The 72,089-nt window shown below is 40.8% G+C and overlaps 2 protein-coding genes across 7 annotated transcripts; one reads left to right on the plus strand and one right to left on the minus strand.

The window, feature by feature from the left end:
• The first annotated feature begins 2,739 nt into the window (after nucleotides 1–2,739).
• LOC110699667 (citrate synthase, glyoxysomal-like) lies at nucleotides 2,740–11,301 on the plus strand. The gene is made up of 13 exons (XM_021877185.1): nucleotides 2,740–3,265; nucleotides 4,333–4,513; nucleotides 5,132–5,217; nucleotides 5,397–5,501; nucleotides 6,587–6,649; nucleotides 7,156–7,265; nucleotides 7,411–7,530; nucleotides 7,615–7,690; nucleotides 7,857–7,930; nucleotides 8,033–8,153; nucleotides 8,461–8,558; nucleotides 8,648–8,771; nucleotides 10,822–11,301. The coding sequence occupies exons 1-13, from the start codon at nucleotides 2,990–2,992 to the stop codon at nucleotides 10,951–10,953; spliced, it is 1,566 nt and encodes a 521-aa protein (XP_021732877.1). The 5' UTR covers nucleotides 2,740–2,989; the 3' UTR covers nucleotides 10,954–11,301.
• A 2,290-nt stretch (nucleotides 11,302–13,591) lies between these two features.
• LOC110699668 lies at nucleotides 13,592–23,956 on the minus strand. Of its 6 annotated transcripts, none has more exons than XM_021877188.1 (9): nucleotides 23,771–23,956; nucleotides 19,339–20,643; nucleotides 15,724–15,939; nucleotides 15,497–15,634; nucleotides 15,241–15,319; nucleotides 15,057–15,128; nucleotides 14,891–14,966; nucleotides 14,147–14,209; nucleotides 13,592–14,075 (listed from the first exon to the last, which is right to left on the minus strand). In XM_021877188.1, exons 3-9 carry the CDS (start codon nucleotides 15,925–15,927, stop codon nucleotides 14,006–14,008), a joined length of 702 nt encoding a protein of 233 aa, XP_021732880.1. In that variant the 5' UTR covers nucleotides 15,928–15,939; nucleotides 19,339–20,643; nucleotides 23,771–23,956; the 3' UTR covers nucleotides 13,592–14,005. The 6 variants fall into 6 exon arrangements, with proteins under 6 accessions (XP_021732880.1, XP_021732881.1, XP_021732879.1 ...); XM_021877189.1 differs by having other exon boundaries at nucleotides 15,724–15,942; XM_021877187.1 differs by lacking the exon at nucleotides 19,339–20,643 and having other exon boundaries at nucleotides 15,724–15,942.
• Nucleotides 23,957–72,089: the final 48,133 nt, after the last annotated feature.

Genomic DNA, 72,089 nt, shown 5'->3' on the forward strand with positions numbered 1-72,089 from the left:
CCTGTGCAATCTGATTTAAGTCAATCCCATCACCCCCTACATGATTCATGTCATTAACATCACCTCGTACATGATTTAAGTCTATACCATCACCCCCTACATGTTTTTAGTCTATACCATCACCCCCTACTTGATCAGAAACATCACTGTCTCCTGAACTATCATCATCTGAACAAGAACTACCAATTTGCTCTACATCTCGATCCATGGCCGTTCCCTGAACATCAACATTTCCTGGACAATTTAACTATACAATTAATTAACTAACAATATAATATTAATCATCACAACATATAGCAAGTCTCATACTGTGTTCTAAAGAACAACAATTTAACTTTCACATACACCTTGTATGCACATCTTAACAATCATAAACACAATATCAGAACAATACAATTCAGTTGACAAATGGTATTAATATCAAATACCAACTAATAAGTTATTGGTATATAATGCTACACATTTTAATCAATTAATCAGTAGTTAATGAAGTATAGAACAACCTCCATAATTATAAAGGTGCGGCAGATGCTCTATACTTCATTAACTACATAATTTCTAATTCCATCCTAATATATAACTACCATTAATTCCACAATACAAATTAACACCAATTAATGCTATTCATTACAACATTTGTTATTCAACAACAATACTAATTAATGCTTGTAATTAGTCAAATAATTCCACTACTTATATCAACAATTTCGAGCTAATAATTGGTATTCAACAACAATACTCAATAATGCTTATGCTTCCACAAGTAATTCCATTACTTAATAAGAATAATTCAACCAAAAATTAGAAAGGTGGAATCAAATAAAAAATAAAGTGCACTAACCTCTTCAATCCGACCAGGGGCGGAGCTAGGGGCTGGGTGGAGGCCCACCCCCCCCCCCCCCCCCCTCCCGTGGCCCAACTGGTGATATATGTATTATGTAGTCTACTCTCAGGAGTTACTAAGAAATAGCAATTATTTATCTTAAATTCTATGATGCCAATGATAGCTCAGTTGGTAATATGAGCTTTGTACGATGAGAGGGGTCTCAAGTTCGACTCCCACTATAAGCGTATTTTTTTCACCCATCATTTTTTGAGTTTTTTAATTTTTTGGGTTAACTTTATCGAGTCTGGCCCCCTTAAATTTTTATTTCTAGCTTCACCCTTGAATCCGACTACGACCTTCACCGCTCCAACCATCAACACAAAGCATCTTCGTTCAATTGCAGCTACCACAGAACTATTTCACCAATTTCCCCTACCAAATCTGAGATAATTAATTCTAAAGACAAAAATCCAATTTTGGTTCTTAAATTTAAAAGGACAAAACTCATAACAATGACTTATAAGGAATTCAATGGGAAACCAAATTATTATGCTGATTTTTATTGTTTGCAAAAAATTATAAAATTTGAGTATAAAAAATTTTGTGAAGTGGGGAGAAGATTGAGAGAATTCCCGCTATCAATGAATTTTTGGCGGAAGAAACAATAAATTTTGGGACAAAGAATGACACTAAGGACCCACATTATTGTTATTCTTTTTCTTTTTTTCTTTAAAGATTCTCTTTTTTTTTATAAGCCAAGTCTTAGTTGACTGCTGACACGGGTGGGACCCACTATTTCCTAGAGGCCATTAAGACCAAAGTTCCTACAGCCTGAGAATTTCTCTTTGGCTATTTGGTAAGAGTGGCTTCATTTAGTAGTTTGGCCTTCAAACTAGCAGTTTGAAATCGTTGAGTTGAGCAACATTTTGAGAGGTTGGCTGATTTGGATTTAAATTGACCTTTTTTGCCCACCTTTGCAAAGAAAGTTGCTCTGTGCTCCGGCCAAAAAAATAAAGTTTTAGGCGTTTAACTTACATCTTTCCATTGATTTTGGTCACAATAGAACTTGTGAGAGCTACCTAATGTATAAACATGAATTTCAAATTATTTCTACCTTAAATCTATCCTCTTCTCATTCAATGGAGTGCATCACACGTGCACAAAGATGGAGGGAATATAAAAGTTAGACACTAGAAACTTGACTTTTTGGTCGGAATCCGTCATTAAGGTGTCATTTTTAAAACAAAATTTAATTCAAGGTATTGGTTAACAAATTAAAAGTACGATAATAATTTACAAATTGATTGAAAAATAAAGTATTTTTTGACAATTTAAATGTCAATTATATGAAGAAAAAAAAATGAATAATCATGGAAAAAAAAAAAAAAACGCCCGTGAGTCAATTAGATGTGCCAAACCAAAAAAAAATGTATCAGAATGGTGGGCTTTTGTAAAGATGTCCACGACAAATATGTAAATTCACCATAGTTAAGCTCTGTTCTTTTGAATAAAAATAATTTTTATAGTGTTCGAATTCATGAACAATGATAATTAAACTAGAAGTCTTACCATCTTAGCCAAATATTTAGTTATTTCACATATTTAACTCAAATTAACATGTGAACTAAACATGACCTAACTTAATAATAGGACGGATGTCGGAGGGTGTAGTGTTTAAACTTCTCCTAAAAAAAAAAACTTACTCGATTTCAAAATAATTACCTTAATTAAACTAGACATATACATCAATACATAAATTTTGACTAATTCTTCGTAATTATTTGAAAAATCATACATTAAAAAGATACAAGTAACCACATGACTTCATTTGTTTTTGTTTTTTTTTTTTTTTTTTTGTAAGTTATTGTATTAGTTGAAAGAGGATTATATAAATAGTGCGAAAAGTTAAACATGAGAAATTTTTTTAAAACGGATAGAGTATGGTTAAAATTTAGTGAGAGTGTCAGACCAAAAACTCTAATTAGACCGCTCCAAAACTAAATGAAGTCTTATTAAAAGCCCATTCTAACCTTTGTTTTTTTCGAAAAACGTAATCCAACCATTTTTAGACGTACAAGAAAGAGAACAACAATCAAACAAAGACTTTGCAATAAAAGAAGACAATCTTTAATCAAATCGATTAAATTTGAATTATAATTCTGAATGATCTCACCTACAAAAATGGAGACTACAGATTTTTCCAGGAAAGCTCAAGGCAGATTAGCTGTTCTTGCAACTCACCTTTCAACAGCATCATCAGCTGATCCACCGCTTAATTTCTCAAATGTTCTTGATTTATCTTGTGTTTCTTCTCAATCTATTGTTGCCCCACCTCCTAATTTGAAGGGATCTATCACAATTGTTGATGATAGAACTGGGAAAAAGTACCAAATTCCTGTTTCTGAGGATGGCACTGTCAAAGCTACTGACTTGAAGAAGGTAATCTATGATGGTTTTTTTTTTGGTTTCATTTTATCATTGATTTATTTATTTTTGTTATTAATATTGCTTGAATTTTGTTGGGATTTCGATATATTTGATGTGGGTTTGTTAATTTCTGTGATTTTTTGGTTTGTGTTTATTGATTTGTGATTTTCCCGGAAAAATGATGCATGTTTGGTTATTATGATTTGGTTTGTTAATTTGTGGGGGAATTTTAGATGATTTTTACATTTGGAAGTGGGAAATTAAAATTTGATGGACATTGTTTTGGGGTTTTTTTTTTTTTTTTTTTTTTTTTTTTTTTTTTTTCATTTGGAGGTCTTATTGATTCTTTTCAAAGCTCATTTGGTCTTAACTTGGTTTTGAAGGGATTGCATTGAATTATTGATGCCGAGGAAGGAAGTATAGAAATTTGTTAAGAATTATTTGGATGGAAAATTGAAGTGATTTTTATGTTAAATTGATGAGAGAAGAATAGAGATTTGATAACAATTATGTGAGGGAATTTCTGATTTATCTTCATGTTAAATTGATGAAAGGGAATGTTGTAGAAGTGTAATTTTGTTAAGAAATTGCCATCGTAGCGAGTGAAGTGAATTGGTAAACAAGAATTTATTTTGTAAAACACAATGGTGGGATTTTCGAATAGAGATTCACCATTTGATGTAAAGATGGGAGGGAGCGATTCATCTGTAAAAAGTAGAGATGCTTTAGGGAAGAAAAGAAAAAGGAAGTGTGAGGGTGTTAAGCTATTCGTATTAGGATTAGAGTCATTCTATACAAAATAATGAATGATACCAATAGCCTCCATGTTTTATAATTTGTGTGTGGTTTTGTGTTTTTTTTGTTAAGAGAAGACAGTTACCCTAAAAAGTGTGCTTCAAGCTTATGTGGAAATACTTTCCTGTTTTCTTGAAATATTGTATTGTGTAGCTCTGAACTGACATCAGTTAAGTTAATGTATCTTGTTCTTCTTTGCACTTTTAATAAATGTGGGAGTTTTTCTTGTTATATTACTCTTTACATGCTCACTTAAGTATGAGATTCTTTCTCGTGTGTGACAGATTACAACTGGAAAGAATGACAAGGGACTCAAACTATACGATCCTGGTTATCTTAATACTGCTCCTGTTCGATCATCAATTTGCTATATTGATGGGGATGAAGGGATCCTTAGGTATAGAGGCTACCCTATTGAGGAGCTGGCTGAGGGTAGTTCATTTCTAGAAGTAGCATACCTTCTGAGTAAGTAATCATGAGGCTTTTGTGTATGTGTGTGTGATGCTGATATGATGCTTGAGCAATTGAGGGATGTAATGGATTCAACTTGATTTTTAATGTTATTTCAATGTTGCAGATAGCTGATAGGGATAGATTCAACGTACATCCCTCAATTGCTCAAGCATCCATTAATGTTATTTCTACTGAACCATAACAATAAAAGAATAATGACAATCCAATATGGAATTTCCATTGTGGATATAGATATTGTGAGATATTATTATGTTTAAATTGAAGTTGTGGCCATGATGAGTAAGTTGCTATTGATACATAAAACACTTTCTCAAGTATTACCTGGGGCAAGTGCTTGTTTATTAAAAGAAAAGAATTTTAGAAAGAATATGTATAAACCATCATATTCTAGTTCTCATTAAGACAATGTTCTTATTTTGTTTGATGCTTGTATATGTGCTACCAGTTAACTGGCGAAAACTGAATATATTATCATTTAGTTATGGACGTGCTGGAGTGATTATAGATTAAAATGGCCACCTGACTTTGATGTGCTTCATTTTTGTCTAGAATGCTTTCTGTTTTACCTGCTAAGTTGTTCTTTAAATATAATTGCGTTTCACACTGCAGTGTATGGAAATCTACCCTCTAAAAGTCAGTTGTCAGAATGGGAATTTGCTGTGTCCCAGCATTCAGCTGTTCCTCAGGGCGCATTGGTGTGTCTTTGAACTTCTTGGACTACAAAATAATAGTTTTCCTTAATTCCTTGCACCCTGTCCTTTTAATTAAAGCCTGTTGAAATTGTTTCTAAACCAAGTTCCAACTAACATGGATAATGTTATGAGTTAATGCAAGATATGGATTTATATTCTGAAAATTTTCAATCATTTTGTAGGATATCATACAGGGAATGCCTCATGATGCACACCCAATGGGTGTTCTTGTTAGTGCAATGAGTACTCTTTCTGTCTTTCACCCTGACGCTAATCCTGCTTTGAGAGTAAGTATATATTTTTAAAGTTTACTCTTTTATCGTATGTTCTATCCTGTATAATGTATGGGAGAAAAGCAGCATACCTCTATCATCCTAGCAATGTAATGCTCCTTGCTGTTCAAACCTATTTCTGTGATTTTGTTTATTTTATATTTGGCACGTCATTATGTTCAGTAACGATATTTCCTTACTGTTGTGTGTTGCCTTGTTGAAAGAAATGTATCGCATGTAATCACATTTTCCAGTTGCCACGAATCTAGGAATATAGGGACACTTAACGCATTACAATAAGAGGCATTGATTTTAATTTTTTTTTTTTTTTTGGGGGGGTTGGGGGTGGTCGGGGGTTGGTGGAAATCTGATAAAAGTTTAAAAGAGATGATGGGAGGAGTTGGTATTAATGTTGTAATTTCTAACATCACTCCATCATGTTTATGAACTACTTATGTGGTTTATGCTGCTATGAGTGCTATCTTTGTAGAGAAGGAATAATTCTCTTTGAAATCTATCGCTGTTACCTACTGGTTACACTGTTAAAACTGGTTATGCGCTGGCCATTTGCCTATTCTCCAACAATGTGTGAATGTGTGATGAGTTCTGTAGTCTGTCTAGTTCCCATGTGATGTTGTTTGAGCAGTGCTGGTTTGTCTGGTCTTTTCTTTTTTTAGAAAATTCCTCTTTCAAAATCTATCCCTACCAGCTATCTGCACCATTGAAACAATATATGCTTGAGCAATTGAGGGATGTAATGGATTCAACTTTTGGCCATGCTCCTGTGAGATATAAAACTGAACGGACCCACTTTTATCATTAAAGCAGTTTAGTGATAATGCTTGATTTTCCTGGTTGATTCTGCTGCCTTTCAACCTATAAATCTTTTATAAACAATTTATCATGGGGGGTCTAACTTTCTATAGTGATGAGAAGTACAACTATTTTGGTGAAAGTTCTCCTTCGTGAATTTATCTACATCACACTTTCATCTTAAGATATGATATCAGGAGTATGGTTATTCATATGCTATGAATTTGTCTTTTAGTGGCCTCAAAGTACTTGTCAGCTCTTCATGATCTATTCTGTTTTTTTTGCAGGGTCAGGATCTTTACAAGTCAAAGCAAGTGAGAGATAAACAGATAGTCAGAATACTTGGGAAGGTCAGTATCACAATTTCTGCACTTAATAGTCTTATCCAAAAGATTTAAGAATTCTAAAACAAGGTGGTCTAGCAATGAAGCATTTATTGAACAATGCATTATGTTTTTGTTTACTTGCTCCATTATAGAATGTGTTTACAAAATCATCCTTACTAACATCATCTTCTTTAGCTTTCACCACAGTCATGTTCAATTGTTCAAAGCCATATATACATGATTATATATAATTTAATATCTTAGGAAAAGGGTAATGCTAAAAGTGGGACTATTATCATCCTTCAACCCATGTCCTCTTGTTATTGGTTTGGGGACAACGTATGTGGTGAATTAATGTAATTGTTTAGGAAATAGGGTAGTAATATGTAACAGAAACTTCATTTTATCTTTTCTTGTTGGAAAATCGCTTTTCTTTAAAATTGGCTGTCACAATTTCCATTGAAACTGAAACATTAAAATCTTCTAGTTTGATGTCTCATCCCTTAAGATTTATTTTAATATTTTTACAGGCTCCAACGATTGCAGCTGCAGCTTATTTGAGATTGGCTGGACGGCCTCCAGTTCTTCCTTCCAACAACCTTTCATATTCAGAGAACTTCCTTTACATGCTTGATTCTTTGTATGTTCTGTTTACAAACTTCTTAGATCACCAAGGGTTAATTATTTGTGTTTTCTGTGCTACCTGTTCATGTGTGGTCTTTTATTGATTCAATAGTGATGTGAATGTTACTTTTAAATATTGATGTTTCCTTTACTGCATGCAGAGGTGATAGGGCTTACAAACCAAATCCTCGTTTAGCCCGAGTTCTAGATGTTCTTTTCATACTACATGCTGAGCATGAAATGAATTGCTCTACCGCTGCTGCCCGACATTTAGCATCAAGGTATATGATATATTAGGGAAACAAGTAGTTCAGATGGTTTTGTTATAATACATTTCAAGTATTGATCTGGTATTGTACATGCAGTGGTGTTGATGTGTACACAGCTCTTGCTGGTGCTGTTGGGGCACTCTATGGTCCTCTTCATGGGGGTGCAAATGAGGTAATATGCATTTAAGATTTCTCTCTTAATTCTGGTAGGTCTATAATGTAAAAGTTAAGTAGATTGTGGCATGGAACTTTGTCCATGCATCTCTCTGGTGACTGAATTCATCATAAGTGTTCTATTAAGGTGTTTTATGAGTTCACCTTTTCTTTTTGGAACTTAGGCTGTGCTCAAAATGCTGAATGAAATTGGAAGTGTTGAAAACATACCAGACTTTATCGAGGGAGTCAAAAATAGGTAATTTGCTCTGTATTTGTCATATCATTATGTATGGGTATTGCTTACAAAGTAACAAACAAAAGTTGGACTAATAAAACTGTCATTTTTGCATCTTTGAAGGAAACGGAAAATGTCCGGATTTGGGCATCGTGTGTATAAAAATTATGATCCCAGAGCAAAGGTTATTAGGACGTTGGCAGAGGAAGTATTCTCCATAGTTGGAAGAGATCCCCTCATTGAGGTACTTTGTTCTAACTTGTTATTTCATCCACTTCCTCCTTTATCTAGCCCCATTCTAGACATGAATAATAATGACTTGTATGTTAGCAAATTATCCAGGGTTTAAAAGATTACATTAGAGATGTATATGAAGAAAAATTCACTTCCAACATCAAATACAGTAATTTCTGCCAGAAAAAAAAACGAAAATGAATTGCTGTCATCTTTCTTTACCTTTGGTTGATGAACCATGAGATTTGGTAGAAATTTAAAGAATAAGTTTTGAAAAGATCATAGCTGCTCAATTTGAAATTATGAATATTTTGCAGGTGGCTGTTGCTTTGGAGAAAGCTGCCCTATCAGATGAGTTTTTCATAAAGAGGAAGTTGTACCCAAATGTTGATTTTTACTCTGGGTTAATCTACAGGTGATTTTCTGTGCAGAGTTAGTTTCATGTATGTAATTATAATCTTATTACATTGTAAGTTGATTTATTTTAATTTTTTTCCCAACCAGGGCAATGGGCTTCCCAACCGAGTTTTTCCCTGTTTTGTTTGCAATCCCTCGAATGGCTGGGTATTTGGCCCACTGGAGGGAGTCACTTGATGATCCTGATACAAAGATAATGCGACCCCAACAGGTTCGATTTTGAAACACTTAAGCGTTCATGCATGTTTAAATTTGTGAGATCTTTGATGGTCAAAGGGCTTGCAATTGAAGGCTCACGAAAGATTTACAGTAATTATTTTATAATTTCAATTATATCTCTATTTAATGCATTATCATATTCATTCTGGCTAAATAACTACTGCCCCTTGTGTTTTTACATCTATATGATTAACTTTTAATCAACGATCACAACATAAGATTTTATGCAATTTTAATTGCTCCATAACTAATTTTGTTCCAAAAATGTTACCCACTTACCCATATGATTAACAACTGCTCCATCTCTGCTGTCCAATGTCCCACCACCTGTCTCCACCATCCTACTTTAACCCACTAAATTGGGCTGATGCCACTGCCTTGAACCACAAATCCACCACTGCCAGAACCATGTTGTCCCCACCAACCTCAGCCCCACTACTACTGATACCTCAATATCCCTCTACTACCACATCCACGTTCACCAACCACTAATAAGCCACAACATACAACAACCACCAACCCACTAATAATAATCACCACAAACCCTTAAACCCACTACATCCACATTGGCATATTGAGAGATAAAGCTTCAAGTAAGAGAAAGAAGATTGAATGTAGGAGACCAAGAGTACATACAGACAATGTAATCAAGAAAGCTAATTTAGATTGAGTGGAGAGAGAAGAAGATCTATTGAGAAAGAGGAGGTCGAGAGAGAGAGAGAGAGAGAGAGAAGAATTGTCTGATTTCTAGCACTTGGTGGTGCCTGATTTTCCACTGCTGTTGATGGTAGTTACTGATGGTGGGCCCCTGCTAGGGTGTTTGAGATGGGGTTTTGAAGAAGGTGAAAGTTGGGGTCGGCAAATGCTTGTGGATGGAGAGGATGACATTGGTAGTGGAAGTAGCCAAAAGATGCTGCAAATGGCGGAGTCAATTTGAGGAAGATGATGATAGTGGTGGGCTGGAGAGGAGCAAAGGGGCTCAAGGGTATTATTAAATTCTGATAATGAATATTTGGAGGGGTTGAGAAATAATTGATTGTGTTAAAATTTTTAGTGAGGATGAGGTTGTAACCTTGCCTATTTTGAATGCTAATAATAGCTACTGTCTAAGGTTAAATAATAGTGCTGCAACTATTTCATAATCGCCAAAATTGAAAAGTGAATTAATATTAAAAAAAAATTAAAATAAAAAATAATGATATCCCTTAAGGTCTCTAGAGTGATCATTGTTCTGAGTTAGTTATCCTCATAACTTCCTAGACTAAGCTGCAATTATTGGTGAGACACAGTAATTGATGTTTGGTTAGAGATCATAATGTACACTGTATCTGGTACAGTTGCAGTGGCCCATGTTTTTGTTCCATTTATTGTAACTTTGCAATTTGAAATTACATCTTATAGCATTTTCTCTGATTGATATGATCATATCATAGCTACTAGTGAAATCTCGTAATGTTGTAGGCCTGTAGGGCGTAGCTGTAGAGTGATCAACTTTAGCTTACCTAGGCTCTGTGTTCTATTAATTTCAAAAAGTTTATCGTCCCAAACCCCTCTCATAGTTAAAAATTTCTGTGACTACTATAATTTCCTTATAAAATGAGCAGTTTCCTTTCCATTATCACTCCACCAATCTATTAAATGGAGCTATATTTGGTTACATTCATACTTATGTGACAATATTTGAAACACCAATGTAGTATATGTGAAAAATAATTTCCTAGGGGAGTAAAAAAAAAAAAAAGGTATGATGTGAATGTGGATTTACAAAAATAATAATATTAGATTAGACTGACATTTTTGTAAAACATTCTTAATGCATGAGGTGTTGTGAAATCCCAGAAGCATTCCCAATTCAAAAACTTCCCGTCTTTTACCTATCCAATCCAATAGAACAGAAGTTCTAAAAAACTAATTGTTTTCCTTTTCTCCTCTTCTCATGAATTTTGTATATGTATTTGAAGTTTAAACACATTAGGCTTTGTGGTTGTTTTGTTTGTCTCAAATTTGTCCAGAAAATTTATTCAAACTGCTTTAATTTTCAGGTATACACTGGAGTATGGTTAAGACATTACTTGCCCTTGAAAGATCGTATGGATTCATCTGGGGCAGACAAGCTTAGTCAGGTCTCGGTTTCAAATGCAACAAGGCGGAGACTGTCAGGATCTGGACCTTGAAGAAAAAACATTCCACTCTGATAGGAAATAAATGGAGAAAACAGTTTCTATCTTGTTTTTATATAATAAGGTTATGGGGACAGCAAGACTCGACATTTAGGAAATAAGCTTTAATCAAATCACCACCACCCCTCCCCTCCCCCGGCAGGGAACTGTAACTAAGGTTTTTTTTTTTTTTTGGGTAATGTTACAAAATAAATTGTTGCAGGGGTTAAGTTATTTTACTTTTATTATTTTGCTTTTTTTTAAAAAAAAAAAAAAAATTGTGTAAGATTGATTTGGAATTTTGGAGTGTGTTTTTAATTTGTCCAGTAAGTAACAAATATGGATCCTTTTTTCGCTACCATATATCAGTTGGCAGTCTTAGAATCCCAATTATGCTCTTACGAATGCAGACATTTCATTCAGAGGATTGAATTCGAACTCGCTAGAACTTAATGTTGGAGTAGCTTTGAAGAGCAAATACAAAAATCATCAGCCAAAAAAATAAGTGATTGAATACCTCAGTTCTTTACTGACCTTATTAATCATGTACTACCAAAAGCATTCTGAGACATTCATGCTGAAGAGATTATATTATCATGAACATAATGGCTACAAATATTCATCTGTGCACCGTCTAGAGTGAAAAACTTGATCACTATTTCAGCACTCACATTTGTTAACAACCTCATATCATGCTCCTTGAACTTATGAATCATATAAACAATTATAACAGAGAAAAGGCGTTGGTATAAATGTGTAAACTTTTAATGCTCAAATACACATTTTAACAACTTATGAGAACAAATTTTTGCTTAGTCTCTCTTTAGTTATTCAAATCATGCATTTTTTTATTTTTTATTTTTTATTTTTTTTTTGAGTAAAACTGTGGACAGGTGGGTAGCGATGATCTTGCACTTTAAAAAACAACCTGAGATATCGCCTAAGTCAATAGCTAGTTATACTAATAATCCCAACTATTTGGGATGTACTTGAGTCCCAAGTTATGCATATTTGTCCGCTTGGTTTTTGTAGAACTCAAACTCTTCTCAAATTCTCACAACTCCTAGTAAATATTGGACATTTTAAATAAGAGATGTATAGGGATTGGACAATTTGTAGATACACAAATTTTACTAAAACTGAGTTTTTCGTCAAGTAAAAATATCTAAAATTTATGGGCATTGACACATACCATAACTAGTCTCTGAAAGTAGTAATCGGCAATAAGGCCTGGTGATATTATACAGTAAAACAGATTCAGTTTCCTAGCCCAATGAGTGATGAAACTATATAACGTCGGATTTAAACCAGGCACTGAAAATGCACCTCCAAAACGAATAACGTTAGATGTGTTCATGAATTATGTGCAAGGCAAAGTAACAAACGCGTACAAAGTATAAACGACACATAATACCTCCACAAATGAGCAATAATCGTAGGAAAATTTGTTAGAAAAAACCTTTTAAAGCAACATTTTTGTTCAGAAAAACCTTTTAAAAATTTCTTGGCAAAATAAAAACTGATTGTAAAAATTTTTGTTGAAGACAACCAAAGGCTACTTTCCGACGTTGACTCTCACATGCATATGTTATTTTTTTTTTCCTATTCCCACCCCATTTTTACTAATTACCCTCTAACTCACTTAATTAAATAATAATTAAATAAATTTATAATTAAAAAAACCACAACCACCACCACCACTAGACAGCCCCCTCCTCCCCCTCCCCATCCCACCCTCCACCCAGATCTCTCCACCCCCGGCGAGCTATGTCCACTTGGAGTCTGTGATATTGAATATGATTAAAATCTATATTATAGAACAAAATTCTAGAAAATTGAACCAAAATTCTCAAGTTGGGTACTATTTCTTGCCAAAAATCCCAAATTTCCAAACATGAAACAATAAAGCTTAATTCGATCGAGGGTCGCAGTGAAAGTCTTGGCAGCACTCACAGCGAAAAGCGAGAGGGGGTTCAAGCGACTGGGCAGTTGTGGGTTCAAATTCTCTCTCCTCTTTCTTGGCCGCCATTGAAAAACAAACTCAATAGGTTACAATGGCTTGATTTTGATTTTATTTCAATTTTGGGTGGTGTTGAAATTTAGGGAGAAAGAAGAGGGGTGAGAGTGAAGATAAGGTACGGAGTGAGCGATGTAAAGTGGGTCGGACAGCGATAGAGGGTAGCTCGCCAGCGGTGGGGAGTTATGGGCGGCAGGTGGGATGGGGGAGGGGGAGGGGGAGGGAGGGGTAACTGGTGGTAGTTTTTAAATTTATGAATTAATTAAGTTGTTAAATAATAATAATACAAAAATAAATAAATAAATAAATAAATAAAGGAATTTAGAGGGAAATAATAAGAAAAGCGGGTAGGATTTAGTTAAAATGACCATGTGCATGTCACATAGGGAGTCAATGCCAGATATAATATAGTCAACATCGGAAAATAGCCTTTGCTTCTCTTCAACAACAAAATTTTGCAATCAGGTTTTATTTTGCTAAGAAATTTTTAAAAGGTTTTTTTGAACAAAAAAAAGTTACTTTAAAAGGTTTTTTCTAACAAATTTTCCATAAATGTAACAATTGTTCCAAAACTTGCAGAGGGATCACACAAAACCCCTTGACAATTCTGCAGATGATATATAAGAATACACACCATTAACTCTCGCTAGTTTAAAATAAGTATATAAATTCAAAAGTGTGGAGATCTTGTGATCCACAAATAAAACACCACAAATTCAATGAACAAGATATGGAAAATAATCCTAAAAATTGATCAGCCAGAAGTAGCTCAAGGCTTCAGGTTATGCTGGATTGATTATTCCATCACTAAGGGTAAATGGTCCAGATTAAAAATGTTGTACATAATACAGAACTGCACAGCGCAGATTACTACTATGTGCCTATGCGGATATACAGAAAAAGAGACAAGTCCTGCTCAGATTTGGCAGTGCCGGAAGTAGAATAAGATCACCTCAGTCAAAGTTGTTTGAACGTTAACGTTCTTGGTACATGCTTGGCAGAGGCGGGAAGGCATCGCTTGTACGTTCATCACTTCCCCAATTAATCAGCTTACTTAGTCCCTTTTGAATATGAATTTGAAGTAGAGCCCATCCCTCGAGCAATTTGAGGCCTCGAGATACTAAAATCACAAGAACACAAGATCAAATTATGTACTTGGAAGGGTAACGAACATTGGTGGAGTCAACATACCTGTTACTTCTTGGTTGCTGTACAGCTCCTTTTCGTATAGCTGCCCGGTTCTTCATCTCTGCACTGTTAGAGAAGCCACAGAAGACAGCAAAATGTCAAACCATAGGGGTTTTTGAGAAATGCCAAGTTAATAATTCCTGAAGCTTTTTGAAGTAGAGCATGCCAATTACCAATGAGGGTACAGGGTAAGCAGATTTGACATGAGGATACTGAAACAATGTAGCCATTTCTAAACAACTTGATAAACTAAACTTGTCCAAACCGCAAATAAACATATTGTCTAAAAGTTTGGTAAATAATGTAGGATTTAGATAGCTCTGCTCACATTCAGGTTAGAAATGATCACACAGATGCTAAATTTCTTCATAAGCTGTATAGTACTGAATTCAATAAATATATATTTTTTTTTTTTAAAAAGAGAGAGAAAAACAAAAAAATTCCATCCTGTTGAGATAGAGTTTGGGGAGGTGCACATGTATGTAGCTTTTCCCCAACTAGTCAGATACTACAAAATTGATACTGTACTATTTTGGAGAGACCCACCGCCCAAGGAATATTTTATAACAGAAGGCAAGTGTAGTTTTTAGAAAGTTGACAAACAGCTCTATATACTTCGTAGAAAGGACAACAGAAAGTGCATCATCATCACCAAAAATAATTGGCAAAACGTGATTTTTTTTTTTTTTTTTTTTTTCTTTTGAAGTATTGTAAGAGAGAAATGCATTCAATTTTTTAGATAAATACCTGTTAAAGTGTTCAGCTTTTGCCTTCTTCAAAATGCTGCTCTTTGCATTGGAATAGGCGCTTGATTCTCCAAATGCTACATGTAAGCATCATATCATATGGTAAGAGAATAGACAAGAGTAGACTATAAGAGTCGCATGATCATTTTGAGCCCCACAAAAGATACCTCCACAAAAAGTCCGTCTCTTAGACGAGGGGGGAACCTTTGCACAAAACTGGATTTGACGACTTTGCTTTCCTACAGTAAAAAATAAAATTAAATAAATAAATTCAGAAAACCCCTTTGAGCTAACACCTCCATATAGAATAAATAAGCAAAATGAATAGCTTGAGTATTAGAGGAGACTTACGGGCACTTTCATTCTTTAATCTTTGTGCTAGTCGCTCTACTGTTACATTTACAGCCTCGTTTACTTCCTTCAATTTCGCCTGCAAGGAAAAGCCTTGATTAAAACTGAACAATAAACAAGTAGCATTCAAGCATTTAGATTGATTACACAAGACCACACATAAAGCCTTTTCCAAAAGGGGTAAACCAAACGTAGTAGCAAGTAATAGAAAATAAAGCGTCCGCATGATAAAGCACACCAGATGATTGTCTAATACCTGATACAGTTGTCTCCAATTAAATGTCACATTATACTTTTTCATCCTCGCCTCTACAACTTTAACACTCTCAGCAAAAAATTTTGCCTCATAAAATTTCTTCCAAAGTTTATCAGTAATTGGACTAAGATCCCTCTCCTACAATAAGTTCAAAACAATATAAGACTTCAGATAAAATAGAGTAAAGATATGTAATGCACAAAGGTCAAAGAGATGGTTCAACTTACAACTGTAGCATTTTCAATATGCATCAACTGCTCCACTGTACAATGGGGCAAGATGCGCTCTAGAAGATGTGAATCTAATGGAGCAACATTACCAATGTATCTAATGTTATCTATTGCTGTCTGAACACATAAATCAACCAGAGATGGAACTTCCCCATTCCCAATTCTTTGTTTATCAGAAAAGTGTATATACCCCGATCTCATGTCTTCAAAGTCCTGCTGTACCCAAATAATTAGAAAACAAACAGTTAGAAAATCCTGATCAGAATCTCATACACTGAAACATTTAATCTTTTTCACCCTACCTTGGTACCTCTAAAACCCAAGAATATTAATGTTCCAGAGCCTTTACTCCATTAATAACACTAGCACAGCAGAAGCATGAGGTAAAAGAATCATCCTTTCGATGAAGTTAGATGGTGATAGAGAGCAAGTATCCCACAAGTGGGAACATAGATGGTCTACTAACGTAAATGTTAGTGACATAGGGAGGGGGAGGGGAATATACAGTAATAGGAAGAAAAGCCAGAACTGAGGAAGCATACCCAGCATTAAGCACAAGACACAATCCAGAAGTCAAAGTTTTAATTCAAATTCTAAGCCAGAATTTTGAGGATTGAGACAAATACTTGTATATACATCAACCACTAATCTGTTCTGCTTCATCATCTTTTCTTCCACTGGGGAATAAGTCAGTAGCAGAACGGAAGATCAGTAGCCAATATTCATTTTGAGCTTTTATTGCATACCACAAAAAATTTATCTTGACCCCATCCCACCATATTTCATCCTAAAATTTAACAGTTGTCTGATGGCTTTTCATCATAAAAAAAAAAGGCGGTTTATAGGGATCACATTTCTCTAGGTAAACTTAGAGGACCATAAATTTATAAAAAAGAAGCTTCCGAATCGAGAAGAATGAAGAAAAAAGAGGACTGAAGGCAAAAAAAGTTTGGAAGAAAAGAGTAGATCGAAGAGAGTGAGAGAACAGACGTGAAACTTATTTACCAATGACGACCACCGATCTGATGCCAGAAACCACCAGTTAGTCTCACAGACATAATACCAACCACCACCAAAATCTGTCAATTTACTTCCCAATCGCGAACTAGGGTATCTAATAATTAGGGCCTTTCATTTTGGGGTAATATCATTAACATTCATGTAATAAATAAAGGGCTTTTGCTTGAATCTGTCAATTAAAGACTGAGTAAGAATTAAATTGAAGAAACTTTGGTACTCCTTAGTTCACAATAATCTTCCTAATCTCCATGTAATCTTTTTTAGGATGTCCATATCCTCTTACTCAAAATGGAAGTTTTCTACACACAAACCATGTGTTGTAAAACCTTCCTAAGACAATTAAATTAATATGGAGGAGTGGAAACATCCTTAAAAGTACGATCATTTCTTTCTAGCAAAAAACACCATTTCTTCCTAGCTAAGCACACCACAAGATCATCAATTTATTATCACTGCATTTCACCAAAGCAATACTGAATCCTCAAAGACCACTTCTAAGTGTACCCAATATCAGTGTATAAGTTTTGTTTAGACTAAAGCAAAAGAACAAGAATGAAATTCCATTAACATAGAGATCAAATACAACATTGTGTTGTAATGAAGCCTGGGGTACATGCTCTAGCAAAAGGGCAAGACAAGCGATTGCTTTACAAAATTGCAACTTCACAGCACATCACACTAAGATTATGAAATTACATGGGCAACCATCAATCACACATGAGCTTTCTACAAGACTATTTATGAATTGAGAGGAGTAGAACCATAATTTCCAATGGTATATAGCCAACTTTTAAAAAAGGTATTATATGTTATACCTCATTTTTTTTAGAACCCCTCATTATAGGTGTAAGAAAATGCAAGAGCTAGTGCAAATTACAAAAAGGTTAAAGGTGTAAGACAAAGTAAGAATGAGAGTGCAAAAAGGATGGTTAGGTTTAAGAAAGAGTGGTAAATATAGTGTACAAAGGTGTAATATTGCAAAGAAAGGTAAGTTGGTAAAGATAATGAGTAGGAAAAATAAAAAATAAAAAGGCTATAAAGCGAATAGAACAAATAAATTAAAAACAAAATAATTATGACTACATTTAGGCTATGTTTAGTTCACCTTTTTTTTTTTTTACGTGATTAAAACTTATTTTTCCTAATAAATATATATATATATACTCCCTCTGTTACTGAAAGTTCAACTCACTTTGCATTTGCACGGTCTCCAATGAACATCTTTGACCATTAATAACTTCGGCTATGTATAAGTAATTTTTTTTAAAAGTTGATATTTAAAAAATTTACGAGTTGGGGAATCTAATAAGACCAAACTTGTTAATTTATTTTGATTTTATAAATCATAAAATGTGGTCAAAGTTATTTTATTTGACCACATGAATAGTAAATAAGTCGAACTTCAGGAACAGAGATGTGTGTGTGTGTATATATATATATCAAATGAAGTCTTGTTAGATTTGCATTAATGTGCATTTTCCAAATATATAATTTTCATAATTTATTTTTAATAAAGAATTTAATACTACGTATTTAACATTACAAAAAAAATAACACATAAACAATAAAGTATGATCTGAAATAAGTAATGAACAAAACATAATGTTAGTTAGCTAATTATGAGATCCAATTGCGTATTTATATAAACGAATTACTATAATATTTAAACTCTAATTGTTTTTTTAACCTAGTTAACATTTTTTCATCAAAGATAATTAGGTTTTTTACAAAACTTATTCACAAATACACAATCATATATGTAGTATAAAGATTACATTGTATTGAAGTTCTAGAATAATTTAAAAACCAACTATAATAATAAGTAAATTTTAAAAAGCTGAACACGAGCAAATTAAATAATATGATGGAATCAAAAACAAAATATCCTTTCACAATAAATTAATTACAAGCTTTAATATGGATAAATTGACACCATGAGTCCCAACTATGACCGGTTTTCTTTAAAATGTCCCAACTATTGATTAACTCGAAGCGATTCTAACTTTTGAGAGGTCTTTCTCAAAATAGTCCTTAACATATTATTAACCGGTTAATAGCGTCACGTGTCTTGTTTTCGTTAAGCGTAATTAGAAAAATCAATCCTCCACCACTCTAAACACCCACCCCTCTTATTACACCATCTTCGTGTTACTTTACACGTGACAATTTCTACTTGTTTACCCGATCATTGTAAGTTAGGGATTGTTCTAATAAGAACACCCCTAAAGTTGGGAATGTCATGAATTGATCAATAGTTGGGACCGTTTAAAGAAGAATGTCTATATTTGGGATTAGTAATGTCAATTTTTCCTTAATTATTCATCAAGAGAACAACACTTGTTAATGAAACAACATATAACTTACATGGATTAAAAATACGATCCATAATTAGAAAGTAATACTACTAAAACATTTTAAAAGCATAGCATTTAACGTAACAACAATAATAACAATAACAATAACAATAATAATAAAGTATAATAATTCATTTGCAACTATTATAGCTTTGGAACCTAAAATTATAAATCAACAAACATGAAACTAAATTAAATATGATATAGTAAAACAAAATAAAGGTTGAATGACCAAAACCTCTTAATTCTTCTTTGTGAGATAGGATTGTAGCATATCTCACTTAACCTTCATTGATTCCAACTTTACTCATCTTCAAATTAAACATTTTTTCCATCCAATTGGATTTGCTTTTCCCCTCTTTCATAGGTTCATCCCATAACCTCTCACATCAATATTGTTTTAAGAATCTCACCCAAATTTATAGCAATTTGTACTAGTGTTGATGATAACCCTCTATTGCCTCTTTGTTTCGAAGCCTTAGCTTTCTTCAAACCACTAGAAGAAGGTATACCACCAAAGTCATGAGTACCAATGGTTACTACGTTCACATCATCTTCATCCTCTTACCTTTTTTGCCGCAACAACCACTTTGAAACAACCACTTTGAACCAATCCCAAAGTTCCTTTTCAATAGAAAAATGCACCGAGATTTCCCAAACATTTTTGTGTACAATATTTTGTTTTACGGGCAACCAAAAAAATGATATGCAAAGTCCAAATTGTCACTTCACTATTCTACCCGCTCGAATGCATCCACATTCTCTTCATGGTAACAAACCCATTTGATAGTGTGCTTTTTAAAGAGGCAAAGGCTCTACTCCCCATGATGCATGATGCTTTTTCCAATGATGGTAATTCAAGAGGTGCCACTTTGATACCTGAGGTGCATGGGAGGAGTGTAAGACTCATAGGAGATAAACACTTTGTTTGTAGCTAGGTATAAGAGCTTTACCCTCTCTCTTTAATTAGCTCTACTTGGATGATGCACATTTTGTTGTTAATATGGTGGTGGTGGTGGTGGTGTGGGCTTGTAGGGATAGCTGATGAGACAATATCAACTCCATTGCTAAAGTTAGGAACGTCTCATCTTCATCAAGTAACAATTGACACGCTACTTTGTGAGGAAAAATCGTGATCTTGGAAATTTGGTGGAGGTATTTGTCGTGAAGTGATTTGTTGTGGAAGAATTTGTCGAAAATTATATAAATTCCCTCTCATCATTCAAAGAAACCTATTTTTCATGTATGAGAGGTGAAAGAATCAAAATATGTGAAAGCTATGTACCAACTGTGCCACCACATGTTTTAAAGCATCCCGAACAGACCTTGAAACAAATAAAGCTCGAACTCACTTGTGCCCCCCTTGACCTTGGTTGTCAAGCCGCATCGATGCGAATACTGCTTGTCGCGAAAAGGCAAGAGTGCTCATCAAGCTTGGCGCTAGACTGTGTTGCTCCTCGTCTCATTTCTTGGCTTGCGCCCTTGTTGCCAATAGACAAAAGCACACCACACGAATCGTGTAATGGGCTATGATAGCTATAACCTTGATCATTTCCAAAAGGAGATAGTAAAGATCCATTTGAAAGATAAAATAATGAAAATAGAAACAAAATTAATGTCGGCCAATCTATAAAAGTGGACAACATTTTTGGAAGTTGGCAAAGCTCATTCAAAGAGCGCCTTTATGCGCTTTACTTTAATCTCTATAAATCCATAGCGTGCATTTATGCGCATAACACATCCCAACCTCCAACTTTAAATTTATCAAGCTTAGCACACTATAACAAGTTTTAGAGCGTAGCATTCCTAAGCTACACCCAAAGACTTGTTTTAGTAGGCATTGATTAATTACAAATAAATTAATCTATCGGTTTTCAAACTACAAGACATTTAATACCAACTCATGGTATAAATGATCTAATGAGAAGACTTGATATAATGGGTGGAGTACCATGAAATGAATTTGTACCACAATGTTACAATTCAGCAAATCATAGAACTCCTCCATGAATGGATCCACTACATGAAGCAATTCTTTGGTTCCATATTAATAACAGACGGGAAGAGGGGATAATTTGGAAGAAAAAAGAAAGGAAAGAAAAATTTCTTAATATTCCAAATACAATTAGGTCACCAATATCATACAGGTTCTTTCCCATTTCCTTAATCATATTGGGTCCACCAATATAATACGAGTATTTTTCTTACCCTATATTCAAATAAAATTGCCCCCACATACTCATTTAGATAAAATAGTTAAAACTACCACTTTTATGTACTTTTCTCATCAAAACCCCATCTCTCCTTAATCTATACACCTAGATAAAATTGGTTAAGGCTAATTGAGACAAAGAAAGTAGTTCACAATGCCCTCATCCTTAGACATATCTCATTAGAAATGTAATACATCAAAGTGTGATTGGGCAATACATGCAATTTGTTGAGACTTACTTTTAGGGACATATAAATACTTTGATAAATCTTGGACCCTTAAGAATCCAATTCTATTCAAGGTGAAAGGTTGAGAAATGGAGTAACATTGCTCATTACAAAGAGATTAAGAAGTACTTCAACCTTAGCACTAGGAATTGTAAAGGAGACTTGACTTCCTGTACAAAATGGCTTTTATCCCTCACTCACTTTATACTTTAATGAGTTTGAGCAATATTAAATTATTAATACTCTATCCATTAAGACAATGCTCAAGCTGATTTTCCACTCTACTTATCATGAGTTTCTTGAACTCTTTTAGAGAAAATTTACATACTTTTTAGGATATCATTCATGAGTAACACTCTTGCATATAATCTTTTCCGAAGATTTAACCTTAAGTTTCAGTCTGAAAACATGAAAAGAATTGGTTGGAAAAGCACGTTATAACTTTAGTCGGCATGGATGTAGGCCACCAAATACAAAAGGGAGAAAAAAAGCATAAAGTTTTTAAATAAAATTACAAATGTAAAAAGGATTACTTTAGTCTGTAGGGGAGTAAGCTATTAAAAACAAAATGGAGAACAAAATCATAATTTTTAAATAAAATAAGAATATAAAAGGATAAAAGGTGAAACATATCACACATTCCCATTTGAAAACTGAAGAGGCTGAACACCAGAGATTTAAAAGAGAGAGAGAGAGAGAGAGAGAGAGAGAGAGAGAGGAAAATCTCGAAGAAAAACAGTTAAACAGAGTTCGAAACTTTACTGTCCCACATCAACTTACATGGATATGGATATACCATCAATAGCTAGGTTAAAGGCAGCCTGGATTCTTTATAGAGGCTAGAAATTAGTCAATCATTAAGCTCACTACAAGATTTAGACATATAAACGCATGAATATGGATATGCCATAAAAAGCTAGGTTCTTTGTGAGCTAGCATATGATTCAATGCTGAAGTTTTAGTTTTGGTTTTGGAATTGAGGTTTTCAAGTGAACAAGGATATTAAACTAATTCAACCTGAGAAATGTAAAATAAGATGAGAAGCAAGATGGTGAGAAATGCATGAACAGCAAGACATGACTCAAACAACAAAATTAAGTTCTCTAAGGAGGGAAAAAAAAAAAGTTATCTAACAAAACCAAGTTCCCTAATTCCCTAATGAATTAAATTAAATGAGTTATCCTAATGACTACGAAATATGAAAATGATCAGAACTTGTGTTTTTAAATACTAATTGAATCAACATTGCTCTGCTAATTGGTTACTAACACAAACATTATAATTAGACTAAATGGGAAAAAACCATGAGTTGACTAGAGATTAGAAGCATAGAAATATCCATATAATGCAGTACCCAACGCCTGAATCTATGTGTCAGCTGTTCAGATAAGATGGACAACTGGGGCAATGTTGATTAAGTGCCATCTGAAACTAAAATATCTATAATTCCAAAAAAAAAAAAAAAAATACACATGGGGAATGCTTCTAATGGAAGCTGAATGAACCGATTCATGAAACGAAGATGTAATATGGGAGGAAGACAGGATTCCCTTGTACAATTAAGAAAAAAAATGTAAACAAGGCTTTCCAAGTAAAAGATTCGAAATTTCTTCTCAAAATTACAACCATGTAAATATAAATCATGAAGCTCTTTTCCCATTAAGAAAAAAACGTGTAGGCATCAAGTCATCTTCTTTCGACAGTTCAAGTACAAAATTACAGATGCACCATCCTTCAATTGCATCCTAAAGTACCCAAGTTAAATGGAATTTTGCCGAAAATGCCTCTGAACCAAATTGTGTTGATGTCTTAAACAAAGTTAACAACATCAACCTTAAATTAGGCTCATAAATGCTCTAGGCCTCTAGCATCTACTAAGGTCCAGGCATAGAGTAAAGTGGCTTGTGATTACAAAAACCAGGGAAACACAAAGATGCAAATTTGATTGAATTATCAAATTAGCACCACATCATTTATTTTCGATAAAAGAATATCAACGTAAATTGGGAAAAATTGTAGAAAAAAAAAAGTTGATCGCCATAAACTTTTAAAACTTCAGTAATTATAACCAATTGTTCAATTATCAACCTTAACAATTGTTCAATTATCAACCTTAGAAGAGCCATAAGTTGATTATAGTGACAATCAGAAAAACGTTAAACCCTAGATTGGTGAGATTGATATTCGATGATCAATTAAAAAACGAAAAAAAAAAAAAAAAAACACTGTACCCGAGATGCTGCTTCAATGGAGGAGAGAAATCCCAGAAGCCCGTTGAATGGAGGATTCAGAGCACGCGCTGGAGGGTTTACCGGACGCGCTTCGATGGAGGAGAGAGGGAGCAACGTAAAAGAGAAAACAACTTCAAAAGAGAAAAAAAAAATAGAGAAAATGTAGGAAGATGATTAATGACACGTATACAACAAGGCGACAACCAGTTATGTCAACCGTCAGATTTATAAAGCCCTACTTTTATCGATGGCCTTTATGCTTACGCATGTTTGCATAATATTTAAAAATTACATTTTAATAATCTCAACTATTGTCGATTTATTTCTAATAATCTCAATTAAGGTTTTTTTTTAATAATCCTAACTATGCCCTAACATTGCCTTCAATAGTCCCAACTGGTCAACACCAAGTCAACGACTTGTTGTAATAGGAAACCAATACACGTGTCAGCACGTGATTGGTTTATAATTATAAAATAAATAAAATAAATAAAAACCCTAACAGCCACCACCCCCTCCCCTCTCACCGTCGTAAAACACCACGACAAACCCTATCTTGTTGGAAAATGGTCGGCCGTCTCCCCTATCCCCCAAAAACAACCGGTCGGCCACTCCCAACCCCAAAAACCACTCTAGCTAGTCCACTCCAACCCCCAAACCACCCATTCTCCCTATAAAAAAACCTCCCCACTGTCGAAACGACCCTCCTCCCTTCCCCAACCCACGACTTTGGCCTCCTGGGCGGTTTCGAGGGTGTGGGAGGGCTGGAAGAGCGGCGCTGAGGTGGATCGAATGTGTGTGTTTGGGGGTTGGGCCGGCCGGCCGGCCATTTTCGGGGGGTTAGGGAGGTGGTCGGTCAGTTTTCACAGTGGGGATTGGCTGGATTTTCATGGTGGGGGTTGGCTGGGATTTCATGGTCGAGGTGGCTGGGAGTGTTTTCTGTTTTTTTTTATTTTATTTTTTTAATATTAGGTCAATCATGTGCTGACATGTAGTATTTAAAAAACAAAAAATAAATTTACCATTTCAGCAGGTAAACTATTTTTGGGACTATTGGAGGCAAAGTTAGGGGATAGTTATGATTATTAAAAAGTAAACCTTAGTTGGGATTATTAGAAGTAAATCGACAATAGTTGGGATTATTAAAGTGTATTTTTCCTAATATTTTATTTTATAAACTAGTATTTTAGTCCGTGCGATGCACAGGTTAAACTTGTTGGTTAAATATTTTTTTAATATTTTGATTAAAAAAAAAATTATCGTGTATTTGGATTGTTTTACGTTTAATTTGAATCAACTTATGTGTAAAACTAGTATTGTGCCCCGCGCGATGCACAGGTTGTTCAATGAATTTTAAGATAATTTATTTTATACAGAAGTTCTTAACTGTAATGTGCGACACTTTATAAAAAGTTAACGAATTTGTAAGCTTATAAATAGTGCAAGTCAAACTATTGAGATTATTACGAAACAGGAGTAAAATTTATTTTATACATAAATTAAAAATCATACAAAGTATTAAATTAAATTAAAATAGATCGTAATTAATAGTACCATTGCAACGTAGGTAGATTCCCCCAACTCACAAATTATACCCAAATTTGGTTTAAAAAAATCAACATTCAAATTATAAACCATCTTCGCATAAAACCTCTTTTTCTCTCAAATCTCTCATAGCCAAGCACTCCAATAAATTTATAGATTATTTAGCCACCAACATAAAGATGAAATATTAAGAGCATTATATTTGGACATTATACCTTAATTAACATCTTAAACATGAAATCTTTTTTAAGGCAAATGGCCAAATGTTATAGTTTGGCTATTTTATCACAGGAATATTCTTCAGTTTAGTAGTTATCATGAGCCTACATCTCTTGAGCATCATCACTTTATACATAAATATTTTTTTTATTGCTCTAATGTTTGGTGACATCAAAAATAATAAATAATGTCTTCAATGCCTTCAATTAGTTTCGAAATTGGGTAACTTCTACATATACTTACGCACCATAGACCCGTTTCATATCAACTCATAATTAATTTCCCTTTGGTCTAATTAAGGAAAGAGCCTAATCAAACTTTTGTTTTTGCTTCATTTTTATATTTCGTACGACTTTATATATTAGTTTTCTCGTATGAACAGAATTCTTATATATTACTTGGATTAAAATAAATATAATTATGTAAGATAGTGTAGCCATAAAAAATTTTTGTGTATAAAAAAATGGTATTTGTTTAAAACAATTCGAGTACACGAAGTTATATAGCAATTTAAATTTTATTGAAAATAAAACTCACTTTTTTATCGTACAAAATCTATCTAAAATCTATTTAACTTTTTATCGTAATAAAAAAATCCAATTTTTTATTCTATAAATACATTCAAATGAATCCTATGTGTCATACTATTCTCTTATATGTTGCTTACGTGGTGCGACACTTGGCGAAAAGTTGAAACGCCAAATGTCGTTGTCTCGTGACCTGGCTAAAAGTTTAGTTTTATATATTAGTTACTAGTATTGTGCCCAGGATGCGCAGATGGTTGATATTATATTACTTATATTTATATAGTAGTGTACTTTTTGTAGTTTTATTTAATTTGTATATGGATATCTATGTTATTATTGACTTGAAATTACTTTTATTAAACTTAATTATCTTCGCTGAACTAAAAGTATTTTTACCTAACTAAAATTATTTTTAATGATTAAAACTTAATTTTAGTGATTCTCTCTTTATGTAAAATAAATTAAATGTCAACGCATTTTGTATGCGGCCTGCCACACCATGTGGCCGGACAAAATAACCCATATAAAACTGACCAAGTAACCCTTGTAATACTAATTGAGTGACTCTTAACAATGACTTAGTAACCCTTATCTATAACACTGATTGAGCTAAGTAACGCTTATAACACTAACCAAGTAACCCCTATAGCACTATCGAAATAACCTTTATAATAGTTGGCGACACGATGTTACCAGCTACATGTAAAAAGTTTGTGATTAAATACATGATAAATAGATCTTATTTTTAAAGAACTTTTTAAGCCGAATTTGATGATGGAAATAGAACTGAGTAATATGATATTTATTAAAAGTTATGATTGATTTTGTATATATGAAATATTAGAAATAAATCGATAATAAAACTCTGTACAATAAATCTTTTGTGCCCGGGCGATGCCCAAATGGTTGATAAAATTTTGAGATAACATTTTTACTTAAATCATTGAATGTTAGATACAGTCAAATAATTCGTTTTGCTAATGTGGAATATTTATACATACAATATCATATAGAGTTTACTTTTTGTAGTTTTGTTTGTAAATACACATCTATGTTATTATTGACTTGAAATTGTTTTTATTGTACTTAAATTATCTTCACTGTACTGAAAGTATTTTTACCAAACTAAAATTGCTTTTACTGATTAAAACTTATTTTTACTAATTCTCCAATAATTTTTTTAAATAAATTAAATAACACTGCATTTTATATGCGGCTAGCCACATCATTTGGCCAGATAAAGTAACCCCTATAAAACTGACCGAGTAAACTCTGTAATACTAATTGAGTAACCTCTAACACTGACTAAGTAACCTTTATTTATAACACTGATTGAGTAACCACTATAACACTGACCAAGTAACCCCTATAGCACTAACGAAGTCACTCTTGTAATACTTGGTGACCCGGTTTGGCCAGCTACGTATAAAAGTTTGTGATTAAATATATTATAAATGGACCTTTTTTAAAGAACTTTTGAAAACAAATTTGATGATGGAAATAGAATTGAGTCATAAGATATTTATTGAAAGTTATGATTAATTTTGTATTTATCAAATATTAGAATTCTATCGATAATAAAACTCTATACAACTATTTTATCTTATAAAATTTATCCAAAAATCGCTTACTTAGCATCATATGTGTCACAATAATACCTATTTATCTCTTACGTGGTGCGACACTTGGCGAAAAACTGGAATGCCAAGTGTCGTTGTCTTGTGGCCTGACTGCGAGACCGACTTTATTTATTAGTGATATGATATTAGATTTTACCGGTCTTAAAAAAAAATTAATTTTACCCGTGCGATGCACAGCTTGTTTGAATTTTTTAAAATATTTTTTTTATTTATGTGCTAAAATTTGTTATATATTTAGACAAATTTCGTAACATCAAAAGATAATATTTTATATTTAATTAATTTATAAAAAATCTCTTTCGCTAATTTTGCTTACGTGGTAGTATTGAAAATAAAAAAAAATAAAAAAATCGCGCTATGGTAGTTAGCACCGGTTAACCGGTGCCAATGATTTTGCACCGGTTAACCGGTGCTAAATGCTTTAGTTGGCACCGGTTTTGAACCGGTGCCAAATTTTCATGGATTTGGCATCCCTCAAATACCCAACGGTTCAAAACCGGTGCCAAAGGTAGGGTTTGAACCGGTGCCTTTTTATCTTTTTCGTCTAGTGCATTTGAATTTTTTAATTCTAAAAGAAATTAATAATCTCTTATTTAATTGGCTACAACTAAAATTTATAATCCTACATGGTGCGCTAAGAAAATTAAATCCTACATGGCTCTCTAAAAACTCGGGAAAAAAGTCCCCTTTATATATATATAGTTTTATGCTCGGCCGATGCCTAGATGGTTGATAAAATTTTAAGATAACATTTTTACTTGAATGTTAAATACAGTCAAATAATTCGTTCTGATAATGTAGGATATTTAGACATACAATATCATATGGAGTGCACTTTGTGTTATGGGAGAGCATGGGACGTGTTTAGGGTAAAATTACCCATGACAAATGGACCAATCCGGACCTGCCACATGTCCACCATGTGGGCCAATCAGCGTCCGCCACTTGTCACCCTGAGAGGTCCAACATGGACTAATCAGGCCACGCCATGTGGCCCATAATTTGCCAACCTGGATAGCGGCCGCCAAAGGCACGAATCCCGAGGCAAGCCCAATCAGTCCTAGGTTTTCCCAGAAAACCTAATATTAGGCACGTATTTCGAGGCTATATAAACAGGTCATTAGCCTCCATTAAACAATAGAATCATCTCACCTAGAGACGAATAAACACACGTGCATACTAATTGCTAGACCAGACTTAGCATTAATTGCACGCCTTGATCACTTCTCCCTCCCGAGGAACCAGATCACCCTTTTACTTTCCGCACCATTTACTCCTCATACACGTTCTAACTTGATCGTCGGAGGCGGAGCTATCACCACCCGGAGTCTCCGTTGTTTTGCAGGTACAGGCGCACAGATCCAGTCCCGGAATTGTAACTCTCCCGCAGGACATCAAAAAACCTCGAAACATTTTGGCGCCGTCTGTGGGGAGAGTACTTTCGAGATGGAATCACAATCTGTACCGATTCTAAGTGACAAGCGTCCCATGGACAACCCCCTGGTTCAGGCGGACCAGGACACTGACAATGAAATTGAAGTCGAGACTCATACGGCCTCTGACGGGACCTAAGAGCTCGACGCACCCGTCCCTCCGAAAGGAAGGAACGAGAGGACTACCTGGCTAGATCTAGTAAACCAGCCGGCCAACCGCTTGATCATCAACAAGCGGCCGAGGGATCTGCTCCCATCACTAGAAACGAACTCATGACCTTCATGAATAGTTTCAAGGGGGAGATCTAGGATCTTATCAACAAAAGGACGATTGTTCCACCAAAGGAACAGTCGGCCAGAAGACCCTCCCAATCTGGGAGGAAGAAGCTTGTAAAGAATCGGGAGGCGACTCCTTACCCTAAGTCTAGGGCGAGGGAGGAACCAGTGATCGACCTAAGTGATTAGGGGATTTTGCTCCCACCAATCGGAATGCGCCACGTGGACCAATCAAGTCCTGCCAAGTGTCCCCCAGTTGGAACAGTCAGGGCTTGCCACGTGGCACGCGCTTATTCGGCCACCTTGGACCTGTTATGTCAAGACATGTGGCATACTCCATGCCTAATGGAGAAACCGGCCACCCAGGCCCAACTTCCGAGGGAAGCCCAATCGGTCCTAGGTTTACCTAAACCTAGGATGGGCACGTTTTCCAAGGTTATAAATACCTCCCTTAATCCTCATTAAGGGGGAGAACAGAAACATTACGGAAAAAACACATTGATTACAACAGTAATAACCGGCTGATCTCGCTAACAAAGCAGATTACCTACATTAAACACTCTCACCTAGAGAGACCAAATCACTTTAATTTCCGCATTAATTACTCCTTAATCAGGTACTAACTTGACCGTTGGAGGCGGAGCTCCCAGGAGTCTCCGTTATTTTGCAGGTACAGGCGTCCGGTTCCAGTCTCGGAATTGTAACTCTCCCGCAGGACATCAGAAAACCCCGAAACATTTGGCGCCGTCTGTGGGGAGAGTATTTCTGAGATGGCATCCAAGTCTGTACCGACTCCTGAAGAGAGGCGTCCCCTAGACGACCCTCAAGTTCAGTCGGACCATGATACCGAAAGTGAATTTGAAGTTGAAGCTCATACAGCTTCAGACGGGACCCTAAGGGCCCGACGTACCCGTCATACCGACAGGAGGGAACGGGAGCATCTTCAAACAGGAAGCGAGCCAGCAGGCGCACCGCCTGTTCGGCAACAGCCGACTGATGGGTCTGCTCCCATCACAAGGAACGAACTCATGACCTTCATGAGGGACTTCAAGGGAGAGATTCAAGAGTTGATCAACAAGAAGCCGCCTGCTCCAGTCAAGGAGCAGTCGGCCAAGAAACCCTCCACTTCACTGAAGAGGAAGCCAGTTCAAGGGCGAGAGGCGACTCCTCATCCTAAATCTAGGAAGCGGGAGCCACCTGCCCTTGATTTCACAAAATTCCGTTATCCTACAGGAAATAGGAAACCTGTTCGTCATATTCAGGCGGACGGGTCGAAGCAAACATTCACAGATGATCGGCTACTGCTAGAGCAGAAGAAGAGTGACCGATTGTCAGAGTCGGCCTCTACTTCAAACTTTCAAGACAGTTTGCGAAATGCCTCGATGAGGCATACTCAGTCGTACCATGAGAGTCAGTCAGGCGGCACCTCCCGTCAGTCCGGCTTTCATAGTGACCAGGCGGTACCAAACTTACCATTTGTGCCGCAACAACAGTATTTTTTGCAGCCACCTCCGTTTGGTGGACCTGCAGCAAAAAACGTCCAACCTATGGACTGGCAGCTACGGTTGCTTAGACTTGGTGAACAGCCGTCGGCCTTCTCCAAGGAAATTACTGAAGCCGCTCAGCCGGCCAAAGTGAAAAATGTACTAGTAGGCGCCTATGACGACACTACTAACCCAGAAGACCATCTGATGGCATTCACCAACCTGATGTACCTTCAAGGGTTGGATGATCCCACTTGGTGCAAGTGTTTCCCAGCGAATCTCAAAGGAATCGCACAGCAATGGTTCGGCAACCTGCCGACTGGTTGTGTAAATAGCTTCAGGACGCTTGCTTACTTATTTGCCTCCAACTTCGCCATGAACATCCCTGCGAAGAAAACGACCCTTGATTTGGGAACAATTCAGCAGGGCGAGAAGGAGGGGCTTCGTTCTTACATCAGGCGGTTTAACCTGATGAGAATACAGATTCAAGGGTTACCGGATGAGGTAGCTTATACTGACTTTTTCAGAGGTCTCAAAGACGGGTCTACCTTCAAATTTGATTTGGTTCGAAAAAGGGTGACGACTCTTCAAGAGGCCTTGATTGAAGCAGAAGCCTATATACAGGCGACTGATCTTTGTACGATAAAACAGTCGGACGGGAAAAGGTTCGACAAAAGAGAAGGACGACAGAAACAGTCGTCAAACAAAGATGAGAAAAGAAAAGAGGTCTGGGCGGCTGATTCCTCTAAACAGCCGGCCCAGAAAAAGAAAAAAGAATTCAAACCATACTCCCCAAAGTATGCGTTTAACAAGGATAACCAGTTTATCCTAAAAGAAATCAAGGGACGGATCTCAATTGAGAAGCCGGTCCCCATGAAGGGTTCTGCAAACAACCGGAACCAAGATAAATTCTGTGCTTATCATGATGATGTTGGTCATCACACCAATGACTGCATCAGTCTCATGCGGTACCTAGACCGCCTGGCTGAGCAAGGTGATCTTGACACTTATGTCAAGAAATCTACGGGGAACACTTCCTCAAAAAAGCAGTCGGCTAAAAAGAATCAGCAGGCCGACAGCTCTGATACAGATGATGCAGTCGTCTACACCATTGCAGGCGGCTTCTCAGGAGGCGGCCCCACTATTAGGGGCAACAAAGACAATATCAGGCGGTTAGATGTAAATTCCGTTCACCAAGAACGACCGTCCAAATATTCATTTCCTGAGATTGTCATCACTGAAGAAGATCTAGGAGGGGTAAGGGGGCCGCATGACGACCCTCTCGTTATTGAATGTAAAGTGGCCAACTAGAGAGTTGGCCGAATCCTCATAGATACCGGAAGCTCCTCAGATCTCATCAGTAGCAAATGTCTGTCGAAACTAAAATATCAGACTGATTGCATACATCCGGCCTCCCACCCTTTAGTAGGGTTTGGAGGAGGAGTCGTCCACCCACTGGGACGAGTAGATTTACCCATCCGCCTGGGCGAAAAAGGGGAAGGACGACACATGGTAGTCCGGTTCCTGGTAGTAGAGGAACTCTCGGCCTACAACATGATTCTGGGTCGACCTACCCTGAATAATTCCAAGGCTGTTATAATCCAATCTCTTATGTTGCTCAAGTTTGAGAGGGATAATGGAACAGTCGGCTCCCTAAGGGGATATCAGAGGATGGCCCGAGAGTGTTATCTCTCGGATGTCAAGCCCATTGTTATGGCTACTGGGTCAAGCGGTGAAAAAGCAGACCTGGACAAGGAGAGTGCGCCTGTTCAAGAAGCAGGCGGCAAAAAGAGAAAGGCATCCCAGACAGGGGCCGCAAGAAAAGAAAGAAAATAGCAATCATTGGCAGAGGAGCGGCCGGATGAGTTCCGCCCTCAGCCGGCTGGTGAGCATGCGGACCTGATCTTAGGCGACTCACGTCCTGACCGAACAGTCAAAGTTGGGACGACTGCTCTGAGAAACCTTGGTGACAACTTTCACAAACTATTGAAAGAATACAAGGACATCTTTGCATTCGAAGTCCATGAAATGCCAGGCATTAGTCCTGATCTGGCGGTACATAAACTGGCCGTGGATCCGAAAAAGAAGCCGGTACGGCAAAAGAAGCGGAACCATGGCGAAGAAAGAAGTCAGGCGGCAGCCGCCGAAGTTAAAAAATTACTTGATGCAGGGTTCATTCGGCAATGTTACTTCCCAGACTGGGTTGCAAATGTGGTGCTTGTTAAAAAGCCGAATGGCACCTGGCGAATGTGTGTAGACTACACAGACTTAAACAAGGCGTGCCCCAAAGACAGTTACCCTCTGCCTAAAATTGATAACCTGGTCGACTCAACAGCCGGCCATGCCTTGATGAGTTTCAAGGACGCCTATTCTGGTTTCCATCAAATTCCTTTATGGAAGAAAGATCAGGAGAAGACGACCTTCGTCACTGATCAGGGGTTATACTGTTACACGGTCATGCCGTTTGGTCTTAAGAATGCCCCGGCTACCTTCCAACGAATGATACACTGTGTTCTTTGATCAGATTGGGAGAAACGTCGAGGCATACATTGATGATATGATTGTCAAGACTAAACTTCAGAAAGATCATCTGTCGGACCTCCGAGAAACTTTTGGAGTTGAGTCTGGGAAATTTCTCGGATTCCAAGAAATGTGTATTTGGAGTTGAGGCGGCACCATGTCATGCTCAATCCCAAGAAATGTGTATTTGGAGTTGAGTCTGGGAAATTTCTCGGATTCCTTATCAATCAGAGAGGAATAGAGGCGAACCCTGAGAAGGTGCAGGCGGCCATTGACATGCAGTCGCCTCGTACCATCCGAGAGGTTCAGAAGTTAACAGGTTGTCTGGCGGCCTTGGGAAGATTTCTAAGCCGATCAGGCGACAAATGCCTATACTTTTTCCAGGCAATTAAGAAAAAGGCAAGGTTTGAATGGGGGCCGGATGCTGAGGCCGCCTTCCAGAAATTAAAAGTTCACTTGCATTCCTTGCCGAGGCTGGTCAGCCCTTTGCCCAAAGAGGTACTCTACATGTACCTGGCCGTCTCTGATCATGCGTTAAGCGCTGTTCTCCTTGCTGAAAGAGACGGCTGTCAGCTCCCGGTCTACTTTGTCAGTCACGTACTGAAAAATGTCGAGTTGAGGTATCCCCTAGTGGAGAAATTTGGTCTTGCACTCTTCATGGCTGTTAAAAAATTGAAGCCCTACTTTTTGGCACATGCAGTCGTCGTGTATATAGACCAACCTATCAAGCGGCCACTTACCATCATGGAGTCGTCAGGCCGAATGATCAAATGGGCCATAGAAATACAGAGCCTCGAAGTTACATTCGAGCCTAAAAAAGCAGTAAAGGGGCAAGCCTTTGCTGATTTTATTGTAGAGATGACTCGTCCTCCTGACTCTCAAGTTCCAGACCAAGTATGGAAGGTATATGTGGACGGAAGCTCTACTTCAAATGGTTGTGGAGCAGGCGTTATATGTCAGTCGCCAGAGGGCGACAGGTACGAGTATGCTCTACGCTTTAGTTTTCAGGCTTCAAACAATGAGGCAGAATATGAAGCTTTACTAGCCGGGATCCGCATGTGCAAGGCGGCAGGGGCAAGAAAAATAGACGCCTGTTCCGATTCACAATTGATAGTGAGTCAGTACAATGGCGAATACGAAGCAACCCATCCGGCCATGATCAAGTATTTACAGGCGGTCCGACAAGCAGTCGGCTCCCTTGAGGATTTCCATCTGATCCAAGTGCCGAGATCAGAAAACAACCAGGCGGATGCACTGTCAAAATTAGCATCATCCGCCTCCTCTGATACTCCTCGAACTGTTTTTTGGGAAGTAATGGAGAAGAGAAGCATCGAGGAAAACCCTATTGGAATCCTAGACAGAAGCTCAACCTGGATGAATTCAATCAGGGCATATCTGACAAACGGTACACTGCCGAATGATCCTCAACAGGCGGCAGCACTGAAAAAACGAGCCACCTGTTTTGAAATGATAAAGGGAGAACTTCACAAAAAGGGGTACCTTCAACCCTTCTTAAAGTGTGTTACTCCAGAAAAGGGACGAGAGATACTAGACGATCTTCACTCTGGTTAATGTGCTTCTCATATAGGCGGTAGGACGCTTGCTCAAAGGGCAAGGCGGCAGGGCTACTTTTGGCCTACTTTGGAAGCAGATGCAATGGAGATGGTGAAAAAATGTGACAAGTGCCAAAGGTTTGGCAAACTAATTCACCGTCCGGCTACTGACCTCACTACCATTCACAGCCCACTACCGTTTGCTAAGTGGGGCATGGACATTCTGGGTCCATATACGCCTGTTACAGGCGGAAGGAGGTACATACTTGTTGCCGTCGACTACTTCACTAAATGGGTAGAGGCGGAGGCTGTAAAGGGAATCAAGACGAAAGATGTAATTTCATTCATTTGGAAAAATGTCATCACTCGGTTCGGGGTTCCCATGTCTATGGTTTTTGATAATGGTCCCCAATTTGAGACGCCTGTTCTCAAAAGTTGGTTGGGTGACCAAGGAATTGCAAACTACTTTGCATCTGTCGGCCGTCCACAAGCAAACGGCCAGGTAGAAGCCTTTAATAAAATCATCTCTGACGGTCTCAAGAAAAAGATTGAACGAGCAGGCGGCCTATGGGCGGATGAACTACCACATGTTCTCTGGGCCATTAGGACGACTGAAAAAGGGGCGACTGGAGAAACTCCATTCCTCCTAACTTACGGTGCGGAAGCTGTTCTTCCAATAGAACACTACGAGCCGACTCTTCGAGTAATGCTATATGACGAAGAGGCAAACTGGGAAGCCATGCGCCTGACATTAGACTCACTTCCTGAAAAGAGGGGCAATGCTGTCTTGCGCCATGAGATCTATCGCCTGAGAATGACTAGATCATACAACAAAAAGTACACAGGCGTCCACTCAAAGTAGGGGACTTTGTACTTAGAAAAATGGAAGCAGTTGGTAGGGCTAATGAGTCTGGCAAACTAACTCCCAACTGGGAAGGACCCTACCGAATCTATGAGGAAGTCAGGGATGGTACCTACTGTCTGGAAACACCAGACGGACAACCGTTGCCTCGAACTTGGAATGTAGATAATCTTAAGAAATATTTCTTTTGAATGATGTAAATAGTCAAGAGCTACTTAATAAAAGTTTGCACTTACTATTCAATTTTGTACTAAGAGGGGCATGCCTACTAACAAATAGTCGGCTACTCTCCATGTTTAATTTTTACTTCCTTAAAGAGGGGCATGCCGTCTGTACCTTTACAGTCGGCTACTCTCCATTGAGTTTTACTCTATTTTTAGAGGGGCATGCCGTCTGTACTTTTACAGTCGGCTACTCTCCATTGAGTATTTTTACTTCAGAGGGGCATGCCGTCTGTACCTTTACAGTCGGCCACTCTCCATTGAGTATTTAACTCTATTTTAGGGGCATGTCGTCTGGACATATAGTCGGCTACTCTCCATATGAAGATGGCCGACTGGTTCCAAACACATAGCCACCCCCCTAATACTTAGCTAAAAAGATTGGGGCCTGGTCGACCCTGTGCCTAACAGGCGGCTACCCTCCTTTTACTTAGCACCTACGTTCACCAAGAACTTACCAAGGCCACAGGCCGAATGATCAGACAAGGCGCCAAGCCAACTGATCAAATTTACAAAACTACTACGACCTGTCCCAACATCATAGCAGGCGTCCGGCGGCATCCCTCCTGATGAAATTCGTCGCAGAGAGCAGCTCCCTTTTGGGTGGAACATTGTTCTATAAACTAATTACACGGCACCTATACGACTGTCCCCAAGGGCAACCACGTAGCCGTTTTTGAGACAAGGATACCTCTATCACTAACCAAACCAGTGGTAGCAGTTGACATCTGAGTCAGATGACCGCCTGTATTACTTGGGATAAATGCAGGGGGTACCTCTTGAGTTAATAGCCAACAAACATTGGCGAATTAAGGGGTCTAGCCGTCCTCCGCCGCCTGGTACCTCTACTTCTCAAGCAAGAGTGACGGCGATTGAGTAACTCCAATGTTAACTCATAGTCACTCCCTCAAATTTGGTATGGAACCTAAAAGGTTTGAGTAGACCGCCTGTTTTTTGGCAAACAGGGGCACTCAAACCCCTATTCCTACTAGGTAACCTATTGAGTTAATAGCCAACAAACATTGGCGAATCAAGGGGATCAGCCGGCCTCCGCCGCCTGGAACCTCTACTACTCAATCTAGTGTGACGGAGACTAAGTAACTCCTATGTTAACTTATAGTCACTCCCTCAAACTTAGTATGGAGCCTAAAAGGTATGAGTCGTCCGCTTGTTTTTATCAAACAGGGGCTCTCAACCACTACTCCTGCTAAGTTAACAAATTACGAGTTAAAAGCCAACAAATATTGAATATAGGGAAACAACCGGTACCCGCCGCTTGTTATCTCAACTACTCAGTTCCTTGGCGACTAGGTAACACTCATGTTTACTTGGTCAAACCACTTTCCTACTTGGTTAAATTTACAAAAGACAGGACCGCCTGCCTAAAAAGGATCCAGTCTTTAAAATAGTTCGAATACCGATTGGATAAATGGCCGACTGATCGTCTATCCTGGAAACAGACAACCAGTCGTCCAGGGGCATAGGCGGCGTGACTAACTTTCCGTACCTGTCTGTAACTATCGGCCATGTAAAACAGTCGGTCTAGTGAACAATTGGATATTGGAATATTCAATACTTAGACAAATTTGAGGCAAAACAAAAAATCATTAAAAATAAGCCGGTCATTAAAGACCAGCAAAATATTCAAAGCCCCGGCCCCCTGGCCGGGTAAATACAAAGCAAACGGCACGCAGGCCGTGGAAAGAATATGATAGGCTTATCGCGTACCTAACAAAAATAACCTAACTATTCCTTCTAACTGTGTAGTAGGGCAAGTAAGGATCGAATCCCAAGAGACTATGGTTCATTCAATTAATCAGACTCAATTAATCACTAAGCACGTCACCAATCAATAATGGATGATAATAATCAACTAATATATTAAATAACACAATTAACTAGAGGAAATATTAATCAATAAACTAAAGCATCCAAGATCAAGCATTACCACGATTATGATTGATAAACTAATAAATCTACCCCCAATATATAAATCAATTGACAAGAAGAAAAGCAATCCCTAATAATAATACCAAAGGTCTCTTCCAAGTTATCAATGGCTTCCCAAATTAACTATCAAGCCTACTTCCGTGGAATCAAGCGAATAAGGGACATTAAACACCATGCCTAGATTCCTAACTATTCAATCATCTACTTCCGTGATGATCTTCAAACCCTTAATTGGAATAACCTAATCCCGTTAATACCCAACTTCCGTTGCAATAAGAACAAAGGGATGATAACAATACTAATTATTCCTAATCTAGTATTGGCATAAACACAATCAATTAAGCATGTCAATTGGGATTATTATTGGGGAATTTAAAGATCTACTTTATACATCAATCATAATCGAGCTTAGCAAGATCCCGGATTAAGGAAACTACTCACACATCATAATAAAATCAAAATCAAGTTCAAAAACAAGAAACAGTAAAGAAAACATATTTAGAGAACAGTGAATATCAGAAAAGAGTGAAGTAAGATAAATACCAATTACTCCAATTGAAAGAACTCAAATTGTTGATGAACAATTGATTAATCTGGGATTAAAAGATTGAAATTGCTTAAAGGAAATAAAACTAGGGTTCTTGAGAGTTTTCTAGGGCTTAAGGAGAAAAACTAATGAAAAACTCTCTTTAAAAGTTAATTACAAAAGGGTATTTATACCCTCAAAAGATAGAAATTCGGAAATAGCTGAAATCGCGCAATCTTGAACATCGCCCGGTCAGACCGGGCAAACCTCGCCCGATCGGGCGGAGGAAGGCTGCGTAAAATACGACAGTTTTCCTTCTTTGCCCGGTCAGACCGGGCGAACCTCGCCCGGTCGGGCGCGCGTAACACGTTTCCAGAATTGCATCTTCATAACTTGACTTCTTCATCGCCCGGTCTGACCGGGCGAAGCCTGCCCGATCGGGCGCGCGTTGCACCGTTCAGAATTGGGCTTCTTCCTGTGAACTCTTCATTGCCCGGTCTGCCCGGGCAAGCCATGCCCGGTCGGGCACTCCACATAAATTGCAGTTCTTGGCTATCAACTCTTCCGAATCTACTAAAAACACGTCCAATTGCCTAGAAACGCTTCATATTCCTGAAAAGCTTACTAAAACAATCGAATACACTAAAGAAGAGATTGTTAGCAAGAAATGGCTCCGTAGAGCTCAAAACCATATAAAATTACTAAGTAAAACCGGGGAAAACCATTGTATAAAACACGTATATCAAATTCCCCCAAGCTAAACCTTTGCTTGTCCCTAAGCAAAGCAATGAATAAATAAATCAATACTTCACCCCAAAAGCAATTCAAATCAATAAATACGATTAAAGGTAAACTCGACAGTTATGCATCAAAGTCAACCAATCAAATCCATCTGACTACTCATCCTGTCTGACAATAGTCAAATAGAGCAAACCACAAGAGCATATAGAATTCAAGACTAGTGTTCACACACTCAACTCTCATTTATGTGGCGAGTAAAAGATATACTCGATCGCTCTCCATCCAACTCCTTTAAATGTGAACAATGCCCTCCCAAACTCACGCACTCGTGTGTTTAAAGAAAACAAGCACTCAACCTAGCAGTCGACTCGAAATATATCAAATCATTCTTTGCATTGGAAAACAACTAATTTCACATTCACACAACTCTATGCACAAAGGTCAGAAGGTCTTCAAAGCTTGTAATGTAAGGCTAGGATAAAAGGTAGGAAATATTTGGGAAAATGTAAGAGTAAAGCTATGCTTAAGGGAGCCAAAATCCTAATAAATAAAACCAAGGTCAAAATGAATTAATGACCAAATCATCTCCAACACAACTCAACTCTACCAAAAATTCACCAAACATCCAATTATATTAAAAATTTCCAACACTTAAAATTTCACTCATATATACAAAATATAAAATTATAGAACTTGAGTGAACAAACAAACTTTGAACTCTCCTTTTTTTTCTTGAGCAGCCTTCAATTAGAACACTTGAACATTGAAACAATTTTTTTTTCTTTTGCTCTTTCTTTTCCCTTTTTTTCATCTCACATTGGAATTTTTTCTTTGCACAATAAATTTTCAATTTTTTCAATCCACAACAATAAGAACAAATAAAAACTTCTCAAATCCACCCAAAATTGTGCAGATTACATGCACACTACAACTCCCTCACCTCACTCACTATTAGCTCCCCCAAGCCAAGCTTGGGACTAGTAACCAATGGGGCTTAAATAGGCTTGTAATGTGGCAAAATAAACAATAAAAGGGCACAAGCAACAACATGGGTAGCAAGAAGGGAACAAATGTATCTAATATCGTCTGAAAGCCACCTAGAGGAACAAATGCCTTCGTCCTCCTCAATGTGCATATTAATGAGTCATGCAAACATTACTCAAAGTTATAAACCAATACTCAACTTCATTGACATACCAGGAACTAACACACATTCCTAACCAAATCAACTAGTCAAGCACTATATTCACAAGTAGTTGGGCAAAATTGACTCATGTTAAGACATCCAAGTAATCAAACATCAAATCATGGCTAACCTATCCACAATACTCGTCATCATATACCAAGAATTAAAACAATTTTCATGAATGGGGCACAGGGAAGCATGATTTATTATTCATTGGATCGTATTTTTTGTATGTTTTTTTTTTTTTTAAGATAAAAACAACTAAAATAACTACACTAAAATAAAACAAGAAAGATAAGAGAGATAAGGAGAGAGAATACCACATGTACGAAGCAACTCCCCCAAGCTAAATGCGGCAATGGCCTCATTGCAGCTTAAGGAGAGCATAGGAATCTCGACGGCTCCTCAAAAAGAATCGGGTTGCCTCCCGCAAGCGCTTGTTTAGAAGGTCATTAGCTTGACCGTATTCATCCTCATTGAGTTTGTGGTGAGGAAGAGAATGTGATATCTGACTTTTCTTCAATAGGATCTCCCGCTCGATAGTGCTTCACCCTTTGTCCATTGACTTTGAAGGTGCCCCCGGTGTTGTTCCATAATTCAATGGTGCCATAAGGATATGCTTTGTAGACCGTGAAAGGGCCCGACCATCTTGACCTGAGTTTCCCTGGAAATAGTTTCAACCTTGAATTGAATAGAAGGACTTGCTCTCCTTCTTTCACAGAATTTGGAGGGGGAAGTTTCTCTATTACCTCTACTTTGGCTTTGTCCACCTCAATCCCTTTGTTTGAAACTACATGGCCTAAAACGATTCCCTGTTGTACCATAAAATGGCACTTCTCCCAGTTCAATATCAGATTGACATCCTGGCATCTATGGAGCACCTTTGTTAGATTATCAAGGCAAATATCGAAAGATGAACCATAAACAGAAAAATCATCCATAAAAACTTCCATAGAATTTTCTATGAGACCTGAGAAAATAGCCATCATACACCGTTGGAACGTGGCTGGGGCATTACACAGTCCGAATGGCATTCTGCGATATGCGAAGGTGCCATATGGACATGTGAATGTAGTCTTTTCCTGATCACAAGGGCGGATGGGGATTTGAAAAAAACCGGAATATCCATCCAAGTAACAGAAAAAGGAATGGTTAGCCAATCGTTCGAGCATTTGATCAATGAAAGGCAAGGGGAAATGATCTTTACGGGTGGCTTTATTTAATTTTCTGTAATCAATGCACATCCGCCACCCTGTAACAGTTCTTGTGGCAACAGGCTCGCCTTTGTCATTCTTGACAACTGTCATACCTCCTTTCTTTGGTACTACTTGTACAGGACTAACCCACTTACTATCTGAGATAGGGTAGATTATTCCTGCAGCAAGCAATTTGAGAACCTCTTTCTTGACTACCTCCATCATAGTTGGATTTAGCCTTCTTTGAGGTTCTCTAGAGGAGGCATGATCATCCTCAAGAATGATCTTATGCATACAAAAAGAGGGATTAATACCCTTGATATCATCAATGGTATACCCAATAACATTTCTATATTTTCTTAAAACAGCGAGAAGTTTCTCTAATTCAATGTTATTAAGCTCAGCATTAACAATAACAGGGTATGTATTTTTAGGACCAAGATATGCATATTTAAGATTAGATGGAAGGGGTTTCAACTCTACCTCGGGAGGCGTCGAACTCTCCCCAACACTCGATGTACTAAGGACTTCCTTGACTGGAGCGATGATTGGATTAGCTTTTGCGTCTTCTAGTAGCCTCGTGTACTCCCTTACTTCCCAATCTTCATCATGGATACTCCCTATCAACACCGTTTCAAGAGCATCTTCCTTTTTGATCAGGGGAAGTTGTTCTTGTTGTAGATCATCGAGGACATCCACTTGACAAATAGTCTCACCCATAGACGGATTTCCCATAGCATTCAGTAATGAATACTCCATTTTCTCATCCCCTACTTCAAATGTTATTTTCCCATTCTTCATGTCAATAATTGCACCTGCAGTAGCTAAGAATGGTCTACCAAGAATAATAGGGACATGGGCATCTTCTTCCATTTCCATAACAACAAAATCACATGGAATAAAGAATTTACCAACTCGCAATGGAACATCTTCAAGTATACCGAGGGGAAATTTAACTGACCTGTCTGCAAGTTGCAGAGATATCCTTGTAGGCTTTAGCTCACCCATTTGAAGCTTTTCGCAGATGGAGAGCGGCATAAGGCTTACACTTGCACCAAGATCGCATAGCGCTCTATTGATCTCTATATCTCCGAGCTTCACTGGGATTGAATAGCTGCCTGGATCACCTAGTTTCTTAGGAAGAGTGTTTTGCAGAATGGCACTACATTCTGCAGTTAGAGAAACAGTAGCATTCTCTGCAAGCTTCTTCTTGTTAGATAGCATGTCTTTCAAAAACTTTGCATAAGAAGGCATTTCAGAAATTGCATCCAAGAACGGTATATTAATGTGAAGTTTCTTAAGGATGTCTAGAAATTTACCGTACTTTTTCTCTAACTTAGCCTGGGCTAACCTCTGTGGGAAAGGGACTCTTGGCATGTATGGGGCGAGAGGTGGGATCGGTTCCCGTGGCTTTTCTTGAACATCATTCCTTGGAATTAGGCTGTCTGGATCTCCCGCCCGGTCGGGCAGTGATTGCCCGGTCTGACCGGGCGAAGAAGAGCTGCTTATGTTCTTCTGTTTGTCTGGAATTTCTTCTTGCGCCCGATCGGGCGGACCTTGCCCGGTCTGACCGGGCGAAGAAGAAATTCGCACAGTCCCCTGTTTTTCGTCGACTGCTTCTCGCGCCCGATCGGGCGGACATTGCCCGGTCTGACCGGGCGAAGAAGAATTTTGCAAAATCCCCTGTTTTTCACTCATTCCCTCAATATCTATCGTTGATGGTTCCCTTACGGGAAGGTCTTCCAACTGTTTTCCACTCCTTAAAATTACAGCATTCATGTGCCCCTTTTGTGGTTGCTCTGTTTGGCCAGGAAACGTACCTGGTGTTTTTGAAGATTGGCCGACTTGATGAGCAAGTTGGCTTATTTGATTTTCCATGAGCTTATTCTGGGCTTGTAACTGTTGGATGGAATTATTTGTGGTGTTGATGAAGTTCTCCATCATTAGTTCGAGATTGGATTTTTGAGGGAGTGGTTGCATAGGTTGCATGGGTTGTTGTACTAGGGGTGGTCTTGGTTGAAAACCAGGTGGATTATAATTGTTGTTTCGAGGTGGGGGCGGAGGTGGATTTTGCTGAGCCTGGGTGTTTTTGTATGAGAAATTTGGGTGATTCTTCCAACCTTCATTATAAGTATTAGAATGGGGATCGTATGGTCTTTTAGGGTTGGAATTGTAGAAGGCATTGGCTTCCTCAATTGATACCTCATTCGAATTTCGTGGGCAATTAGGTGCGATGTGACCTTGAGTATTACACATTTGACAAGTTTCTAGCACATTATTAGAAGATCCAGTTTGTAATCTATCGAACTTGCTTGAAAGTGCCTGCACAGAACTAGTTAAAAGAGTTAGAGCATCAACATCTAATTTACCTCCTTTCTTGACACTATTTCGGCCGCCTGGGTGATAGTTGTCATTGGCTGACATCTTCTCAACCAGCTCCTTTGCTTCGGTTGGATTTTTAGTTAAAAGGGAGCCTCCAGATGCGGCGTCGATATAGATCCGGAATTCATGGGTTAGACCGTTATAAAAGGTTTGGATTAACATCCATTCAGGTATGCCATGATGAGGGCACTGTCTCTGTAATCTCTTGAATCTCCTCCATGCGTCATATAAGGATTCTTCATCTGATTGCCTGAAAGTGGATAGCTCGTTCCTTAATCTTGCAGTCTTTTCTTGTCCCAAGAACTTGACCAGAAAAGCTTTTACTAGTTTATCCCATGTATCAAAGGAACCAGAACCCTCATCTCTTAACCATTCCTTCGCCCTATCCCGTAATGAGAATGGAAAAAGGCGAAGTCTAAGAGCATCATCTGTAACACCATTCAGCTTCATAGTGTCACACTTTTCCAAGAAACCATCTATATGATTCACTGGGCAATCAAGAGGTGTGCCAGCAAATGAATCATTGGATATGAATTGAATAAACTGCGGTTTCAATTCAAAATTCTGAGCGGTGATAGGTGGTCTAACAATGCTAGAAAGGAGTCCGGTTGTTGTGTCAGGGATACCGTACTCCAAAAGAGACTTTGTTGCTTGGTCTTCCATATTTCTGTTACCTGCTCTTCTTCTACTTCTTCGTCTTCTTGCAGTCGCTTCAATTTCTGAATCGAGAGGCACTAAGTCGTCTGACCCTGAGCGACGTGTTTGCATACAACAAAGAACTAGGCAAAGAACATCAAAAACACAGGAGGCAATAGCCGAAGCAACAAACAACGCTTAGTAAAAACGAATCACGGAAAATCAATATGAAACCGTTAGTCCCCGGCAACGGCGCCAAAATTTGATAGGCTTATCGCGTACCTAACAAAAATAACCTAACTATTCCTTCTAACTGTGTAGTAGGGCAAGTAAGGATCGAATCCCAAGAGACTATGGTTCATTCAATTAATCAGACTCAATTAATCACTAAGCACGTCACCAATCAATAATGGATGATAATAATCAACTAATATATTAAATAACACAATTAACTAGAGGAAATATTAATCAATAAACTAAAGCATCCAAGATCAAGCATTACCACGATTATGATTGATAAACTAATAAATCTACCCCCAATATATAAATCAATTGACAAGAAGAAAAGCAATCCCTAATAATAATACCAAAGGTCTCTTCCAAGTTATCAATGGCTTCCCAAATTAACTATCAAGCCTACTTCCGTGGAATCAAGCGAATAAGGGACATTAAACACCATGCCTAGATTCCTAATTATTCAATCATCTACTTCCGTGATGATCTTCAAACCCTTAATTGGAATAACCTAATCCCGTTAATACCCAACTTCCGTTGCAATAAGAACAAAGGGATGATAACAATACTAATTATTCCTAATCTAGTATTGGCATAAACACAATCAATTAAGCATGTCAATTGGGATTATTATTGGGGAATTTAAAGATCTACTTTATACATCAATCATAATCGAGCTTAGCAAGATCCCGGATTAAGGAAACTACTCACACATCATAATAAAATCAAAATCAAGTTCAAAAACAAGAAACAGTAAAGAAAACATATTTAGAGAACAGTGAATATCAGAAAAGAGTGAAGTAAGATAAATACCAATTACTCCAATTGAAAGAACTCAAATTGTTGATGAACAATTGATTAATCTGGGATTAAAAGATTGAAATTGCTTAAAGGAAATAAAACTAGGGTTCTTGAGAGTTTTCTAGGGCTTAAGGAGAAAAACTAATGAAAAACTCTCTTTAAAAGTTAATTACAAAAGGGTATTTATACCCTCAAAAGATAGAAATTCGGAAATAGCTGAAATCGCGCAATCTTGAACATCGCCCGGTCAGACCGGGCAAACCTCGCCCGATCGGGCGGAGGAAGGCTGCGTAAAATACGACAGTTTTCCTTCTTTGCCCGGTCAGACCGGGCGAACCTCGCCCGGTCGGGCGCGCGTAACACGTTTCCAGAATTGCATCTTCATAACTTGACTTCTTCATCGCCCGGTCTGACCGGGCGAAGCCTGCCCGATCGGGCGCGCGTTGCACCGTTCAGAATTGGGCTTCTTCCTGTGAACTCTTCATTGCCCGGTCTGCCCGGGCAAGCCATGCCCGGTCGGGCACTCCACATAAATTGCAGTTCTTGGCTATCAACTCTTCCGAATCTACTAAAAACACGTCCAATTGCCTAGAAACGCTTCATATTCCTGAAAAGCTTACTAAAACAATCGAATACACTAAAGAAGAGATTGTTAGCAAGAAATGGCTCCGTAGAGCTCAAAACCATATAAAATTACTAAGTAAAACCGGGGAAAACCATTGTATAAAACACGTATATCAGAATACATAAAGCTTAAGAAGGGGGCAGTTCAGTATTAGCAGCTGCCGCCTGGTCAGCACTCTTCTTGCTGGACTCGGCTTCAGCTGCATCCTTTTTTGATGCCTTACCCCCAAGCGGCACAAGCGCCACTACCGGCTCCTCCTCCTCCAACGCTTCCTCCAACGCCTCTTCTTCAGCAGCCGCCAGGATCTCTTGATTATATGTATCCGAACACTGGCGGTACGTTCTTTCCCAAGAGGCAAAGCCGGCACTGGGGAAGAGGCGGCCCCAGGTCATGCGCTGGATTTGAGCGGAGTCTTCCATCATCTCCCGGACCAGCTCTTTCTTCTCTTGCTCGGCCTTTTCCGAGAGCTCTTGGGTAAGACTCTTCTCCTGGGTCACCAGGCGTTCCTTTACGCTGGCCAAGGATTTCTCCATGGCTTCGTAAGAGTACATTTTCAGGCGAAGAGGTTTCAGCTCGGCCTTGAGATTTGTGATGGTCGCCTCCAGCTCGTCATTCTTCTTCTGGGCCGCCTCTAACTGAGCCCGAACAGCGGCGGTAGCCTGCGCCTGATAATAAAGAATATCAATGGTCAGAACTTCATTTTGGGCAATTTGAAACATTGCCTTATCACAGTCAGAGGCGGCCATAGCTTTTGCAGCCTTTACCTCTTTGTTCTTCCGATCAAGCGGCTTGCGAAGGCCGTTCACTCGGAGCAGGGCCTAAGTACAAAGAAACAGGCGTCAGTTTCCAAACAAAAAATAAAACAGGCGCCCAGAAATTCAAATACTCAAAAATATGCTAAGTATACCTCAGCAAGGACCCCTGCAATCCCGTCAAGGTCAAGGGTGCCGACACCCCTGACCGCCTCCCTTTCAGCTGGAGGAACTGCCCTGATCATAGACTTGGCTATCTCTACCAAGTCAGGCTCCTGGGGGTCGGCTGCATCAAGCATAAACAAACGGATTAGACTTAGTAAAAAAGGGAGCAAGTCTAAAATTTACAAGGACAACTTCATACCTCTAGGCGGCCCAGTTGGAGTTTTAGAAGAAGTGGCCGGCTGTTTCTCAGCCGCCACATGTTTCCTGGCAGAACCAGGAGAGCTCGCAACAGTCGTCCTCCAGGCCTTGGGGTCCGGCTTTTGGGAAGAAGAAGCTCTTGGAGCGCCCGTCTAAAAAAGAAGAAAAGAGTCAGTATATGCATAAACACTCCAAAAAGAGGGTGAAAGGTTCGGAGCTCACCAAGGGTGCCCCCTTTTTGGGGGAGTCGGTTGAAGCTTGTTGCATGATGGAGGCCCGCAACATGGCCGCCGCAGTCTTGGAGGTGGTAATTTTGCTCATGGCGTCCGCTGCAAAAACAAACAGCAAAGTTAATAAAAGTTATAACAAAAATGCACGGAACAACAGAGTATTCGACAGGCCGACTACCTCTTCAGGACCGACTGCTGAGGCCACAGGCGGCCAAAAAGTACTCGTCGTAGAGCCATTTGAAGCTCGGGACGCAGTGCAGGGGTACTTGCTCTTGTACCCCTGAAGTAGAGTCGACCCTCGACTCTACTTTAAAGAGTCCTTTATCAAGGATCTCTTTCTTAGCCTTGGGGGGAACAGGCGGCATGCTACGGCCGCCTGCAAGAAAGGGCGGATTCCTGTTCCACCTATTGAAGCGCTTGTTCAGCTCAATGTCTGAACTCTCAATGATGAGGAAGGTGCTCCGCCAGTCCTTCCACTTGTTTGCTTTACCTCTTGTCATGAGGTAGCCCCTGTGGCTTGTCAATTGATACCAGCCGGTACCGCCTGTCTTAGGGGTCCGGCTGAGATAGTTCATATGGGCGAAAGCCTCGAAGCTCGGCTCCACCCCGTGCAGTTCGCACCCGGCCACATAGCCGAGTACGTTGACCCAGGAGTTTGGGGCTAACTGCCATAACCCCAACTCATACCCATCCAAAATCCGCTGAACAGCCGGATGTAATGGGAAGCGAAGCCCTGCCTTGATGGCCGCCTCGTAGCAGCCAAAGCAGGCGCTATCATAACTGTAACCAGCCGGCCAGACGATTGTGTCTTCTGGATCCGGCACAAACACTAGAAAATCGGGGCCCATGGTGTGGTTTGCAATAAAGCTCTCCACTTTCTCTTGCATGGCTGTGATTCGGCCCCGAGGTACCGTGCAGTAGTAGGGGGTATTTAGCTCTCGGTAAGAGGCGGATGGTTCCGCCCAATTGTCCCCCTACTCAACTGCGTGAGAAAGTCTCGCCTCTTGCAGGCGGCTGTTTTTCTCTTCTGTACCCAAAGAAGCATGGCCAGAAGAGTTTGACTCGGAATCGTCCTCCGACGAGTCCGAAGAGGACGACTCCTCCCCTCTCCCGGAGGGGCCCGCCTCCTCTCTTTGAAAAGGAGCAGATTTGTTAACTGTTAAATGGGAAGGGGTCACTATGACTCCCCCCACAGAATTGCCGGCATCCAGGCCGCCTTGTTTCACTTCCACATCTGGAGCCTGGTCAGGTGTTTCACTAAGCGGCACCCTGTGGGAGGAGCCGTCTGAATTTGAGATCGTAGCTGTCTTTTTCGTTCTGGCCATCCTGCTCTGCATAGACACAGATACAGTCGGACTTTGTATAAAGGGCAAAGATGGGTCCGGAAAAGGGCAGGCGTCACTCCTAGTCCTAGATTCAGCCGTCCCCGGTGACCGGCTGATCACTAACCTAGGTCGTGTCGTGTGCTTCCGTGGTGCCATTTCAGAAAATAAAAAGAAAATCAAGAGTAAGAGAACTGAGTTACCTGAACGAGTGACGGTTGATGAAGTTCTGAAAATCCTGTGCAGTCGGCTTGTCAGAACAGGCGGTAGGCAGAAAAGGTCCAAAATGTCAGAGCAAGTTCAGGGGTCCGAATGTTCTCAAAAAGTTCTCAAAGCGTGAAAATGACTCAAGACAACTCTCCCTTATATAGGCGAGGTGAGAAGGCGAAGGGTCACTTTCAGAATTCAAAATTTGGGCGGGAAAATCTCTCGTCCTTTCGCCGACTGACACCTGTAGCAGGCCGTCGCCTGTTACAGTGCGACACCTGTCACATGTAACACGTGGCCAATCACGTGCCACCTGTGAGGGGCAAATGATTAGGGGATTTTGCTCCCACCAATCGGAATGCGCCACGTGGACCAATCAGGTCCTGCCAAGTGTCCCCCAGTTGGAACAGTCAGGGCTTGCCACGTGGCACGCGCTTATTCGTCCACCTTGGACCTGTTATGTCAAGACATGTGGCATACTCCATGCCTAATGGAGAAACCGGCCACCCAGGCCCAACTTCCGAGGGAAGCCCAATCGGTCCTAGGTTTACCTAAACCTAGGATGGGCACGTTTTCCAAGGTTATAAATACCTCCTTAATCCTCATTAAGGGGGAGAACAGAAACATTACGGAAAAAACACATTGATTACACACAGTAATAACCGGCTGATCTCGCTAACAAAGCAGATTACCTACATTAAACACTCTCACCTAGAGAGACCAAATCACTTTAATTTCCGCATTAATTACTCCTTAATCAGGTACTAACTTGACCGTTGGAGGCGGAGCTCCCAGGAGTCTCCGTTATTTTGCAGGTACAGACGTCCGGTTCCAGTCTCGGAATTGTAACTCTCCCGCAGGACATCAGAAAACCCCGAAACACTAAGTAAGTACCACTTTCCCTCCCTAGGGAAGAGAAAGCCCATCCGTTATGTTCAGCCGGACGGGTCAAAGAGAACATACTCTGATGCTCGAAAGTTGCTTGAGCAGAAGAAGAATGACCGACTATCAGAGTCGGCCTCTACTTCTGATTTTCAAGACAGCCTACATAATACCTCCCTGAGGTATTCAAAATCAAATTATGAGAGCCAGACGCCCGGAGCCTCCTCTCGTTCTGCTTCCTAGAAGCACCAGGTGGCCCCGTTTGTGCCTCAACCATACGTACCGCAGTCCCAATATTTCATGCAGCCTACACTTTTTAGAGGACAGGCGGCAAAGAATGTCCAGCCTTTTTACTGGCAACTTAGGTTGCTCAAACTTGGAGAACAGCCATCCGCCTTCTCTAAGGAAATAATAGAGGCCGCCTAGCCTGCCAAAGTAAAAAATGTGTTGGTAAGGGCATATGATGGCACTATCAACCCAGAAGATCACATGATGGCATACACCAACCTTATGTACCTCCAAGGGTTGGATGATGCCACATGGTGCAAATGTTTCCCGGCCACATTGAAGGGCGTCGCCCAACAATGGTTCGGCAACTTGCCGGCCGGGTGTATTAACAATTTCAAGACCCTCGCCTACTTGTTCACATCAAACTTCGCAATGAACATTCCTGCTAAGAAGACCACCCTTGATCTAGGGGCCATACAGCAGGGAGAAAAGGAGGGATTGCGCTCTTACATCAAGAGGTTCAATGTAATGAGAATTCAGATTCAAGGACTTCCTAAAGAAGTAGCTTATACAGACTTTTTTAAAGGTCTGAAGGACGGGTCGAACTTCAAATTCGACCTCGTCAGAAAGAGGGTGACCACCCTCCAAGAAGCAATGATGGAGGCGGACGCCTACATTCAGGCGACTGACCTCTGTAATGTTGGAAAACAGTCGGACCATAAAAAGTCTGACAAAAGAGAGAGCCGGCCAAATTAGCCGGCCAATAAAGAAGAGAAAAAGAGAAAAGAAGTCTAGGCGGTCAACTCCTCTGAACAGCCGTCCTAGAAGAAGAAGAGGGAGTTTAAGCCATACTCCTACAAGTATGAATTTAACAAGGATAGCTATGCCATCCTCAAAGAAATCAAGGACCGACTCTCCATTGAGAAGCCGGTCGCCATGAAGATTTCCGCCAAAAATAGGAACAAAACAAATACTGTCACTACCATGAGGATATTGGCCACGACACCAACGAATGCTATAGCCTCAAACGGTTGTTGGACCGTCTGGCTGATAAAGGAGTCTTCAAGACCTATATCATGAGGTCATACGTGTCAAATGCTTAAACAGGCGGCATCATAAGCAGCCGGCCAGGGCTAACCTCTTCCGATTGAAGTTACATGCGCCTAGCATGACACTCAATGGATATAGCCGGCAAGATACCAGCCTCCCAGCATTCGGCCCGGCAGCCAAGTACTGCAGGCGCCATACGGCCGAATAACAGGAGTCGGGTGGTCAAGCTTGTAGGCTATTATTATTATCAAATCATTATTATGATTTAAAAAAAAAAAAAAAAAAAAAAAAAAAAAAAAGAAGGATCCGCCTAACTTACTGATTTTATGGTAAAGATCCACCCAAGAGCCTTAGGTGGCAACCCATTACAAAATAAGTTTCTCATTTGATATGCTCAAGTGGCATCTTTCTTATTTCATTATTATGGCAGGCGGTAGTAAGACAATTATCATGATCATTATTGTGATTGCGTAAAGGAAAAGCCGCCTAACCGCACTAACTAAAAATTTAGCAAGTCCAAGAAATCACAAGTCCACATGGTATCCAACTCTACGAGCCTTCTTCACCAAGCGCCTCATGTTAATGGCAAAATCAAGGAGGCTGCTCTTGGGTAAACAGCAAAAACAGCCGCAATAAAAACCAAGCATGGATTAGCAAGGCAGCCGGCCAATGCATAAAAGCAGCCGAAAGCATCATAAATGTAAAACAGCCGGCTCAAGCATTTCAAAAATAGGCGGCCAAATGCCGAGTTCGAGGCGAGAAGTTTTCAACTTCATAGAATCAGAGCAATCTTCGTATTTCGTAAGACAAAAGCAAGTCAACCGACACTATGTTGATAGCTCCACATAAACATGCAGCACTAATCAAGTATATGTGAGTTGAATATTACTACAAGGAACATGCGGCACTCCAACAATAAGCGGCATGATGATCAAACGGCATCAGGTGGCCGAGTAAATTGAAAAGGCGACTCCATTGAGGAGCAGCTCGGCATCCTTACCAAAGCCCCATGCAATGAGTCTCAACTGTCCTTCCTACATTCGAACTCCAAACTAGCAAGTGGCCGCGACACCCGGTATGATAAGCAAACAGCCGGCCATATCTTGCTGAGTAAGTGCTTGAATGTCGAAGGATCATGGGCGAGCAATGGTACGGGCATTTTAAGCCGCTTGGTAGTAGCAGCCAGCTATAAACCAGCCAGGCGCATTCTCTTGGACCTTTGAACTGTCAAACCTACATTAATTTGTGTAGCAAACTAGCATATGCTTGGCACAGCCGTCCTTCTACACAAGGGGCACAGCCGGCCATCTCTACACAGTCGGCCATTACCAGGCAACCGTTTAAAAGGCTAGAACCGGCTGTGAGTATTGGTGTGCCTCGCATGATTTCACCCAGCTTCATGAAAAGGATGACTTCTCTTCGGGTTCAGGTGGAATTATTATCGAGTGAGCAGTCGGCCATGTAAATAAGCCAGTTATGCTTATTGAAAGGGCATCATTGACAACTCGAATGGTCCGGCTGCGAGTAGTCTCAAATAGCCCAAAATACAAACAGCAAGAAGTATGCAGCTCCAAGCATGCAAGCTGTTTCGGGGTTTTCTGATGTCCTGCGGGAGAGTTACAATTCCGAGACTGGAACCGGACGCCTGTACCTGCAAAACAAACGGATGCTCAGGATGATTGGAGATCCGCCTCCGACGGTCAAGTTAGTACTTGATTAAGGAGTAATTAATGCGGAAATTAAAGTGATTGGGTCTCTCTAGGTGAGAGAGTTTAATGTGTGTAATCTGCGTAATCTCCCTTAATGAGGATTAAGGGAGGTATTTATAACCTCGGGAAACGTGCCAATCTAGGTTTAGGTTAACCTTGGGCTGATTGGGCTTCCCTCGGAAGTTGGGCCTGGGTGGCCGACTTCTCCATTAGGCATGGAGTATGCCACGTGTCATGACATAATAGGTCCAAGGCGGACGAATAAGCGTGTGCCACGTGGCAAGCCCTGAGAGGTCCAACTGGGGAACACTTGGCAGGACCTGATTGGCCCACGTGGCGCATTCCGATTGGTGGGAGCAAAATCCCCTAATCATTTGCCCCCCACAGGTGGCACGTGACTGGTCACGTGTTACCTGAAACAAGTATCGCCCTGTAACAGGCGACGACCTGCTACAGGTGTCACTCGGCGAGAGGCCGAGAGATTCTCCCGCCAAAATTTTGAATTCTGGAAGTGACCCTTCGCCTTCTCACTTCGCCTATATAAAGGAGTGTTGACTTCGGTCATTTTCACACTTGAAAACTTTGTGAGAGAACATTCGGACCCCTGAACTTGCTCTGACATTTTGGACCCTTTATGCCTACCGCCTGCTCTGACAAGCCGACTGCAAAGGATTTTCAAAACTTCATCAATCGTCACTCGTTCAGGTAACCGTCGGTTCTCTTACTCTTAATTTTCTCTTTACTTTATTTTTTTTTGAAATGGCACCACGGAAGCACACGACACGACCTAGGTTAGTGATCAGCCGGTCACCGGGGACGGCTGAATCTAGGACTAGGAGTGCCGCCTGCCCTTTTCTGGACCCATCTTTGCCCTTTATACAAAGTCCGACTGTATCTGTGTCTATGCAGAGCATGATGGCCAGAACAAAAAAGACTGCCAGGATCTCAAACTCAGACGGCTCCTCCCACAGGGTGCCGATTAGTGAAACATCTGAACAGGCGCCAGATGTGGAAGTGAAACAAAGCGGGTTGAAAGCCGGCAGTTCTGAGGGAGGAGTCAAAGTGACCCCTTCCCATTTTACAGTTGACAATTCTACATTCTCTCCTGCTCCTTTTAAAGGAGAGGAGGCGGGCCCCTCCGGGAGAGGGGAGGAGTCGTCCTCTTCAGACTCGTCAGAGGACGATTCCGAGTCTAGCTCTTCTGGCCATGCTTCTCTGGACACAGAAGAGAAAGACAGTCGCCTGCAAGAGGCGAGGCTTTCTCACGCAGTTGAGAAGGGGGACGATTGGGCGGAGCCATCCGCCTCTCACCGAGAGCAAAATACCCCCTACTACTGCACGGTACCTCGGGGCCGGATCACAGCCATGCAAGAGAAAGTGGAGAGCTTTATTGCAAACCACACAATGGGCCCCGACTTTTTAGTGTTCGTGCCGGATCCAGAAGACACAGTCGTCTGGCCGGCTGGTACCAGTTATGATGGCGCCTGCTTTGGCTGCTACGAGGCGGCCATCAAGGCTGGGCTGCGCTTCCCACTACATCCGGCTGTTCAGCGGATCTTGGATGGGTATGAGTTGGGGTTATGGCAGTTAGCCCCGAACTCCTGGGTCAACGTACTCAGCTATGTGGCCGGGTGCGAACTGCACGGGGTGGAGCCGAACTTCGAGGCTTTCGCCCACATGAACTACCTCAGCCGGACCCCTAAGGCAGGCGGTACCGGCTGGTATCAATTGACGAGCCACAGGGGCTACCTCATGACGAGAGGTAAAGCAAACAAATGGAAGGACTGGCGGAGCACCTTCCTTATCATTGAGAGTTCGGACACAGAGCTGAACAAGCGCTTCAACAGGTGGAACAGGAATCCGCCCCTTCTTGCAGGCGGCCGCAGCATGCCGCCTGTTCCCCCCAAGTCTAAGAAAGAGATCCTAGATAAAGGACTCTTCAAAGTAGAGTCGAAGGTGAACTCTACTTCAGGGGTACGAGAGCAAGTACCCCTGCACTGCGTCCCGAGCTTCAAATGGCTCTACGACGAGTACTTTTTGGCCGCCTGTGGCCTCAGCAGTCGGTGCTCAAGAGGTAGCCGGCCTGTCGAATACTCTGTTGTTCCATGCATTTCTTGTTATGACTTTTATTAACTTTGCTATTTGTTTTTGCAGCGGACGCCATGAGCAAAATTACCGCCTCCAAGACTGCGGCGGCCATGTTGCGGGCCTCCATCATGCAACAGTCTTCAACCGACTCCCCCAACAAGGGGGTACCCTTGGTGGGCTTCGAACCTTTCACCCTCTTTTTGGAGTTGTGTTTATGCATATACTGACTCTTTTCTTCTTTTTTAGACGGGCGCTCCAAGAGCTTCTTCTTCCCAAAAGCCGGACCCCAAGGCCTGGAGGACGACTGTTGCGAGCTCTCCTGGTTCTGCCAGGAAACATTTGGCGGCTGAGAAACAGCCGGCCACTTCTTCTAAAACTCCAGCTGGGCCACCTAGAAGTATGAAATTATCCTTGTAAATTTTAGACTTGCTCCCTTCTTTACTAGGTCTAATCCGTTTGTTTATGCTTGATGCAGCCGGCCCTCAAGAGCCTGACTTGGTCGAGGTGGCCAAGTCTATGATCAAGGTCGTTCCTCCAGCTGAAAGGGAGGCGGTCAGGGGTGTCGGCACCCTTGACCTAGACGGGATTGCAGGGGTCCTTGCTGAGGTATACTTAGCATATTTTTGAGTATTTGAATTCCAGGACGCCTGTTTTCTTTTTTGTTTGGAAACTGACGCCTGTTCCCCTTTTTACTTAGGCCCTGCTCCGAGTGAACGGCCTTCGCAAGCCGCTTGACCGGAAGAACAAAGAGGTAAAGGCTGCAAAAGCTATGGACGCCTCTGACTGTGATAAGGCAATGTTTCAAATTGCCCAAAATGAAGTTCTGACCATTGATATTCTTTATTATCAGGCGCAGGCTACCTCCGCTATCCGGGCTCAGTTAGAGGCGGCCCAGAAGAGGAATAGCGAGCTGGAGGCGACCATCAACAACCTCAAGGCCGAGCTGAGACCTCTTCGCCAAAAGATGTCCTCATACGAAACCTTGGAGAAATCCTTGGCGAGCGTAAAGGTACGCCTGGTGACCCAGGAGAAGAGTCTTACTCAGGAGCTCTTGGAAAAGGCCGAGCAAGAAAAGAAAGAGCTGGTCCGGGAGATGATGGAAGACTCTGCTCAAATCCAGCGCATGACTTGGGGCCGCCTCTTCCCCAATGCCGACTTTGCCTCATGGGAAAAAACGTACCGCCAGTGTTCTGATAGATATAATCAAGAGATCCTGGCGGCTGCTGAGGAAGAGGCGTTGGAGGAGGAGGAGCAGCCGGTAGTGGCGCTTGTGCCGCTTGGGGGTAATGCATCAAAGCAGGATGCAGCTGAAGCCGAGTCCAGCAAGAAGAGTGCTGACCAGGCGGCAACTGCTAATATTGAAGATCTGCCCCCTTCTTAAGCTTTATGTCTTCTTTCCACGGCCTGCGTGCCGTTTGTTTGTATTTACCCGGCCAGGGGGCCGGGGCTCTTAATATTTTGCCGGTCTTTAATGACCGGCTTCTTTTTAATGAATTTTTTTTTGTACACTATACCGACTGTTTTACATGGCCGATAGTTGCAAACAGGTACAGATAGTTAGTCACTAGTTAGTCACGCCGCCTATGCCCCTAGACGACTGGTTGTCTGTTTCCAAGCTAGACGATCAGTCGGCCATTTATCCAATCGGTGTTCGAACCATTTTATAGACTGGATCCCCTTTAGGCAGGCGGTCATGTCATTTGTAAAATTTAACCAAGTAGGAAAGTTGTTTCCTACTTGTCATGCTTTTAGGCTAGAGACTTTAGGCCGTCTAGGCCGACTGTTTCCCGCCATATTTAATCTAGTGTGAACAGGTGCTGTATGAACACCTTTTTAGTTTCATACTAAATTTAAGGAGTGACCAAGTAAACATGATTGTTACCTAGTCGTCAAGTAACTGAGTAGTAGAGGTATCAAGCGGTGGGTACCAGTTGTTCCCCTTTATTCGCCAATGTTTGTTGGCTTTTAACTCATAGGTTGTTAACCTAGTAGGAGTAGTGGTTGAGAGCCCCTGTTTGCTAAAAACAGACGGACGACTCATACCTTTTGGGCTCCATACTAAGTTTGAGAGAGTGACTATGAGTTAACTTTGGTGTTACTCAGTCGCCGTCACTCCTGCTTGAGTAGTAAAGGTACCAGGCGGCGGAGGCCGGCTGAACCTTTTGATTCGCCAATGTTGGCTATTAACTCAAGAGGTACCCCCTGCATTTATCCCAAGTAATACAGGCGATCATCTGACTCAGATGCCAACTGCTACCACTAGTTTGGTTAGTGATAGAGTTATCCTTGTCTCAAAAACGGCTACGTGGTTGCCCTTGGGGACAGTCGTATAGGTGCCGTGTAATTAGTTTATAGAGCAATGTTCCACCCAAAAGGGAGCTGCTCTCTGCGACGAATTTCATCCGGAGGGATGCCGTCGGACGCCTGCTATGATGTTGGGACAGGTCGAATTAGTTTAAAGATTGGATCAGTTGGCTTGGCGCCTGGACTGATCATGGCGCAAGACAGCATTGCCCCTCCTTTCTGGGAGTGAGTCTAATGCCAGGCGCATGGCTTCCCAGTTTTCCTCTTCGTCATATAGCATTACTCGAAGAGTCGGCTCGTAGTGTTCTATTGGAAGAACAGCTTCCGCACCATAAGTTAGGAGGAATGGAGTTTCTCCAGTTGCCCCTTTTTCAGTCGTCCTAATGGCCCAGAGAACATGTGGTAATTCATCCGCCCATAGGTCGCCTGCTCGTTCAATCTATTTCTTGAGACCGTCTTAGATGATTTTATTGAAAGCTTCTACCTGGCCGTTTGCTTGTGGACGGCCGACTGATGCAAAGTAGTGTGCAATTCCTTGGTCACCCAACCAGCTTTTGAGAACAGGCGTCTCAAATTGGGGACCATTATAAAAAACCATAGACATGGAAACCCCGAACCGAGTGATGACATTTTTCCAAATGAATGAAATTACATCCTTCGTCTTGATTCCCTTTACAGCCTCCGCCTCTACCCATTTAGTGAAGTAGTCGACGGCAACAAGTATGTACCTCCTTCCGCCTGTAGCAGGCGTATATGGACCCAGAATATCCATGCCCCACTTAGCAAACGGTAGTGGGCTATGAATGGTAGTGAGGTCAGTAGCCGGACGGTGAATTAGCTTGCCAAACCTTTGGCACTTGTCACATTTTTTCACCATCTCCATTGCATCTGCTTCTAAAGTAGGCCAAAAGTAGCCCTGCCACCTTGCCCGTTGAGCAAGCGTCCTACCGCCTATATGGGAAGCACAGTAACCAGAGTGAAGATCGTCTAGTATCTTTCGTCCCTTTTCTGGAGAAACACCCTTTAAGAAGGGTTGAAGGTACCCCCTTTTGTGAAGTTCTCCCTTTATTATTTCAAAACTGGTTGCTCGTTTTTTCAGTGCTGCCGCCTGTTGATGATCATCCGGCAGGGTACCCTTTGTCAGATATGCCCTGATTGGATCCATCCAGGTTGAGCTTCTGTCTAAGATTCCAATAGGTTCTTACTCAATGCTTCTCCTCTCCATTACTTCCCAAAAAAAAGTTCGAGGAGTATCACAGGAGGCGGATGATGCTAATTTTGAAAGTGCATTCGCCTGGTTGTTTTCTGATCTCGGCACTTGGGTCAGACGAAAATCTTCAAGGGATCCGACCGCCTGTCGTACCGCCTGTAAATACTTGATCATGGCCGGATGGGTTTCTTCGTATTCGCCATTGTACTGACTCACTATCAATTGTGAATCGGAACAGGCGTCTGTTTTTCTTGCCCCTGCCGCCTTGCACATGCGGATTTCGGCTAGTAAAGCTTCATATTCTGCCTCATTGTTTGAGGCCTGAAAACTGAAGCGTAGAGCATACTCGTACCTGTCGCCCTCTGGCGACTGACATATGACGCCTGCTCCACAACCATTTGAAGTAGAGCTTCCATCCACATATACCTTCCAGACTTGGTCTGGAACTTGAGAGTCAGGAGGACGGGTCATCTCAACAATAAAGTCAGCAAAGGCTTGCCCCTTCACTGCTTTTCTAGGCTCGAAGGTAACTTCGAGGCTCTGTATTTCTATGGCCCATTTGATCATTCGGCCTGACGACTCCATGATGGTCAGTGTCCGCTTGATAGGTTGGTCTGTATACACGACGACTGCATGTGCCAAAAAGTAGGGCTTCAATTTTTTAACAGCCATGAAGAGTGCAAGACCAAATTTCTCCACTAAGGGATACCTCAACTCGGCATTTTTCAGTACGTGACTGACAAAATAGACCGGGAGCTGACAGTCGTCTCTTTCAGCAAGGAGAACAGCGCTTAACGCATGATCAGAGACGGCCAGGTACATGTAGAGTACTTCTTTGGGCAAAGGGCTGACCAACCTCGGCAAGGAATGCAAGTGAACTTTCAATTTCTGGAAGGCCGCCTCAGCATCCGGCCCCCATTCAAACCTTGCCTTTTTCTTAATTGCCCGGAAAAAGTATAGGCATTTGTCGCCTGATCGGCTTAGAAATCTTCCCAAGGCCGCCAGACAACCTGTTAACTTCTGAACCTCTCGGATGGTACGAGGCGACTGCATGTCGATGACCGCCTGCACCTTCTCAGGGTTCGCCTCTATTCCTCTCTGATTGATAAGGAATCCGAGAAATTTCCCAGACTCAACTCCAAAGACACATTTCTTGGGATTGAGCATGACATGGTGCCGCCTGAGTGTGGCGAAAGTTTCTCGGAGGTCCGACAGATGATCTTTCTGAAGTTTAGACTTGACAATCATATCATCAATATATGCCTCGACATTTCTCCCAATCTGATCAAAGAACACAGTGTTTATCATTCGTTGGAAAGTGGCCGGGGCATTCTTAAGACCAAACGGCATGACCGTGTAACAGTATAACCCCTGATCAGTGACGAAGGCCGTCTTCTCCTGATCTTTCTCCCATAAAGGAATTTGATGGAAACCAGAGTAGGCGTCCATAAAGCTCATCAAAGCATGGCCGGCTGTTGAGTCGACCAAGTTATCAATTTTAGGCAGAGGGTAACTGTCTTTGTGGCACGCCTTGTTTAAGTCTGTGTAGTCTACACACATTCGCCAGGTGCCATTCGGCTTTTTAACAAGCACCACATTTGCAACCCAATCTGGGAAGTAACATTGCCGAATGAAACCTGCATCAAGTAATTTTTTAACTTCGGCGGCTGCCGCCTGACTTCTTTCTTCGCCATGGTTCCGCTTCTTCTGCCGTACCGGCTTCTTTTTCGGATCCACGGCCAGTTTATGTACCGCCAGATCAGGACTAATGCCTGGCATTTCATGGACTTCGAATGCAAAGATGTCCTTGTATTCTTTCAATAGTTTGTGAAAGTCGTCACCCAGGTCCCTTAGAGCAGTCGTCCCAACCTTGATTGTTCTGTCAGGACGTGAGTCATCTAAGATCAGGTCCGTATGCTCACCAGCTGGCTGAGGGCGGAATTCATCCGACCGCTCCTCTGCCAATGATTGCTATTTTCTGTCTTTTCTTGCGGCCCCTGTCTGGGATGCCTTTCTCTTCTTGCCGCCTGCTTCTTGAACAGGCGTACTCTCCTTGACATTGTCAAGGTCTATTTTTCCACCGCTCGACCCAGTGGCCATAACAGTGGGCTTGACATCCGAGAGATAGCACTCACGGGCCATCCTCTGATCTCCTCTTAGGGACCCGACTGTTCCATTATCCCTCTCAAACTTGAGCAACATAAGAGATGGGATTATAACAGCCTTGGAATTATTCAGGGTTGGTCGTCCCATAATCATGTTGTAGGCCGAGAGTTCTTCTACTACCAAGAACCGGACTACTATGTGTCGTCCTTCCCCTTTTTTCGTCCAGGCGAATGGGTAAATCCACTCGTCCCACTGGGTGGACGACTCCTCCTCCAAACCCTACTAAAGGGTGGGATGCCGGATGTATGCAATCAGTCTGATATTTTAGTTTCGACAGACATTTGCTACTGATGAGATCTGAGGAGCTTCCGGTATCTATGAGGATTCGGCCAACTCTCTGGTTGGCCACTTTACATTCAATAACGATAGGGTCGTCATGCGGCCCTCTTACCCCTCCTAGATCTTCTTCAGTGATGACAATCTCAGGAAATGAATATTTGGAGGGCCGTTCTTGGTGAACGGAATTTACATCTAACCGTCTGATATTGTCTTTGTTGCCCCTAATAGTGGGGCCGCCTCATGAGAAGCCGCCTGCAATGGTGTAGACGACTGCATCATCTGTATCGGAACTGTCGGCCTGTTGATTCTTTTTGGCCGACTACTTTTTCGAGGAAGTGTTCCCCGTAGATTTCTTGACATAAGTGTCAAGATCACCTTGCTCAGCCAGGCGATCCAGATACCGCATGAGACTAATGCATTCATTGGTGTGATGACCAACATCTTCATGATAATCACAGAATTTTTCTTGGTTCCGGTTGTTTGCAGAACCCTTCATGGGGACCGGCTTCTCAATTAAGATCCGTCCCTTGATTTCCTTTAGGATAAATTGGCTATTCTTGTTAAACTCATACTTTGGGGAGTATGGTTTGAATTCTTTTTTCTTTTTCTGGGCCGGCTGTTTAGAGGAATCAGCCGCCCATACCTCTTTTCTCTTCTCGTCTTTGTTTGACGACTGTTTCTGTCGTCCTTCTCTTTTGTCGGACCTTCTCCCGTCTGACTGTTTTACCGTACTACAAAGATCAGTCGCGTGTATATAGGCTTCCGCTTCAATCAAGGCCTCTTGAAGAGTCGCCACCCTCTTTCGGACCAAATCAAATTTAAAGGTCGACCCGTCTTTGAGACCTCTGAAAAAGTCAGTATAGGCTACTTCATCCGGTAACCCTTGAATCTGTATTCTCATCAGGTTAAACCGCCTGATGTAAGAACGAAGCCCCTCCTTCTCGCCCTGCTGAATTGTTCCTAAATCAAGGGTCGTCTTCTTCGCAGGGAAGTTCATGGCGAAGTTGGAGGTGAATAAGTAAGCAAGCGTCTTGAAGTTATTTACACAACCAGTCGGCAGGTTGCCGAACCATTGTTGTGCGATTCCTTTGAGAGTCGCTGGGAAACACTTGCACTAAGTGGGATCATCCAACCCTTGAAGGTACATCAGGTTGGTGAATGCCATCAGATGGTCTTCTGGGTTAGTAGTGCCGTCATAGGCGCCTACTAGTACATTTTTCACTTTGGCCGGCTGAGCGGCTTCAGTAATTTCCTTGGAGAAGGCCGACGGCTGTTCACCAAGTCTAAGCAACCGTAGCTGCCAGTCCATAGGTTGGACATTTTTTGCTGCATGTCCACCAAACGGAGGTGGCTGTAAAAAATACTATTGTTGCGGTACAAACGGTAAGTTTGGTACCGCCTGGTCGCTATGAAAGCCGGACTGACGGGAGGTGCCGCCTGACTGACTCTCATGATACGACTAAGTATGCCTCATCGAGGTATTTTGCAGACTGTCATGGAAGTTTGAAGTAGAGGCCGACTCTGACAATCGGTCACTCTTCTTCTGCTCTAGCAGTAGTCGAGCGTCTGTGTATGTTTTCCTCGACCCGTTCGCCTGAATATGACGAACAGGTTTCCTATTTCCTGGAGTAGGAAAACGGTATTTTGTGAAATCAAGGGCAGGTGGCTCCCACTTCCTAGATTTAGGATGAGGGGTCGCCTCTCGCCCTTGAACTGGCTTCCTCTTTCGTGAAGTGGAGGGTTTCTTAGCCGACTGCTCCTTGTCCAGAGCAGGCGGCTTCTTGTTGATCAACTCTTGAATTTTTCCCTTGAAGTCCCTCATGAAGGTCATGAGTTCATTCCTTGTGATGGGAGCAGACCCATCAGTCGGCTGCTGCCGAACAGGCGGTGCGCCTGCTGGCTCGCTTCCAGTTTGAAGATGTTCTCGTTCCCTCCTTTTGGTATGACGGGTACGTCGGGCCCTTAGGGTCCCGTCTGAAGCTCTGTGAGCTTCAACTTCAAATTCATTCTCAGTATCGTGGTCCGACTGAACTAGAGGGTCGTCCAGGGGACGTCTCTCTTCAGGAGCCGGTACAAACGTGGATGCCATCTCAGAAGTACTCTCCCCACAGACGGCGCCAAGATGTTTCGGGGTTTTCTGATGTCCTGCGGGGGAGTTACAATTCCGAGACTGGAACCGGACGCATGTACCTGCAAAACAAACGGATGCTCCGGATGATTAGAGATCCTCCTCCGACGGTCAAGTTAGTACTTGATTAAGGAGTAATTAATGCGGAAATTAAAGTGATTGGGTCTCTCTAGGTGAGAGAGTTTAATGTGTGTAATCTGCGTAATCTCCCTTAATGAGGATTAAGGGAGGTATTTATAACCTCGGGAAACGTGCCAATCTAGGTTTAGGTTAACCTTGGGCTGATTGGGCTTCCCTCGGAAGTTGGGCCTGGGTGGCCGACTTCTCCATTAGGCATGGAGTATGCCACGTGTCATGACATAATAGGTCCAAGGCGGACGAATAAGCGTGTGCCACGTGGCAAGCCCTGAGAGGTCCAACTGGGGAACACTTGGCAGGACCTGATTGGCCCACGTGGCGCATTCCGATTGGTGGGAGCAAAATCCCCTAATCACAAGCGGTCATCCATACGGGTGCTAGACATTCAACTCTTTACTATTGAACTTTGTAAAGCATGAGCTAGATGCCTCCTACTTCAAACTCATTAAAATAAGAAAGCTTGGGAAGATCGAATGGCCAAGCCTTCCTTGAGACAGCACAAGCAATCGGCATCAAGATGGTATTTTTAAATCAGCCGGCACGTGGTTGCTATGGCTGAATATGCGCATGCTACTACTGCTCTTCATACTTGCACTGGTAGTGGAAAACTTGCCTAAAACATGCAATTTTGCGTTTAAACGATGTCAGCTACCAAGCCAAATGGTTTCGATGCAAGTGTGGCTCTAGGCCGCCTGATAAATTCAATCTCCAAGTAAGAGGTTGTGTGACAACCAGGCAGGCGGCAGCAGCAATAATAAGAAGCCAGCAAGGTCTAGTGAGAGCCGGCCAATGTATGTGATAGTCTTGAATTTGACCCTAAAAACAAGCGGCTATCTCAACAGTCGCATGAACATTCGGCCATTCGATGCCGAAATTTGAATACAAGATGAGTGGCTTCATTTCAAAAGCATATAGCCTACACACGCGTGTACGTCTCAATTCTTGCGTGGCCATGCTTGTTTCAAACATCATCAGCAAGCACGTAAAAGCCCACCTTTAATCAGCCGGTCATTAAAACCATTGAATGTGCAAGGCTGAGTATGAGCAATCGACATCGAAGTTTCGTAGCTCAAGCTAGCAGGCGACACTTGCAAACAAAGTAGCCAGTCATGTTAAAACAGGCGGCACTTGAAACGCAATTATCATGCCAAGTTCAATTATCATGATAAGTCCAACTAGCATTACCAGCCGGCAATGAGTGGCCGGATGCCCAGCAAAATCAATCAATATCTAATAGTTCGAGATTGAGTAGCCGGCACTTTGACGTTGGGCATTGATGAAAACACCTTCCTCGGCCCTCGTCAATAAGCTAGCAGACGACAGCTCAACACAAGCCGACCTCTGGTGATAGCAGCCGGCATAGGTTTGTGATTGTAACCATAGCTAGCCTTGTGATTGTAATCATAGCAAGCGTCATCATCATCGTCATCATCTTGGTTTTTAAGCTGAATGTCTTGGATGCCTTGCCAAATGAAAGCAAGCGGCATACCGAATAGGGGCTTGCTTTATCATTATGATAATCATTATTATGATTATTAAAAAAAAAAAAAAAAAGAGAAAAAAAGAGAGGAAAAAAAAATTATATATATATATATATATATATATATATATATATATATATATATATATATATATATATATATATATATATATATATATATATATATATATATATATATAAAGGGAGGGAGCCGCCTAACAACATCATTATTCTCATTCTCATGCATGATAATAATACAAAAGTATAAGATCCCCTCAAAAATATTGCCTAAGGTTAGTAAAACCGGCGGTTTAGGCGGCACCCTATTGAAGACCGTCCTCCACTTATTTGAGTGACATTCTATCAAGCAAGAGAGGCGGCATGAACAGTAGCCGACCCTCTATACAACGAAGTCTCGAAGCTATGAAAGCAGCTGACCCTCATTAATGACACCAATCCTTGTGCGAACCACACTTAGCCGTGAAATTGAACAATTTCACCGAGCGGCTACTTGTATAAGCGCATGAGCATTTGGCCATAACGCCAAACTTTGGAATATAATGAGTGACAAGGCCAACTCCTGAGCCAGAAATTTCACCAAGGGGCTAAAGACCGGCGGCCAATGTGTGGGTCGAGCCCTGAGATGTCTGGATACGTAGCGCATGTGCTACTCAACTTGAAAACCAAATAAGAGCAAGCGCCAGGGGAAAGCATCGCCTGGTTAGCTTGGCCTGGGTAGCTTGAGCATCAATTAAGGTCTTCAACCATCATTATCATTGTTAAAGTTCAAGCGGCACCTTGATCTGGTTGGCCGAGTGAGCACTGACCATAGAGTGTGGGGCTGGATGGAAATAGACAGCGAGGTCAAAAACCGCATAAGAACAAGTTTAGCATGACCGCCTGTCCCCATTCAAAGAAATTAGAGTCATCAATCAAAGAAGGAGGCGTTCCAACGTCATCCATCCTCCATGGAAGGGAACTAACTTATCCATCTGCTCTAACACTTGGAATTATTTCAATACTTGATACTGATTCAGAGGGGCATGCCGCCTGTACCTTACAGTCGGCTACTCTCCATTGTGTATTTCACTCTATCTTCAGAGGGGCATGCCACCTGTACCTTTACAGTCGGCCACTCTCCATTAAGTTTTTTACTCTATCATTAGAGGGGCATGCCGTCTGAACATACAGTCGGCTACTCTCCATAGAAGATGGCCGACTGGTTCTAAAAACAGACGGCCACCCTCCTATACTTTGCTAAAAATGATCAAAGGGCCTGGTCGACCCTGTGCATAAACAGGAGGCTGCCCTCTTCTTACTTAGCACCTATGTTCACCAAGAACTAACCAAGGCCACAGGCCGGATGATCAGCCAAGGCGCCAGGCCGACTGATCCTCTCTTAAAATTAAACTAATACGACTTGTCCCAACATCATAGCAGGCGTCCGGCGACATCCCTCCGGATGAGATTCGTCGCAGAGAGCAACTCCCTTTTGGGTGGAATAATTCTCTATAAACTAAGCACACGACACCTAGACGACTATCCCCAAGGACAATCACATAGTCGTTTACAACTGAGACAAGGATAACTCTACCACTAACTGAGCCAGTGGTAGCAGTTGACATCTGAATCGGATGATCGCCTGTATTACTTGGGATAAATACAGGGGGTACCTCTTGAGTTAATAGCCAACAAACATTGGCGAATCAAGGGGACCAGCCGGCCTCCGTCGTCTGGTACCTCTACTACTCAAGCAGGAGTGACGGTGACTGAGTAACTCCCATGTTAACTCATAGTCACTCCCTCAAACTTAGTATGGAACCTAAAAGGTATGAGTAGTCCGCCTGTTTTTTGGCAAACAGGGGGGCTCTTAACCACTATTCCTACTAGGTTGCCACTTCCTGAGTTAACAGCCAAGCAAAACTTGGGGAATCAAGGGGACCAGCTGGCCTCCGCTGTCTGATACCTCTACTACTCAAGCTGGAGTAACGGCGACTGAGTAACTCCAATGTTAACTCATAGTCACTCTCTCAAATCTAGCATGGAACCACTATTCCTACTAGATCTAACAAAAGTTACCGCCTGTAACCAATACAGGCGTAGCTACTCTGACCAGGCGTCCCGTTCACAGAAACAGACGGCCTATCCCCATCAAACTTGGTGAAATTCATCAAATATTGTAAAACCATGCCAAAACATTGTGGCGCAGCTTGAGTTAATAGCCAAGCAAAACTTGGCGAATAAAGGGGATCAGTCGGCCTAAGCCGCCTGATTCTTCTACTACTAAAACCTAAGTGACGAAGACAGGGGAACCCCAAGGTTACCTCATAGTCGCTCAACCAACCTAGTACGGAACCTAAAAGGTATGAGGAGTCCGCCTGTTTTTTGGCAAACAGAGGTACTCGACCACTATTCTTACTAGGTTGGCTATACTTAAAGCTGTCGTCTGTAACCCAACAGGCATAGCTACTTCGGTTGGACGTCCCGTCTGACGCCTGCTTCTATGCAGCCACCAAAGAAGACGACCAACCATCTCCCAACGAAATAAACTAAGTACCAAACTTAGTATATTGAATCAAAAGAGGCCAACGGCCGGATAATGTTAAACGCTTACCCTTGTGCAATAGTTGACAGTCCACCTGATCAGGGGCTATCTGCATAGTGGGGCAAAGAATCGACATCTGTCTAGTTCGGCGGCAATCATTATTATGATTGATTAACTTTGAAAATGTCATACCGCCCAAGGTATCAAAATTTTCTAAGTTAATCAAGTCCATCTCCCATTAGAACTAGACAAGATGCCGACCCAGCAAGCTTCGAGGGTCTAACTTTCAAAAGGAACAATCCCTCCTGGAAGGAGAGATTACTCTTCCGAGGGGCAAATGTTTAGGGTAAAATTACCCATGACAAATGGACCAATCCGGACCTGCCACATGTCCACCATGTGGGCCAATCAGCGTCCGCCACTTGTCACCCTGAGAGGCCCAACTTGGACTAATCAGGCCATGCCATGTGGCCCATAATCTGCCAACCTGGAAAGCGGCCGCCAAAGGCCCGAATCCCGAGGCAAGCCCAATCAGTCCTAGGTTTTCCCAGAAAACCTAGTACTGGGCACGTACTTCGAGGCTATATAAACAGGTCATTAGCCTCCATTAAACAATAGAATCATCTCACCTAGAGACGAATAAACACAGTGCATACTAATTGCTAGACCAGACTTAGCATTAATTACACACCTTGATCACTCCTCCCTCCCGAGGAACCAAATCACCCTTTTACTTTCCGCACCATTTACTCCTCATACACGTTCTAACTTGATCGTCAGAGGCGGAGCTCCCACCACCCGGAGTCTCCATTGTTTTGCAGGTACATGCGCACAGATCTAATCCCAGAATTGTAACTCTCCCGCAGGACATCAAAAAACCCCGAAACAGGACGGGTACCCGTACCGATAACGTTATCGGTTCGGGTACCCGATAACCAATAAAGACAAAACCAATAACCCAAACTGATCCAATAAGGAACGGGTACCCGTAAATTCGGATACCCAAAAATCAGGTACCCAAACCAAATAACCGAACCGAACCAATAAGCTTTTTTCCCTCCTTTAAAATACGGGAAGCAGGAAGAGAGATGATGGTCACTGCTAATGATTTGCGGGCAGTGGAGGTGGTGGTTCATGGAGTTTTTCGGCGGAAGATGGTCGTCGCAGGCGGAGGAGCAGGAGTTGCAGACGGTGAAGTAGAGACGGAGGCGTTCTGAGGTGATGTCCATGTTGGGTAAGTCGCGAGCTTCGTGGATTGTGAGGTCGAGATCTCCGTAGAGGTACACCATTTTTTTCTTCTGCCATTATTGAGAGCTTGGAGATAGCCACAATGCCCACAGAAGAAGGGAGGGGGAGGAGGAGGAGAGAGAAAGTGGGATGGAGGTGAGTGAGAAATCAGAAATGAGGAAAAAACGAGAATTAAGTTTTTTTTTTAAAACAAAACACGGGACTTTCATTTAGCATTTTTAAATTTTCGGGTATTTCGGATACCCGATACCCGTCCCGTTAATTTCTTATCGGTTCGGTTACCCGTCCCGAATTCTTTAAATGGTCGGGTACCCAATTATTCGGAACGGTTACGGTTCGAGATTTCAGGTTTTTGGTTTTTTCGGATATTTTTGCTCAGCCCTACTTTGTGTAGTTTTGTTTGTAAATAGACATCTATGTTATTATTGTCTTGAAATTATTTGTATTGAACTTTAATTATTTTTTCACTGAATTGAAAGTATTTTTCCCAAACTAAAATTATTTTTACTGATTAAAACTTATTTTACTGATTCGCTAATATTTTGTAAATAAATTAAATAACAATGCATTTTATATACAGCTAACCACAACATCTAGCCGAACAAAGTAACCCCTATAAAACTGATCGAGTATACTAACTGAGTAACCTCTAACACTGACTAAGTAATCCATGTCTATAACACTGATTGAGTAACCATTATAACACTGACCAAGTAACCCCTACAACACTAACGAAGTAACTCTGATCTTGTAATGGTTGGTGACACCGTTTGGCTAGCTACGTATAAAAGTTTGTGATTAAATATATTATAAATGGATCTTATTTTAAAGAACTTTTTAAAACGAATTTGATGATGGAAATAGAATTGAGTTATAGGATATTTATTAAAAGTTATGATTAATTTTGTATATATGAAATATTAGAATTTTATCGATAATAAAACTCTATGCAACAATTTAATCTTAAAAAATCTATCCAAAAATTGCTTACTTAGCATCATATGTGTCATAACTATTTATCTCCTACATGGCGCGACACTTGGCGAAAATTTGGAATGTCAAGTGTCGATGTCTTGTGGCCTGGCTTCGAGACCGGCTTTATACAAATACAATGTCAAGTGATATGATATGATAAAGAAAATTTGTTAGAAAAAATCTTTTAAAAGTACCATTTTGCAAAGCAAAAAAAAAAAAAAAAAAAAAAAAAAAAAAAAAAAAAAAAAACCCTTTTTAAAAGCTTTTTAGTTAAAAAAAAACTACCACGTACATTTTTTTTTAACAGGAAACCTATTTACTCAATCACCCTCTAATTTACTTGACTACTTTCTAATTTCCTCTCATTTCCACTAATTACCCTCTAACCCACCTAATTATTCAATAATTAACTTTAATTTATAAAAAAAAAATAAAAAAAAATACCCGCCACCTCTAACCACCAGCCAACCACAGCCTCCCCTTCACCCTCCCCTAGCACCAATCCCTCCCCCATCGGTCCCCCACCCCCGGTGACCTACTTGGACGTCGGACGACCCTCCCCTTTTCCCTTATCCCTGCCGGCGACCACCACCTCCATTCAAACTTCCTACTCTCATTTCTCCCTCAAATACTCTCGAACTCACTACCAAAATTTGGTAGGATCTTCTTGGAAGATTTAAATCAAGTTCTCCCATGCAATTAATGCATTTTTTCTTCTATTTTATCTTATAATTTGCTTGAATTTTGTGATTATTTTGTCCGCAAACCCTAGAAAAATTGATTTGGGGGTTTTCAATTTTGTGCATCTTGCTTGCGCAATTTTTTCTTGTTTTGGCTTTGATTATGTATGTATGTGAATGCTAAGGTGATTTAGAAGCAAATTGCAATTGTTTTGGCTTTCATCTTGGGAAAGGGTGGGAGAAGAGAAGGATTTGATGGTGGTGGAGAAGAAGGGTTTGGAGGTTTGGTAATGGTAGACTTTGAGGTTGAGGAGCTTAATTAGTGGAGGGGGAGATGGAGGTGGAAAGGAAGAGAGAGAAAGTGGCGGCGGAGGGGGTTGTTGCCGCCTACCAGAGGAGAGGGCCAGGCCCGTATTTGGACTGGGGCAGGCGATGTAACACCCCCAAATCTCCCTCTACGGAAATACTAGTACAATACGTATAATTATACCATAGAGATAGATTTAGGCGTATTACTGCCGCATGATTATGCAAGGTTACTCAAAATACTTAACTCAATAACAAACTTGCAGCGGAAAACTCAACTCTTCTTTTATTAATACTTATAAAATAGTAATAACCATTGTCATGAGTACTCAAAAATAGAAACAAAGACCAACATTTCTAACTAAGTGAAGAATATCCTAGGACTCCCAAATGCTCATTTATTGACTCCACCTGAAAATACTCAACATTGCTTACCATTAAGGTAAACAGGGCGAACCAAAACAAATAGGAATACGGATTAATTAGCAAAATATGTTAAGTACGATAAGTGCAAGATAAGTAAACTCAATTTATTAGCAAAGATGCTTTTAAAACAATTCCATTAATTAATTCAATAATTCAAAACTCATGATTCAAAACCAATTCTTAAGATACTCTAAAATAATTCCAATAACTCAATAATAATTTGAATAATAATTCAAGTGATAAAAACCAATTACTTTTCAAAAACCCAATTCCTCTCCTAAGTGTGCACACCCCCCAAGTAGAGGTGAGCATCGTGTCGTGCCTACTGGTGGCTCGTGTCGTGTCGTGCCGTGCTGGCCGGGCAGCGGGCCGTGCCGTGTCGGGCCACGTTATGGCACATCCCAGCCCACGGCACGGCACGGCCCACGTGCCTGCCGTGCCGGGCAGCGTGCCTAACTTAATTTTTTTTTTAAATTTAAAGAATTGATATATATATATATATAGTCGTTCTTGTGGGCCGACACGCGGGCCATAACGTCGTGCCGTACCGTGCTGTGCCCGTGCCAATTTCCAAAAAATTTGTTCACGGCACGGCCCACGGCCCACGCGTGGGCCACCGTGCCGTGCCGTGCCCGTGCCGCCCACGTGTCAGCACGGCCCATGCCCACCTCAACCCCCAAGCTAGTATCTTTATATTGAAAAGCTATTCTTAAGGAAAGACTAGGTCATACAAAGTCCACAGTCTTCAATGAATCCGCATAGTGGGATTAATATAATAATCATGCTTGTAAAACTTTTATAAATAATTCAATAAATCCTCTTTAAATCAATAATTCCAATCTTTATAATAAAACAACTCAAAACTCCTTTTATTTAAGTCAACAAGCTTTTAAAATCAAATCTTTTTAAAAACTCTTTAAATCAATCCAACATGCTTTTAAAAATCAAATTCCCATAAACATAATAAATAATTTCAAACCATTCAAAACAAGATAGATATCTATTCTCAAACATATTTATTAAAACATGAATTCTCAAGGTTAATT

The sequence above is a fragment of the Chenopodium quinoa genome, unplaced genomic scaffold, assembly GCF_001683475.1.
Source record: "Chenopodium quinoa cultivar QQ74 unplaced genomic scaffold, ASM168347v1, whole genome shotgun sequence".
Taxonomy (NCBI): Eukaryota; Viridiplantae; Streptophyta; class Magnoliopsida; order Caryophyllales; family Amaranthaceae; genus Chenopodium; species Chenopodium quinoa.

Coding starts and splice junctions, on each gene's coding strand:
- LOC110699667 (XM_021877185.1), top strand. CDS start 2,990: ATGATCTCACCTACAAAAATGGAGACTACAGATTTTTCCAGGAAAGCT. Junction 3,266..4,332: donor AAGCTACTGACTTGAAGAAG/GTAATCTATGAT, acceptor CGTGTGTGACAG/ATTACAACTGGAAAGAATGA. Junction 5,218..5,396: donor CTGTTCCTCAGGGCGCATTG/GTGTGTCTTTGA, acceptor ATCATTTTGTAG/GATATCATACAGGGAATGCC.
- LOC110699668 (XM_021877187.1), bottom strand. CDS start 15,927: ATGAGATCGGGGTATATACACTTTTCTGATAAACAAAGAATTGGGAAT. Junction 15,320..15,496: donor ATTGGAGACAACTGTATCAG/GTATTAGACAAT, acceptor TTTTCCTTGCAG/GCGAAATTGAAGGAAGTAAA. Junction 15,129..15,240: donor ATTAAAGAATGAAAGTGCCC/GTAAGTCTCCTC, acceptor TTTTTACTGTAG/GAAAGCAAAGTCGTCAAATC.